This window comes from Dermacentor andersoni, chromosome 4, assembly GCF_023375885.2.
Source record: "Dermacentor andersoni chromosome 4, qqDerAnde1_hic_scaffold, whole genome shotgun sequence".
NCBI lineage: Eukaryota > Metazoa > Arthropoda > Arachnida > Ixodida > Ixodidae > Dermacentor > Dermacentor andersoni.
In genome coordinates, this window is record NC_092817.1 from 141,675,259 (window position 1) to 141,747,347 (window position 72,089).

The window sequence follows — 72,089 nt, forward strand, 5'->3', positions numbered from 1 at the left end:
GACGATGTTTATAACTTCCTTATCGCAAAAGACAACCTGGCTTCCGTCGCTGACATCATTCGGCACTGTCGTACTTTCGAGCAACTGAAGACAAGGCGCATCACGCCGAAGTTTGGCAGGCTAGCCAATGTGACGACAGTTGCAAGCGTGGACACCAACCAGCCCCTCGATCTGGCATCAACGATCCGACAAATAGTTCGGGAAGAGCTAAGCCTGCACGCGCAAGTGACACATCCAGGCACTCATAGCTTCCGCCTATCACCAGATTTCGAGCCAAACGTGGCATCCTTCTCCCCGTATCCTGCGGCGAGAGGCACTGAGGATTATGAACTCGCGCCCCGACAGCAGCCACGTCTCTACGACAGAGGCCCTACCTATGACGCTCGGCCACAACGAGAGCAGCCGCGTTTTCACCCCCGAGGCCCTGTGATTTCTGTCAGGCCACGACAAGAACAGCACCGACCCTTCTACCACGACGCGACTTATGCACGATATAACGGATTTCAGCAAGCAGCAGAGACACGTTATCCACATGACAACGAACTTTCTCGCCGACCGCAGCTGCCTACCATTCGTTTCGAGGAAGACGCTGTGAACTGCGACCCTCCCGTGTGCTACAACTGCGGTTCCACAGGCCATATAGCTCGGTATTGTCGCCAAGGCCGTCGATCACGTAGGACACCACCGATGTTCTCGCCACCCAGAACCCGTACTTCATATAACTTGCGGATGACCGATTTCCTCCCAATGGACCACTTCTCACACGAGACCAGGCGCAGCGATTCGCCAGCATCTGAGCGGAGTTTGACGCCACCAAATAACCGTCCCCGTCGCTCTCCGTCCCCTCGGCGCCGTTCTTCCTCACCGCCGCCGGGAAACTAGCATCCGCGGTCAGTGGAGGTGTGGTCGCCGGACGGTCTTTGCAAGAAATACCTCTGCCTGTTGTGATGTTCAAAAACAAAGTGAATGCCTCGATTGACGGAATACCGACCTTGGCGTTAGTTGATACTGGGGCAACTGTGTCTGTGATGAGCCTCGCTTTCAAAAACCGGCTAGGCCACAAAGTTATGTTTTCTTGGAACGACGGTATTACCTTTCGTGGAGTAGGCGGCGAGTGGCTTCATCCCCTTGGTGTTTGTGCTGTGAGTGTTTTGTTGGCTGGGAAAGTGTTTGTGTCGGAATTTCACGTTCTTTCTCGTTGTTCGTACGACGTTAATCTTGGTATCGATTTTCTTGAACAGTGCGGCGCTTCCGTGGACTGTGGCTGTGGCGAAATCTCATTGAACAAGTTATTTATATCAGCACATTCCGAACAAAGCTCGGGTGGTGAAGACGGTGACACAGACACACTCAGTGTTCTTGATGAAGTGATTGCACCATCGTGGTGCCTGACGCCCGTTCGTGTTTCTACAACTACTGTTGATGCTGATTGTGTTGACCTTGTATTTAGGCCTCTCCGCATAAACTGTGCTAAAAAATATACTTGTGCCCTGCTCTGTCGTGTGCATGATGAAAGGAGTCGCCACATTGTGGGCGCTGAACTGTTCCGCCACGCCAGTTGTCCTTCCTCGCGGTATGAAAATCGCTCTTTTCGATGAAGCCGCATGTAGCTCAATAGCGGCACTAACTACGGACTTCTCTACAGCTTGCTCTCCTTGCGATAATCGTCATTCTGAAGAGCTAATGCTTGGCATGATAGCAAGGCTCTTGGTACATCGGAACGGCAAGCACTGGTACAAGTCCTTGCCAGGCATGAGGCCGCATTCGACTTCACGCATGGAGATGCACCCCTTCATTTACCGTCGTCCCGCGCTCGTCACAGAATAGATACCAGCTCAGCACACCCCATCCGCCAGAAGCCCTACCGAGTGTCATCTTCCGAGCGCAAAGTTATTGCCGAGCAAGTCAAGGAGATGATGAACAAAGGTGTCGTTCAAGAGCCATCTAGTCCATGGGCAGCCCCAGTAATCCTGGTCCGAAAAAAAGATGGCTCCTGGAGATTCTGCGTGGATTACAGACATCTAAACGCAGTGACGAAGAAGGATGTCTATCCACTACCGCGAATCGATGACGTCATTGATTGCTTACACGCTGCTTCTTACTTCTCAACACTTGATTTGCGATCGGGGTATTGGCAAATACCTATGGACCCTTCCGACAAGGAAAAGACCGCTTTCGTGACTCCAGATGGCCTATTCGAATTTAATGTTATGCCTTTTGGCCTTTGCAATGCTCCTGCCACCTTTGAAAGATTCATGGACACAGTACTACGTGGTCTAAAGTGGGAGATATGCATGTGTTACCTCGATGATGTTGTAATCTTTGGCCGCACGTTTCAAGAACATAACGAACGCCTCAGCCTCGTTCTCGACTGCATTGAGAAAGCTGGACTGGTCCTAAACTCAAAAAAGTGTTGGTTCGGCGAACGTCAAACACTGGTCCTGGGACACTTCGTCGACAAGGATGGCGTCAGACCTGATCCTCGTAAGATTGAAGCAGTGAGCTCCTTCAAGCCACCGCAGTCAGCACGAGAACTCCGCTCATTCATTGGCCTATGTTCGTATTTTCGTCGTTTTGTTCCCCGGTTTGCCGACATTGTTTACCCGTTGACAAGTATTTTGCGACAAAATGCATCCTTCAATTGGACACCAGAGTGTGACGCATCATTCTCTCAACTGAAGTTTATACTAACATCAGCACCCCTCTTGCGTCACTTCGATCCATCTTGCCCGACTGAAGTTCACACTGATGCGAGTGGAATCGGGATAGGAGCGGTGCTTGTACAACGTCACAGTGGCGCAGAACATGTTGTCGCATATGCCAGCCGTTGTCTGAGCAAATCTGAACTCAATTATACGGTTACGGAACAGGAATGCCTGGCAGCCGTTTTCGCCGTACAAAAGTTTCGATGTTATTTTTACGGTAGACCATTCAAGATTATCACCGACCATCATTCTTTATGCTGGCTGGTCGGTTTGCGTGATCCCTCTGGTCGCCTCGCACGTTGGGCGCTGCGCCTCCAGGAATACGACTTTGTGGTATCGTACAAGAGTGGCCGTCGTCACGCTGACGCAGACTGCCTCTCTCGGATTCCTCTTGCGACTACCGACTGCGATGCTGAGAATTTTGACGACCGTCTCGCTGCTGTTACTCCTACGTTCCCTGACGCGGCAGACTTTCAGCGAGAACAACGGGATGATGTTACCCTTGATCCGCTTTTTGTCACCGCCCGTACTTCTAAAGGCAGCGGTCGCTTTACTGTCCGTGATAAATTGCTGTACAAAACTAATTACTCCGGGCATGGAGCGCGTTTTCTGCTTGTTGCCCCCGAGAGTCTCCGCTCCGACGTTCTACGCGCCATGCATGACGATGTGACATGCGGCCATTTCGGCTTCGTACGAACGCTGCACCGCACGCAGGAGCGCTTTTACTGGCCCAAGATGTACGAAACAACCAAGCGCTATGTCGCTAGTTGTGAAACGTGCCAACGTCACAAGCGACCGACCACCGCAGCCCCGGGACCCCTTCGGCCATTGACACCGCCGAGTACGCCGTTCGAGCAAGTAGGCATTGACCTTTTGGGTCCATTCCCGTTATCTAACAACAAGAACCGCTGGATAATTGTCTGCGTAGACCATCTTACACGGTATGCAGAAACTGCAGCCATACCGTCTTCCACCGCTGCTTGCGTGGCGGTCTCCCTGCTCCGTTCCGTGGTCCTTCGTCATGGCCCACTACGTGTCATCATCATCAAACTGGGACGACGTGCTGCCCTTCATTACTTATGCATACAACACGGCGAAGCACGAAACCACGACTATAGCCCATTTTATCTCCTGTATGCAAGGTTACCGCGAAGCCCTCTGGACACTTTCTTACCCTTCGTTCTGCACAGTGATGATTCTGTATCGAAGACTTTGTGTCTCGCCGAAGAAGCGCGTCGAATAGCTCGTCTTCGTACTCTGGCCTCGCAAAGTCGTTCGAAAGAGCGATACGACGACCGTCACGTACAAGTATCGCTGCAAAAAGGTGACTTAGTCCTCCTTTGGACACCGCAACGCAAGCGTGGATTGTGACAAAAGTTCTTGTCACAATATTCAGGCCCATTTGTAGTTGTGGACCGCCTGAGCGAACTCACTTACGTCATAGCTCGCCTACTGTGCAATGGTCGGCGATCAAGCAGAACTCAGCTGACCCATATTGCTCGCCTGAAGCCTTTCTACTCTGCTTGTCCATCCTGACTCGCCTGACTCGCCCCACGGGTTTCGTCTGCTTGCGGGGAAATGTAACAGATACGAAAGGCACGGACAAGAAGAGAAGAAAGAGAAGACGAAGAGAACGAGGAGTTTGAGAGGCCGGGCTGCGCTGCGATCACGCTACGACCATCGTCCATCTCCTGTAAATAAAACCATTTCTTCGCAACTCACCGTAACAGTATGTATAGCGCACATGTTGGGGAACGGTTCTTCGAGACACCTGGCAGCTCCGTCGAGATAGGGATTGGTGGTCGGTGTGGTGGGCGAGGCTGTACGGCGTTTGCAGGCGTGTCCCCTATGACTTCCTTATAGATGCCACACAGCCGTCCCATTTTACTCCTCGTTCTTTGAAATACTCGGGGAAAATCTAACAGCACTTGTTAACTCGTTCTCTGTTGAAGGTGTTGCACCGTTGTCCTGTAAGGAAGGCCGCATCGTTCTTGGCCCAAAGTCCAATTATCCATCCGGTTATCCCAATCCGTGGCGTCCAATAATGCTTTTAAACGCGAGCTATAAACTTCTACCTACTAATCTAACTAGATGGTTAGGTATCTTTATCTAACAATAATCCATTACCAAGCATCTGCTGTACCTGGGCGAAGAATATTCACATCGCTCTCTCACTCGATATCTATTTACCTATGCTAGTGCGAAGTCTTTAAGTGACGTCATTGCATCGGTCGCCAATCCAAAACATTTGTTCGTGATGAGCATGACTACCCTCTTTCAGCTTTGCAGTGCCTTGGCCTCCTGGCTGGATTAATCAATAAGATGTTTGTATTTGGAAATCATTAGTGAATTCATTTGATATTGTGAAATGTATTTGCAAAATATGACGTCACCCATGGTGTGAGGCAGGGATCTTCTTTGTCTCCGTACCTATATATATTGGCCTCGAGCTCCACCACTGGAAATGCTGGCGCCACCGTCGGCGTGACGTGCTATTAGGGATCACGTGGACATAGCGGCCGCGTCGGCTGCTTCGGGAGCGCCGAAGCGAGCTGAAAACGAGAGCTTAAATTCCCTCGTACGCTGCGGTCCTCATTTAGTCGCGAGATTTTCCCGCTTCGAGTGTCTCCTTTGCAACGTTTGAAAGCACTAGAATAGGTAGTGGCTGCCTTTGAAGGCGCGCAACATGGTAGGCTACTGCTCGGTGCCGCAGTGCCGGACGTACGCAACGCAGCCCGGTGTCAGCCTTATTCACACGTAGCCGCAGGACAAGAAGCTGCGTGAAGCTTGGCTCGCGAAACATAAAACCGGAAAACAGTCATCGGCTACAACTCGGGTATGCAGCAAGCACAGACGCGAGGAAGATTTCTGCCACGGCGCCGGGTCTGCGATGTTCGCGAAACGCGCACTGAGACGCTCGCCCGAGTCCGCTGCCCGACTAATGTCATGACGGTTTGGTCTATGAACTTGTCGATGCTATAGATACTGGCAAGTTCAGTGGAATGGAAAGGGAGCGGTAAGACGCACATTTAAAAAAGGCATGGCATATGGTCACACGTGTTATGAATTAATGCACTGGATCACAAAAAAGAAGCAGCGGGAATCGCACGCTGAGAACACCGATAAACATACAGTGCGACGCAACTCGAGAAATAATATGGAAACGCCAAAGAATTTAGAAGCAAAAGATTGAATCGTCGCGACCGCACATCACAGTCCCCGTAGACGTCGAAGTCTCTACAATGAAATTATTTTTGAACAGCTCTGATAGCGCCCACGCAACAATGGTTGCTTGTATACTGTCAAATGCTCATATTCTGCGGCCTAAAGCTCATGGCACGGTGCGAAAACGCGCACGCGGCGAAAGCGAAACTGCGCGGACAAGCATGCAGACGTGCAGTCGGTCGCTGCAAATCTGTGCGATCGCTGCATTGAGGCTTCATTCTATTACACTCCATTTAGTTATACAAACACTATAAGAACATATTTCACATAGTTTGCTCTCAGCGTTTACCTATCTTTCACGCAAAAAGCCGGTTCGGGAGACTCCATCGCGGCGACCGCGCGCATTGGCGTTCACTGTACGTATTCGGTAAAGAGATAGCGTCTGTAAACGATTCAGTGCTTTCAGTTTGCCCAAGATTATTACTTAGACAGTAAAAAACTTCTCTCGTTTCGAAAGTACTTACAGAAATGTGCGGGAGAGCTCGCACGTGGTGTTTTCAGTGAGCGCTGACAGCAAAACCTATGAGGAGCGCGCCGCGTGATCCTTCATACTACGCCAGCGAGGCGCTTCCGATAGATGGCGACTCCGTAACTCCTCGCCGCCAATAGTCATTAAACTATCTTCTACGTGTAGTAGCTACGTGCTCCTGCATAATGGGTTTTCCTCTGACTTAAAGGGACACTATAACATTTCTTCCCATCCTGAAGACATTTCCTTGTTACTTCGTGAATCCTGCTATTTGGAGCTTTCTTTAACGATTTTCAACGACTATGCAGCTATCTCAGGTGCTATGCTCAATCCGTCAAAGAGCTTAGCTTTGGCGCTTGGTGCGACCGTGATACACTTTCAGGAGAAGTGAAGTTTCTTGGTATCATATTTGAACCAACTGGCGTATCACATCGAGCGTGGAGTGAGCCCCTTTCACGTGTCAAAAAATTGTTTTCGGCATATCACGGAATAGAGCTTACCCTAATTACCAAATAAAGATTTTTGTGGCTAAATCATATGCGGCAGCTTAAGTGTTTTCTGTCGCGCGAATTGCTGTCGCGCCTAAAAAATTTGCAGTTAAGTTGGCCTAGCTCTTTAACAGAAAAATTCGTATACGATGGGAAGCCAGCTCTTGTTCCTAAACTGTTTTTATGATTGACTCATGAGCTTGAAGGTTCTCAAGGCTGTCAACCTGTCACTGTGACAGGTGCGTGCTCGTTCTTTTCTGCTGAAAACTGTTGTTTATCTCGTATCCGATCAGGAAGATCGTGGAAGATGTCTATTTGTGCATCCGCTTACTACGAACGGTGCATCCGCTTACTACGAACTACGTACCAGATCGTTACAAAAGGCAACTTATACAAGTCATTTTTACAGCTCGCAAAGACTTTCGATGTGCCAGGTTTCCGGCTGTCTTGGAACCTTGTCAGAGAGGAGGGTGCATTTTCACGTACACTGAAAGCACCCGCTAGATCCGCACGACGACATGCAGCTCGGCTGCACAACTTCGTCAGCAGGTGCAGAGGTTGCCTGCGACGTGGCGGCACTTCACCTGCACCGGACTGCACTCGAAGGCCGCGGTGCAGGGGCCCGTTGTAGCACACTGGAGAACCGATTACTGTGGTACGCACAGCGCGCTATGAACTGCATGCTGCACAGTGGTGCACCGGAACCACGCGTTCGTGGAACAAACCTCTTAGTGCCTAACACTTCGCCCCGACTTCGGAACCGACTACCCCGCATGTGCACATGCTCCGGGTTCTCGCTAGCTGCCCAGTACATAAACTTGTCTATTGGTAAACGGTGTCGAAGGGGAGCTTATACTGAGTGACCGTCTTTTCTTTTAAAAGTGTTGTGACGTTGTGATGACTTTGAAGAAGGAGACAGCGCCGAAACTATGAGTCACGACTCTAAAACTCTTTATTGGGCGAACTCGTGCCCAGCAATACAAGCAGTACTCAGAGCACAACGCTAGCGGCTAGCACAGTAGTCGGTCGCCGAATTCTGATTTACGTGTCAGATGCGTCAGCTATCTATACGGGACTCGTCGTAAGAACATTCCAGCGAAATTGTGCGTGCGTACGTTCCGAATGTACACCACTATTTGCGTCGCGTTCCACGCCGATATGATCCGGGAAGTTCAGACCCGCCGCGTTAGTGTAGCGACTATGACGTTGCGCTGCTCAGATCAAGGTCGCGAGTTCGATCCCGGCGGCTGAGGTCGTATTTCGGCGTGCACTAAATGTAAAAACGGTCGTGTACTTCGATTTAGATATACGTCAAAGAACCCCAGAGGGTTGAAATGGATCCGGAGTGCACCAGTAACGGCGTGCCTTATAAATCATATTGTTGTTTTCGCATGTAAATCTCCAATTTTTTCTTCTTCTAGGTTTCTGCGCTGTTCCGCGCCATATTTTCAATGAGGTCAATTATGAAAAGCACAGTTAATTTTCGACAAAACAGGGAGGTCAGGTCCTTTGAGCGAGGGCTCCTCAAACATAGATAATCGCCACAGACGACTCCAGAGATTGGACCCTGCCATGAATTTTAGGCTACCACCGAAAATTCAACGAAGCTGTGCCAGTCTTCTGCACAGACTAAGGCTGGGGGTAGCGTTTACGCGCGGATACGTGCACCTCATGCGACGCACCGAGTCTCCACACTGTGCGGTGTGCAATGTGACTGAGACTATAGGTCATGTGCTTTGTGACTGCCCTAAGTACGTGGAAGAGCGTGAAAGGTTGGACAACGACCTTACGCGTCTCGACAGCGCACCGTTGTCGGAGGACGTTATTTTAGGCCCTTGGCCAGATGCTCAATCGAGTTTCAAGGCCATTCAGGCATTACTGAACTTTTTAAAAACTACGGGCCTGGATTGCAGACTTTGAGCATGCCAAATTGCTTGCGATATGTTCTACATCTTCCTTCTATCGTCATCGTCACCCATCATGCACCTCTTCCCTCTTTCTTTTCCTGTTCCCCTTCCCCCAATGCCGAGTAGCTGGCTAGAGGAATATACCTCAGGCCGACCTCTCAGCATTTCGTATCATTAAACTTCTCTCTCTCTCTCTCTCTCTCCTCAAACATATCTTGTGCCTGGTCAAATTCATAGCAGTCACCATTGTGACTAATCGCCAGCTATAACGGCTATACCCCACCTGGAAGAAGATGTTGAAGAAAACCACGAGCTCACGGATCATCGGCGCACGAGGAAGTTAAGAAGAAGAAGAGCTCCTGCGTCCCATAGCGTTCTGTTTGCGGATCACCGTTAGACGGCTGCGCCGTAAAGCTGCGTTTTATTCTGTTCCGCGATTTATTCCCACACCGCGTGAGACCTCCGATGGACGGCGGCGGAGCCTCGGAGCGCGGCGGTCACCACCGCCGCTCTGGAAGCAAGCACAAGCGACCCAAGCACAACAAGGCGCAGGCCTCTGGTCTGGAGGGCAAGGTGGTGTCCCGTCAGAGCAGAACCATTTCAGCGTGTCGAGAGCCGGGCGACGGCGGCATGTCCTTAGGCAGCCAAAGCATGGGCTCCCCGATTCCTCGCGCGACGCCCGACGGCGCGTCTTCCCGGCATTTCGATCGCAGCAAGTCTCAGCCAGGGGCCCACTCCAAACTCCGCTCTAAGGGCTCGCGTCAACATCTGGCTTCCGTGGACGCAGGCGCTCCGAGATCCGCACTGTCCCCGTCCAAGCGAAGCATTGACGCCTCCAGGTAACAGGGCACTAGGCGCGGCCGCTGCGGTTGAACGAATTAGGAAGCTCATGCACCTGTAGCTTCCTCGCGAAAACATCATTCAAGGGGATTTGATGTGCTTAAGTTGTGTGCTTCAGTTCCATCTTTCCCACACCATCGATGTTTACACACAAATATCGCTTTCGTGTTAGAAGCTGGCCCTCTAGTTGTGAACAAGATTTCATTGCATAGGCGTATGCATTAACGAGGGGGGGGGGGCAAAGTAGGCCATTTGCCATCCCCCCCCCTTCCAACTTATGATAGCGGGCACTGTTGGCTGCACACTGATAAATTCAACAAACGATAGCTGAGGGCATATATATGAAGTGTTTTTTCAAGCGTGAGAAGCCCGCGGATACACGCAAAGTGCCTCGATTGGCCAGTCGCGCGGCAATCTTGCGTGTATTCGCGGGCTTCTTTCACGCTCGGACAAAAACTTTTAGGTAGCACGTATTTAGCAACAGAAAACTGTATCGGAAGTTTCTCATGTTGGTCTACAATTTTCTCATTGACACTTTTCATGTAATTATGATATTTGAAGAGTTGATTCAATAACTAAGACTATTTATGTAATTAGGCAGAATGCAAGAAATAGTCTGAGTTACTCCAAGTGACGGCAAACATTACCTTGGCTCAGTCCGCCTATGTGGCATTTGCATATATTTAAAGTTTGGCTCCAATTACATGAAACACCCTGTATACATGTATGTCGTGATTGACACCGGCCTCCTTTGTGTCTATGGGAACGCATTCGACGGTATAGTCCGTGAAGAGGAACTTCATAAATGTATCCGCGATAAGAAGTCATCAAGCCTCCTCTTGTGCTCTTCGTCTTCAAATTCATAATGGAGTGCAGGAAACTTCATGAGGGCCCAGCCGCTTGTTTCAACGCAGACTTGCTTTAAAGTAGAACTTATGTTGTGACGCACAGTGCAAGCAATTAAACCTTCGAAGTTCTCTCAGAACGCTCCCCAGCTCCTGGCTGGGCAGGAAAGTCCGCCTCGGTCCTGGTGAGCAATAAGACCGTGCAGAGGATTATCTTTGGTAAGTGCGGACGCCAAGTGCAATTTTCTCATGAGGTACCTTCATTTACGGCACGAACAATGTATACCCTCCTATCTATGCATTACTGGCCGCGTACGGTTTAGATATGATAGGTTTATATATGAGCGGCCTTTACAAGGCCGCTCATATATAAACCTATCATATCTTTTTAGCTATCTTATCTAACATATCTTGTGCAGATTGGGTGAGGGAACAAACGCGAGTTAAGGACATCTTAGTTGAAATCAAGAAAAAGAAATGGGCATGGGCAGGAGATGTAATGAGGAGGGAAGATAACCGATGGCCATTAAGGGTTACGGACTGGATTCCAAGGGAAGGGAAGCGTAGCAGAGGGCGGCGGAAAGTTAGGTGGGCGGATGAGATTAAGAAGTTTGCACGGACAGCATGGCCACAATTAGTACATGACCGGGGCAGTTGGAGAAGTATGGGAGAGGCCTTTGCCCTGCAGTGGGCGTAACCAGGCTGATGATGATGATATTGACCTTCATTTGCGGCGCGAACGATGTAGCCTCCTATCAATGCATTACTGGCCGCGTCCGGTTTAGAGATGAGCGGCCTTGTAAAGATGCAATGCTCATGGAATTTCTCCTCTGCTCCTTTTAATGGACTGCAGTTTTGCTGGGCTGATACGAGTTTCTTGGCAGCGAAGCAAAATGCGCTTTGTACGTTGCTGTCCGCGAAAGCAACAAAGCCCATCTTGATCATATTTTCGAGTTCGTAAAAGGCACTCTGAACTTCCAGTGCATCATTGAACCCGGCATTTAGATATCCGAACATCTACTTAATTGGGTCACTCGACATTTTTCTTGTCCATACGAACTGAAACTTTCTCCCACCGAGCTGGTGACGAATGCATTCGACATTTGACCTCTGCGAGAACGAGAGCGCGATACGTTTGTTTCATTAGAAAATTTTCAGGTTGGCTCTTATTGCTCAGGTCTCACATGTAAGCAAGAAACACCACTTCCAGTCATTCAAATCTCGTCAACAGTTGCGGACTTTACAGTATTTAGAGAATTTTAGAGCTGTAGACTTTAGTGCTGTAGAGAATTGTTTACCTGTATGAGTAAACCACTTCTGGACCACTTTCATGAAATGCATTGTTAGCCCAGCTATAGCGAACTCGGTTTCACATGTTCGGCCAGCCTGTGTGGTCCTTCAGATAGCTTAGTGCTGCTGTGACTGAAGCACTGAACAGCTCCACGGCTCACCTTACATTCATCTTCAGGAATAACAGTTGCCTGTGCGTAAGCAGCTTTATTGGCCGTACTGTCGAGTGCTCTTGCATTTTGTACAAGCGCTTCAAATATTTGGAAGATATTACTTGCAAGCCACAATTTCCTTCGCCAGGAATTGGGATCTTATGTTTTTAACGATGTGATAATTCGTTGGCAAAGAAAATAGGTTTCATAGTATTCGAGGGATGAGGTTCGGGCAAACAGAAGAAAGAAGCTCATCGGCTCTCGTGGGCTTAGTCTTGCAAAATCTTGCCAAAGTGAAACTATCGCCGAACTTGGTGACCTGAGAATACCGCCCTCGCATCCAGTGTTTTTGCCTTGCCTTTGCACAATATACCCATCGCAACCACATTAATGCCACGGTGGTCGGTGTCAAAACGCACGTCATACCCCGCATCTTCTGTTCTCGTGATACGTGGCGAATATAATACGGCAAGCTGCTCACCGATGCATCCTCTTGTAGTAAGTAAGCAACCGGTACTTTTATTCTACCATGCAGGCTGAAACGAAGGAACCACAATAGAGAGTTAGCCAGGGGGAAATTTTCTGATGCAGGAACAAGGTGTAGGAGGTCAGAACTGAAATCCGCTTCTTCAACAAAAGCGTCTGTTTGCTTATGGTACTGCAGCTTCTGCTGGATTATGATTTGGTCAACCACAAGCCCGCAAACTTCGGCCACCGGATTCTGTCGCTTCATTTTCCGTTCGGAGCCGACACCCCACCAATTCAATTAATACGGCTTCTCCTGACGTTGTAGCTTCGGCTTCTCCTGATTTTTGAAGAATATTTCGACCTGGAAGCTTCAGCAGCACCTGCGACCTTAGATGTTCATGGGCGTCGGCTGAGAAGTTTCTAATTAGGATGATGCAATGCTTTACTGTTAGCTATAGGACCCTACTGGCCTCCTTGTAGTTACTTATTTGGTAGGGGTGTACGAGCACTAATTCTCGAGTCGGAATCGAATGCGACTCGAATAGGGCCATAAATGTGCGCTTCAATCTATTTTTTACTTGTTTGAAGATTTGCTTCTCGTAATTCGGGTTGTCTGTGACTCGCTCTATCTAAGCGAATTCTTAAACGGCTCCATGACGCTGGTTACAAACTCTTTTTCCCTCGTCGATCTGCATATTAAAGCGAAGCTTTTCTTGTGTTTGTCTGAACCCTACCGGTCTTTCGAAACCGTGGCTGCTGCTGCTACTGCTGCTGCTGTTTTACCGAATAGCTCACTCTTAAAGGAATTTGATTACGTCCCCAACGGTGAAATCGAACCACGGCCCCAAAGCACATGCAACCCGGTGTTCTAACAATAAAGGCCACAGTCGCACGTATAACTGCTACCGTGCCAACGTCAACTAGTTCCTTGAGATGATCGCCGCGTGTGTAACATTTGCATAGCACGGAATCGCGAGAGAGAGCATGTGCGCGCGCCGCAGTTTCCTTTACGCCGAAGACGCAGTAATGAAATGGGCAAATTTATGGCATTCGAATAGCCATTGCGCAAAGGCTTCGCTTCGCATAGATTACAACATGCCGCGGTGGATGCGCACAATTTCGAGCATCACCTTAGCGTGTTACTTATTCTCAAACCTGGCCTTACATTGCCTGTTATATAGTGTTCAATAATTTGTTGCAAATCATCTCCAGCGTAGCTGAACAGGAGGGACGTCGTCCTTATGATATCTTAGTTAAGGCCTCTTTCAGCATGCTTCAGTGATATTCTCCTCTTTTTATTTGTTCGCGAGCAGTAAACGATGTTCGCCCGCTTTTCGCATAACTTTTACTAAGTTAGTCAATCTGAAAACAATCTAGGACCTTACTAACTTGTGATTACTGGTCTTTAATGAATGCAAACCCCCTAACGGTTGCAACGGTTTAATGAAAGCAAACCCCCTAATTGGATTGAATTCTGGGGTTTTACGGGCCAAAACCACAATTTGAGTATGAGGGAGGCCGTAGTGGGGGTCTCCGGATTAATTTTGACTACCAGGGGACCTTTGACGTGCCTCCAATGCACGGGATACGGGAGTTCTTGCATTTCGCCCACATCGAAATGCGGCAGCCGCGGCCGCAATTTAATCCCGCGACATCATGCTTAGCTGCGCAACACCATAGCCACTAAGCAGTCTCGGCAAGTGTTCTTTCTGCGGTGCTGGAATAAAATATTCATTATTCGTAATCGACTCTCTCCCTGGAGCTTTAACTATTATGTCTCACAGTAATTCCACAGCCCACGCCATAGTTTCCAAATTCTTGTTCTCCAGTCTGCCTTTTTTCAATTTTCTCGTTAAACTCGCTAATGACTACAGTGCAGAGAGTTTTCATCTTCCGTAATGTTTACGTAGCGTCATAATAGATCTGTGTTACTTTAATTCGTCATCATCTTGACGGGACGCTCATACATAGGGTTGTATTTTATATAAGTTATAGGTCCTATTTTACTACAATAATTGCTACACTTCTGCAATTACGTCAAAATTCATCGATGTACCCCGCTATGTCCTTATGTGTTAGAAATCTTACCTGGCATCCTTTCTTATCTGGAAGGCCTCTGTAGCAGCGGACTTGCCCATTAGTAAGCACTAGTCAGCCTCACCACATCTGCTTAGCCCGTTGAGTTCACTGACATAATAGGCAACGCCTCATAACTTCTCAGGGCCCTGCTTAGCAAGCTTAGCTCGCATTTTGAACCTTGCCAGGTTCAGTTTGCAGTGGCGGCCCAGCCCGGACCTAGAAATTCTTTTCGCCCTCTGCTGCGCACTGGGTCCGACCCGGTACGCAGGCTCTCCGCAGCCGCTGGGAATGAAGACCAAGGGTTAACTGCAAGAATCGTGAGGGAGGTTTATATAGACGATCAAAAAAAAAAAAAAAAGCGGGACGTTCCTTGCTACCAAAATTTATTACGAGAGTTATCAGGCGAAGGAGAAATTTGACTCCCAGCAGTTTATAGGGCAGCCAGATCGTCTCAGCAGTGGTCAGCCCAGTGGCGTAGCCAGGTCGTCTGGCACAACAATTTCCGGGTGTCTTCAGACGTATATGACACCCCCCCCCCCCCCCCACTGGCTCCAGCCACCCGGGGCCACGCCCCCCCCCCCCCCCCCCCCCCGTTGCTACGCCACTCAGCCTCCGCACCTTTCTTCTCTCTCTCATTTTCAGAGCGGCGCACTCACGTGTCTGTTCCGATAACCGATAACACGATGCCACGCTACTTACTCACAGGTCTAAACCCTGCGACGAGCGCGTCGTCAAAGGCGAAACACGCCAAACAACGGCGACGCACACCGCCGCAGGGACCGAGATTGCGAAGGAGCTTCAAGACGCTGCTGAGCCGGCAGTCCCTCCTGCTTCCGAGACGGTGGCCAAAGCACACAAAGACGGCGCAGCCGCTGCGAAAGCGCCGGCCGTGATCGAGCCCCGGACGCCGTCTTTGGCGTTAACTCCGCTGTCCGTGGCAGCGGCGCCGCCGAAGCAACAGGCCGACCATGGCAGGAAGTCGAAGGCGGCCAAGGACCGGGACCAAGACGCTGACAACCGGCCGTCCATGGAGAGCTTCACGCCTCTGGACGTAATGAAGAAGAGCAACTTGGCAACGACAACGGCTCAGTGGTCCTTCTATCGTGAGTCTGTTACGTTGAGTAGCGCGAAAAAAGAAATATAGGACGTAAGGAAGGGACAGACACTGGCGTTGCTGAAGGGCGCTGCTGAAGGCTGTGTCTGCGCGAGTCATGAACCAGCCAGCCCAAATGCGTACATTGTTTTGTTATGTTGTTTTAACCTGGGTTTGCGACGCAGATTTCGGAAGTAGTGAAGTTTATTCAAAGTGTAGGAATAGTGGTACTCTTCAGTAGGAGGGCAAAAGGCAAAGTGCCTGACGGGGCCCGCCCTCATGCAAACAGTCGTAGTAGTTGACAGTCAGCAGCAACGCCACTTCAAAAAATGTAAACATGATCTAATAAGATCTAGAACACATTGTGAAGACAGATTGAATAACACTAGCAGCACTGGCACTCAATACATATGCTATTTTTTGTTCACCAACAACCACTTGGTGACCCTCTTCTTGAATTTTTCTAATCAAAGTACTCGAAATAAATAGGTTTTCAACGTGTTTGCTAATGCTACGAAAAAGTCGATTTCCGCCCAAAAGGCGAAGCATCGGTTGCGATAGCAAATTAGTAGGTATCTATGTGAAGTAAGAATAGTAGTTTTAACCGCCGTGTAAACCTGTAAGTATTTGCTTACTAACTAAATTAACCTGCGTGGTGTCACGCCCGCACAAGCAAACATGAACAAATCTCACTCGATGACCGCGGAAACTTGCCGTCAAAACGCAGGAGTGAGGAAGCGCGGCAACAGCAGCATCCAATTGACCTTCGTACGGCCTCTCGCTTGAACGCTAACTAAACCGCGAGAACACAGTGCACACGAAGCTATGAGCCCCCGGCGTACCTAGGCTCTGTATTCATTGCAGATCGCTTTGAAGTTGGTACCCGCGGCTGCTCCATACGCAGCCGCCGCCGGAGTAGAAAGCCTCCCCCCCTTTCCACGGGTGCCTTGTGCGCTAAGGATGACGGCATGCTTCCTCTCCGCTTTCCTTCCTTGATTGAGCCGCCATCGTCGGATCACCCTCGCTCGCTTTTACTCGCGCATGCAGCATACGGCGAGCGGCGGAATGTTATCGCTCTTGGAATTGGTACGAAACATCACTGCGACACCGACGCCGACAGCAAAAATGCGTCTGGAATGTCCATATTGTTACGTGTAGCGGGAGCCCAATACTATATACAATTTATTTACAGAGAAGCTAACGGAAGGCCAAAATGGCGACGCTATATCAAGCGGGCCCACGTCGTCTTCTTCCTCCTCAGAGCAGCCTCACTGTGGCGGCTGTTCCATAGCGTCACCCCCGGCGGTAGAAGCACCGTCCCGGTGCTTAATCTACACATCCGCGGCGAAAGGTGTCTGGTATGGCTTTAGTCGCGCCACGTGAACGATGATGACGCTGACAGGTCTGCGGGGATGACTTCATACGTGACATCGGTCACTTGTCGCACCACACGGTATGGGCCAGTGTAGCGCGACAGCAGCTTTTCGGAAAGGCCGACACGTCGAATGAGTGACCAGAGAAGCACCAGAGAACCCGGAGTAAAGTGCACGTCGCGATTGTGGCAATCATAGAGGCGTCTCTGATGCTCCTGTGAGGCCTCGAGACGGGTGCGGGCAAGCTGGCGCGCGTGGTCGGTGTGTGCGATCGCGTCGCGGGCGTATTCAGTGGTTGAACGTGTGGCCAAGGGCAACAAAGTGTCCAAGGGCAACGCGGGTTCTCGGCCATATATGAGATAGAATGGTGAATAGCCGGCGGTGTCGTGACGCGATGAATTATACACGAACGTCACATATGGTAAATGAAGATCCCAGTCGTGGTGGTCTGTCGCAACGTACTTCGAAAGCATGTCGGTGATGGTCCGGTTGAGGCGCTCCGTGAGGCCGTTGGTCTGTGGGTGGTAGGACGTGCTGAACTTGTGCTTTGTCAAGCAGGAGCGGAGGATGTCCTCGACGATTGCCGACAGAAAGCTGCGGCCACGATAAGTGAGTAATTGGCGCGGAGCACCATGCACTAAAATGATGTCATAGAGCAGAAAGCCAACAACGTCAGTAGCACAACTTGTCGGAAGGGCTCTGGTGATTGCGTACCGCGTAGCATAATCAGTAGCGACGGCGACCCATTTATTTCCGGAACCCGAGAGAGGAAACGGTCCAAGAAGGTCCAGACCAACACGGATAAAGGGTTCCGGTGGGATGTCGATCGGCTGGAGACATCCAGCTGGAGGTGTGGAGGGCTTCTTCCGGCGCTGACAGGGCTCACAAGCGGCAACGTAGCGCCGCACGGTGCGGGCGAGACCCGGCCAAAAGAATCGACAGCGTACGCGGTCGTACGTGCGCGAGACGCCCAACTGTCCAGCCAAGGGAGCGTCGTGAAGTTGTTCAAGGACAGTCGAACGCAGGTGGGATGGAATTACGAGCAGAAGGTCAAGGCCGTGTGGATCGAGATTGCGGCGGTATAATGAACCCTCCTTAAGGAGAAACATCCGGAGAGAGGCGTCGCCAGGCGTTGACTCCATATGGTCGATGAGGGCTCGTAATGAAGGATCACGGCGTTGCTCGTTGCGGATTTCAAGCAACTGGGACACAGAGAAAACGCAAGCGATGGCGTCCGCATTAGCCGGTTCGTCGACGGGCTAGCAGGACAAACAATCGGCATCCTGGTGCAAGCGTCCCGTCTTATATACCACGGAGAAGGTATATTCTTGCAGGCGTAACGCCCAGCGAGCGAGTCATCCCGTGGGGTCCTTGAGTGAGCATAGCCAGCAGAGCGCGTGGTGATCAGTGATGACACAGAAGGGGCGTCCGTACGATTATGGACGAAACTTCGCAACAGCCCACACAAGAGCGAGGCGCGCTCTGTGATTGAATAATTGCGTTCAGCGGGTGATAGAAGTCGGCTGGCATAGGCTATAACGCGATCATGTCCACGCTGGCGTTGTGCTAATACGGCTCCTATGCCGTGACCACTGGCATCAGTTCGAACTTCCGTTGAGGCAGACGGGTCAAAGTGGGCCAGAATCGGAGGCGTGGTAAGGAGAGTAGTGAGCTGCGAAAAAGATGCGGCATGGTCAGGTCCCCAAGAAAATGGGGCGTCTTTCTTCAAGAGGTCGGTAAGGGGACGTGCGATGGTCGCAAAATCCTTCACAAAGCGTCGCAAATAAGAAAGCGTCGCAAATACGAAACTGCGGACGTCCTTGGTAGACTTTGGAATAGGAAAGTTCGTAACGGCGCGAATTTTGTCCGGATCAGGTCTCACGCCTCGGGCGTGCACGAGGTGTCCAAGGACGGTGATTTGGCGGCGAGCGAAGTGACATTTTGACGAATTCAACTGGAGACCGGCGCGGCGAAACATGTCAAGAATCGCTGAAAGACGGTCTAGATGCTCGTCAAATGTGGGCGAATAAACGATGACGTCGTCCAGATAGCACAAACAGGTGAACCACTTGAACCCCTGAAGCAAAGAGTCCATCATTCGTTCGAAGGTGGCGGGCGCGTTACAGAGACCGAAAGGCATCACCTTGAACTGATAAAGGCCGTCAGGGGTAATAAATGCAGTCTTCTCTCGGTCCATGTCGTCGACGGATATCTGCCAGTAGCCGGACCGTAAGTCGATAGGAGAAAAATAGGTTGCGCCATACAAGCAGTCTAGAGCGTCATCAATACGTGGCAAAGGGTACACGTCCTTTTTGTGATATTGTTCAGGTGGCGATAATCTACACAAAAACGCCACGTTCCATCCTTCTTTTTGACAAGTACGACGGGAGAAGCCCAGGGACTACAGGAAGGCTCGATAATGTCCTTCGCAAGCATCTTTTTGACTTCCTGTTGGATAACAGCTCGTTAGGACGAAGAAACACGATATGGACGTCGGTGAATAGGGTTCGCATCGCCAGTGTTTATGCGATGGGTCACGACGGACGTTTGACCTAAGGGTCGATTGTCAAAGTAAAAAATGTCGTGATAGCCGTCAAGAACACGGCAAAGAGCTTCAGCTTGAACAGGTGTAAGGTCAGAGGAAACCATCTTCTCAATGTCGACGTCAGTACCGTGCGATGACGTCACGGTATGGGCTGAGCTGTGATGATCTTCCACAGTGAATGGCTCGATCTCATCATCCTGCAAAGCGCTAATTATAGCCAATGAAATCCACTGAGGCAGAACTTGCGCGGTTAGAGCGAAATTGACAAGGGGAAGGCAGGTGCGGTTGCCAGTAATTGTCAGCACAGTGTACGGAACGGTAACGCCATGTGTAAGTATAACTGCGGGAATTCTTGCGACCACGTAATTACCGTCAGGTACAGCTGGTGAGGACAACAACTCGACGTGTGTCACAGATTGAGGCGGCAGGCGAATAAAACCCATGTAGCTCAAAATGCTTGGAGGCGGGTCCACAGGTTCGGCAAGAGCAGGCAAATCAAGGCGAATTGAGCCGGCCGAACAGTCGATGAGGGCCGAATGATTGGCAAGGAAATCCATACCGAGAATGAGTTCGTGAGGGCAATGCTTGATGACGGTGAAGAGAACGACGGTTTGTCTCTCAGCAATGGTGAGTTGAGCAGAACACATGCCAACAATAGCGACAGTCCCTCCGTCGGCGACTTGTACAAATCGGTTCGGGGCGGGCGTCAGAACGTTCTTGAGCCGACGGCGAAGAGCAGCACTCGTAATGGACACATGCGCCCCAGTATCAATCAACGCGCACACAGGAACATTGTCGACGAGAACGTCCAAAAGATTCTTGTTCCTGGGTAAGGTGAAACGAGGATTTCGTGCCAATGTCGTCTTTGCAGCTTCACCTCCAGAAGCTGCACTGTTTAGTTTCCCGGTCGGGGGTGCGGCGAGTAGGTCGGAGAGGGAGCACGGCGTGACGGGGGCGGACGAGATTGACGACGGGAGGGAGAAGGCGAGCGGGAGTAGTGGGCTCGTGTCAAAGGCGTCGCAGGGTCAGATGATGGAGCAGGCATAGAAAGGGCGAAGGAAAAGGACGCGCTAGAGGGGCGAGGGTGGTAATCAGGAGAATAGCGCATCGGAGAAGTCCAGCGGCTGCGGCAGTGGCGAGCGACATGTCCAATGCGTCGGCAATTAAAACAGATTGGCTTGTCGTCCACGGTTCGCCTTTCGGAGGGGTTGCGCTGTCCGTAAGAAAAGTAAGAAGAGCGCGGTGGGGACGTGCGTGGAGAAAGAGGTTCCGAGCGTATGGAACGAATGGATTGCAGGCCGACGTTGGACAACTCTTGACGGACGACGGCCTGGATCAAGGAGATTGTCACCGGAGAATGATCAGGTGACGAGAATGAAGGGGCCGCCGGTTGTGCCGCTTCGACCTCACGATGAATGATGCGGGTCAAGTTGTCACATCGCGACGGCTGGTGGAAGAGGTCGTCACAGTATGACGTAGCAGCTGTGTTGGGAAGTCGCGTGATGTGCTGGGATACCCGGCGGCTTTTAGCATGCTCAAGACGGCGGCACTCCTTGAGGATCGCATCGATGCTGGTGACGTTCGTAAACACCAGTAAATTGAAGGCGTCGTCAGCAATTCCTTTCAGGACGTGATTAACCTTACGTCCTCAGACATGGTCGGGTCAGCCTTGGCACAAAGCGCCAAGACGTCGAGAATGTACGACACGTAGGACTCGGTCGACGTCTGTACACGTGTGGCAAGGGCTTTCTTGGCATTGACTTGGCGACCGAACGGATTGCCAAAAAGGTCGCGGAGCTTCTCTTTGAAAAGATCCCAGCTCGAGATCTCCTCTTCGTGAGTCTGGAACGATGCAAGTGGAGCTCCATCGAGGTAGAAAAGAACGTTCGCAAGCATAATAGTCGGATCCCACCTGTGACTGGTGCTGACACGTTCGTATAAGCGGAGCCAGTTGTCAACATCAGGACTGCCGACTCCGTTGAAAACACCAGCATCCCGAGGGGGGGAAACGGCGACGTAGGTCGTGGCTGCAGGCGGAGACGATTGCGTAGATGAAGTGCCGCCAGCAGGAGCTGAAGTTGCACCGTCGCCGTTGCGACCGCTGCGAAGCTCCATGACGGGTACGGGGAACGTCCACCTCCACCAAATTAATGTTACGTGTAGCGGGAGCCCAATACTATGTACAATTTATTTACAGGGAAGCTAACGGAAGGCCAAAATGGCGACGCTATATCAAGCGGGCCCACGTCGTCGTCTTCCTCCTCAGAGCAGCCTCACTGTGGCCGCTGTTCCGTAGCAATATAATTGCTATCGCAGTAAAAGTTGTATAAATGAAATTACAGAGGTATATTGAGCTCTCTAAAAGTGCTAAATGTGATCTTCCATAAAATGCACTCAGTTATATTGCAGCATTGCGGTCTGAGATTGTCCATCGCATCGCTGCTCGCGCGGACCACAACCCACTGTTGCCACACGTGAACTTAAAAAAAGTCGCAATTTCATTCATTGCGATAGCGAATTGGTAGACATTTATACGAAGTAAGGATAATAGTTTTATCGGCCGTGCCAACTCGTAAACATTCGCTTACTAATTAAATGAACAAGCATGGTGTCACGCGCGCTCAAACAAATATGGACACATCACTCGATGACCGCGGGAACTCGCTGTCAGAACGCTGGACTGAGGAAGCGCGGCAGCAGCAGCGAGCGGATTTACCTTCGTGCTGTCTTTCGCTTCAACGCGAACTAAGCGGCGAAAACACAGCGCACACGAAGCTATCAGCACTACGTGTCCGATGTTATCGCTTTCAAGATAGGGCCCGCGCGCCACGCCATACGCAGCAGCCTCCGGAGTAGAACGCCCCTCCACCTGGTGCCTTGCGCGCGACGGAAGACTGCGCGCTTCCTCTCCGCTTTCCTCCCTTGCGCACGAGATCTAGTCGCCATCGTAGGCTCATCCTCACACGCTTTCACTCGCACATACAGTATAAGGCGCGCGGCGACGAAGTCATTGCCGTTGGACTTCATACAGCGCATCGTAGCGATGGCAGAAATGTGACTGGCATGTCTATAGCCCGTTTCATGCATCAGGTGCAACGCTGTGGAGGCTAGAGATACTTTTTGCAGTGGCTGTGTTCGCACTTAGAAACATTTCGGTGTCATTGGCGGATTTTTGTGAAAATTTTGTTTACATAACGTCAGTTCTGAATGAAAATAAGAATTTACCCTTGCGTTCATTGGGCTGCTAACACGTTGTTTTATATCAATTTTCTTTTCGTTGTTTTTATTTGCCTCCTGTCGCGGCAGCCTCACGTGCATGCTCGCGCGACCAAACGCCCAGCGAAGCATAGACGGAACGCGCGGAGTGATAAAATTTGGAGACCGCACTAATTGCGTAGCTTCCATAGCGTAGCACCTGATGCATGAAATGGAGTATATATAATTGCTATCGCAATAAAAAAATCAAAATGTGCCTTATAGACCGCTCAGCAGCACTACAATAACAGCGTAGCTAAAAGGGGGTCTCGGCTCCCTCGTCTTCCTTATGGCGCCAGGTGGCAATTGCTTTAATCGTCACTATGCATCATTTAGGCTAGATTACAGAGTATCAAAATGTTACCGCCCCGACGCAGCATCAAGTAACACACTACTCAGTTAAAAAGCTAAAAAAACCTTTTTTTTTTAATTTCGAATTCATGGCAAGAACTAATTAAGCATATGAAACTGTGTAGCTCTAAACTAGAAGGCAGCACTTTTGCTGTATATTTATATAGTATATACATTGGCTAATAATAACATAAAATGCCCTCTCACTTAAGTATAGTAAACTTGCATAAGAGGGTTATAGACAGGACATATAGGCGGAGAAATGGATAAAACAAAGACGGCGCCCATATGTCATGCCCTAACGCGCTTTTGCAGGCTTACTATGAATTACCAGCTAGTATAAGTTTCCACCTTCTTTCACTAAAGCATCCTTGGGAATGATCAATTAAGTTTATTTTTTTGAGCAAGCAAAGTCTTTGCCCTAGATGGGTGGCTTCTTCAGTCCAGGAGGTCGTAGGCCCTGGCCCCCCTCCGAGCCCTGTTCACCAGCGCTAGCTCGTCCTCAGGGTTCAAGCTGGGCGTTTGGGTCTCCCACTACTCTTCGGTTGCTGTGTGCGTTGGCTGTGTGTTGTCCACGCCCCGGCATTCCCACACCATGTGGCATAAGGGGCTGGTGATGTCGCAGAACTTGGAAGTGCATCGGTGTTACGTGGGCGAAATCCTTGGGAATATTTTTTGTGTGCTATAGCCCTGAAGACCAGCATAGTCTGGTGAATAGGGCCAAGCTATCGGCTCAGGCCCACGGCAACCTTGACTAGGGACGACGCCCATCTCGGACGATTCAACCGGCGGCTCATTTCTATAAACAAAGTTTATTCCTCCTCTTCCTGCTACGAGGCGGTAGGTTAGTTCTCGAGGCCAGCGTGCCGCTTCGCCTTGCGCCCGTTTATCAGATGGCGCACGTGCGGCAGAATATTGTTCTCTGGTAGAACACGTATATTTTGACGCGAATCTTACAATTTCTGCCGACTACATGCATGTGACATTGCAATTGAATGAAAAGGCACTTGACTCAGCTATGGTACCAGCAGTCGTGAAAGCAGTGCGTGATCAAGAAGTTCAAGAATCATCCGTGATTATCTTGGCAAATATCTACGAAGACTCCACAGCTGCTTTAATTCTCCAGAAGAAAAGTGGGAAAATACATATCGAGGAAAGGATCAGGCAGAGAGACTCTTCAGTGATATTCACTGCTTGCTTTAAAAAAAGTTATTCAAACTGTTAGACTGGGAAGGATTAAAAGTGAGGCTCAATGGTGCGTATCTCAAAATCTTCGGTTTGCAGATGACGTTGTCCTGTCCATCAATGCTGGCAACGAATTTCAACAAATCATTGAGAACCTTAAGCGGGAAAGTGTAAGTGTAGGGCTGAATATTAATATGCAGAAGACAACGGTAATGTTCGTGTAGCCTGGCAAGCGAACAAGAATTCATCATTACCAGCCAGCCTCTAGAATCTGGCCAGGAGTATGGTTATCTAGGTCAGTTAATCACAGAGGACCCTGATCAGGAGAAGGAAATTTGCAGAAGAATAAAAAGGGGTTCGAGCGCATACGACAGGCATAAATCATGACCGGCAGCTTATAACGCTGTCGTTGAACAGAAAAATGTACAACCATTGCATTTTATTGGTGTTAAGATATGGGGCAAAAACTTAGAGGTTAACAAGGAAGCTTGAGAACATGTTATGGACCTCGCAACGATCGTTGTAACGAAAAATATTACACATAACGGGAAGAGGGCGGTGTGGTACAGAGAGAAAACAGGGATAGCCGATATTCTAGCTGACATTAAAAGAAAAAATAAAGCTGGGCAAGCCATGTAATACGTAGGGTAGATAACTGGGGGACCATTAGAGTTACAGAATGAGTACCAAACGAAGGGAAGTGGAGTCTAGGACGCAGAACATTAGGTGGGGTGATGAAGTTAGAAAATTCGCAGGTACAAGTTGGAACCAACTAGGGCAAAGAAGGGGCAATTGTAGATCGACGGGAGAGGACTTCGTCCTGCAGCGGGCATAAAAACAGACTGATGATGATGATGATGACATGCATGCGAGAAATTACGTACAGATTGACATTCGGTTAAGCTGCTATATTCTTTGGGCGCGTAACACCCAGGAATACAAGAATAGAATATGCCAGAGTTTAGCATTTGCCGGAGTTTAGCATTCCCTGCATACTTTGTCCTGCACATGATGGTATGTTATCGTAATCACACTGAGGTCCATTGCTGGACGAAGGCCACTGCCAACAATCCCCAGCTACTCCTGCATTGCATCAGCCGGAAATTTCCAAATCTTACGATTCTATGTAACCTTCTGCCTATGTTTTTTATCCCTTTGGTGGTCACTGTTACTCCAGGAACCACGATGGCCTGTGGCACATTTTGTAAACGTTTCCTTCGTAAAAAAGAAAGCAGAAATTCTATTTGGTAGGCGCCATTCATCATCCCGCGCTACCTCGTTTGGCGCGCAACCGTTCGCGCGAAGTGTTCAATTGGGAGTGAAATCTTCGACCTATAGAGCAAAAGCCGCTTTGGCTGCTTATGCACTATAGTTGACATATAGTTGACGTTTTCGGAAATCGGACGCTAGCTGGTGAGGAAACCCACCGCTGTAGTTCAGTGACTATGACGTTGCGCTGTTGAGCTCGAGCTCGCCCGTTAGATTCCGACGGCGACAGCCGCACTTCCATGGAGGCGAACTGCAAGAACGCTCGTGCACTTAGATTTAGGTGCACGTTGAAGACCAGCAGGTGGTATTTATCCGGAATCATCCCCCCCCCCCTCCTCTACGGCATGCCTCATAATCGGATCATAGTTTTAGCACGAAAAACCCCGCAATTTTTTTCAAGGGCTGGTGAGGGAGCATGGGTGTTGTCACTGTCACAGCCATGAACGTCACGTTCGTCACCGAGGCGGACAGCAAGGAGGAACGGTACCTATACGCCACCGTCGTGGTCGTTGTGGGCGTCATCTTCACGCTGGCCTTAGTGACCCTGGCGCTGCTGCTGTCCAGCAAGCGTCACGAGACGTACGTGACCTGCGACACGCCCGAATGCAGAGAAGCGCAGGACTCTCTGACGCGGCTGCTCAACACAAGCAAAGACGCGTGCAACGACTTCTACGGCTACGTCTGCGACTCGTGGCTGGCACGTTCCAGCGGCAGCTTCCTCGGCGACAGCGCGGCCGCCTCCATAGCCAAGATGAGCGAGCGCCTGCTCGTCCAGAACGTTGAAAGAGCAGGGGAATGGGCGAAGACACTCTCCGAAGGCAAGCCTCTGGTCCATTCTCCTTTGTTTTAAAGCAAGGTGCTGAAAGACAGCCGATTCAGACAGCCATCATCCGTCCCATCATCCCGCCACCGTAACGGCACCGGGTTCTGTCGGGAGACGGCGTTTCCTCGACAATTTCCCGTCGAAAACGCCACATTTACGACCTTGTCTGATGCTCCCGACATCGCCAGTATCGAGCCTTTTAGGAAAAATTGCCGAACAAACGCAGTCCTCAAATGAAAACTAACGTCATGACGTTGACGGGATGGAACGGATGACAGCTGTGTAAATCAAGCCCGACAGTAATCGTATACATTTAAGACACCTTGGGTAATTTAGTGGAGTAGGAGAGGTCGTTTCTCTATATAGACTTCCCAACCTGGGGAAGGCGGCGCTAGTTGCAGTCTGTTGGTTTCGGCTTTCACGAATATTTTCCAGCTGAATTATCTCATTTCAAGGTTATGTTCCGCTGCGAGACGCGACTGTTTATCAAGCTCGCAAAGCGAACGTACAAACAATATATCGTAATCAATTTTATGCAACAGCATATTTAACGCTTTGACTAGAAATAAACAGCATCGTCAATTTTTCTTTCCTATACGTTAACGCGTGATAAGCATCATTGAAACGGTTGTATCTCTTTCTTCTTATGTATCATTTTTTCCGGTGCAGCACCGATAAACCTTCAATGTGTTGCAGACTTTGCATCCTTACTGCACATGTATTAACCCTCACTTCAAAAGGTAATTGCATATTGCTCTTACTTCAGTGCATTTAATTTCTTTTGTCCATACTGGTTGTAACATATCGCAATATTCTAAGAAACTACTTCCCAGTAAATACCCCTGCCTTTCCTTGCTTCCCTCTCTCTACCTCCTGTAAAACACATGAAACAATGTGAAAAGCAGGCAGACACCTTGTTTATATCAACAGTAGATAACACATTAAACAAAAGCCAATCAAAAGCGTGCAGTTGTCAGCCGTTTGAATCTCTTCCTGTGAATGATAGCAAATTTGCAAGTGTGAATGGTTATTGCACGTCCGCAGCTAATAAATTGTGCGTACGTATCACGAGCCATCGGCTGTGCCCAACAAGACGGAGGCAAAATTGCTAATGAGTCTGCAATTAACATGTATCACTGCATGAATTCAAATAACCATATTCCGTCATTACTGCATCTATAAAGTAAGTATAATGCAACTTACGAGATATTCACTGACACCATGACATTTCTTTAACTGAATCATCTTTTCGTTACATTATGAGATGCAACTGTTTACTGTTTTATTTCATGGTGGGATTTAATGGCATGTGCATGCAGACTCACAAAAATTCTACTCAGCGTAGCTCCTGTGGACTCACTCAAAGAAAATTCCACCCAGCCGAGCTTGCTTGAACTCATATTCACCAGAATTCTGCTCAGCTGAGTTTACCCCGGCTCATATTCACCAAAATCCTACTCAACCAAGCTTGCTCAAACCCATGTTCACCAAAATTCTACTTATCCGAGCTTGCTCCCACTTGTATTCAGTGAAATTCTACTCAGCTAGGCTCAAGAACTCGGCCTCTCGGGTCGTTCCAATTCTTGGTGATCTGCCGTTTGAGTGAGTTCACCAGCAGTGTAGGCCGTGCATGACATTAAAATACTGACCTGTATAAGCAAACATTGCATAGGAGTCTGTGTTGCATCGGATGAAAATAAAGATAAAGACACTGCCCGTAACTCTAAGGCACCATGCCGTTTCCGTCCAGGTCTGTTGGCTTTTTGCTTGGCACTCTTGTTTAGCCTATGTTCGTGCCTGTACTACTGATCTGCTGCTCACTGTAGTTGCTGACAATGAGTCCAAAGCAGAATGATTGCTGTTTTGACTGCGGTATGCCAGTTGTGGATAATGATCGCACTGTACATACCATCTGGGAAGCTGCTCTGGCGTCTCGGAGGAAACATTTAGGTCTCAAGGGAAGCCTGCTCGTAAGCAATGACGGTGTCAGTTCTGCAGAGGCGTGAAACAAGAAAATGACAGCTGACAACGTCAATGCAGTTGCCATTCCAGAACTTCAGGATCAAGTGAAAGGTCTAGAGGACATTGACACACCTATCGAGAAGAGCGTACAGCTATTGTCCAACAAGTATGATACCGTGCTTGCTGGCTTGAATCGAAATGACAAAGAAATAAAGTATGTTAGGTGCAGATTTGAGGACAGTAAAGAATGCCAGTGTAATGAACAGCTAACAGATTTCAAACGGAATATCGATGAACTTGAATGGCAGAATAGAAAGGTTAACCTTGAATTTCATGGCATTCCAGAAACAGGTCATAAAGTATTGCTTGAAAAGGTTAATGCAGTTGCTTCGTCCCTCGAGCTGCCGCCGTTAAAAGGATTATGATGCCACTGCCATGCACCGCTTGCCGGCGAGGTTTATTTATTTATTTTTTCTTATTTATTTATTTATTTATTTATTTATTTATTTATTTATTTATTTATTTATTTATTTATTGCATACTGCTGGCCCGGGTGCCAGGCCTTGAGCAAGAGTGAGCATACATAATTTTTTGGCAGAATAGTTGCAACATATAACACCACAAAGACATGGTGAAAGAAAATAGAAAGATAGCTTAACACAGCGAAAAAAACATTGTATTATCTATTATGAAATGCATAATGATAGAACCAACACAATGAGAAAAAAGTAGGATTGCTTCCTGAGTGCATCTATATATAGTTCGACTATTTCACATTCAACATCAGCTGGTAGACAATTCCATTCACGGGTTGTTCTCGGAAAAAAGTGAATTTTTGAACGTATCGGGTGCGATTTACGAAATCTACAACTTTCTTAGAGTGACAAAAGCCCATTTTACATTCTGATGATGGTTTTATATACGATGCCTATCAATTCCAATTTTGTCAGGGAAAACTAAATACAATAATTTCAGCTTTGCCGTACTTCTCTTTCTTTATAGCCCTTCAAGTACCGCTTTTTGTAAGAGGAACGTCTGCCAGCCATAACAATTAGACAAATCGGATAGATTTTCTCTGAACCCTTTCTAGTTTTTTTTCGATGTTGAGCACAGTAGAAGCATCCCACACTACAGCTGCGTATTCTAACGGCGGTGCAATAAATGTCTTGTATGCGAGAAGTCTTATGTCCGGCGTGCCATTTCCACGCCTCCTCCTTGATAACAGAGCTATTTCCTGGCTCTTTTTTCAATGCACTCGACATGGTTATGCCATTTTAAATCACATGTGGGTATTATTCGCAAGTATTTATGTCTAAAAACCTCTGAAAGAGGATGACCAACAATGCGGCAAGGAAACAAAAATGCTTTTTTTCCGCGTCACTCTCATTACGACTGTTTTTTGTAATTAAATGTCATCTGCCAATTATTACACCATGTGTGTAACGTGGATAATGCTGTGTTTAAAAATTCTTGATCACTCGGACCGCGAATTTCTGGATAAAGTATGCAATCGTCAGCAAAAAACTTTATTTTTACATATACATTTTGTTCGATGTCATTGATCAATAACAGGAAAAATAATGGCCCTATAATAGAACCTCGTGCGACACCTGATTTCACGCGGGCTGAGCTTCAGTTCACACCATGGAATGTTACACATTGGCTTCTCATCGAAAGATATGCTACTATCCACGAAAGTAAAGACTCGTTTTTCAGAATTATTTGGAGTTTGAAACACCTTGGGCAGTAATTACTTGAGCAGTAATTTCCAGTGGCTCACACGATTGAAGGCTTTTTCAAAATCTAGTAATATAGTATCTATTTGGCTATGCATATTAACCATTGCTGCAAGGTCATGTATTGTCTCAACAAGCTGGGTTACCGCTGAGAATCCTTTGCGAAAACCATGTTGAGGGGGGAGGGGTAGTTATGTTCTTACTTTCAACAAAGACGGTAAGATGTTTAAATATTTTTGCATAAAGATATTTATGTTCTAGCATAAAAAGAATTTTTGTGCTAGAACATAGCAGGGAAATATGCCTGAAAGAAGACACAAGCGAGTGGTCATCGGTTTTAGGTACTCGTGTGATCTTAGCATACTTGCAATCGTTGGGACGTTCAGCGCGAGAAAGTGACGCTTTAAAAATCAAGAATAGATATTTGGTACACCACTCAGCGTACCTTATAAGAAAGACGTTCGGTATGGCATCAATCCCTGGATTTCTTAGGATCTAGATTAAGAAGAAATAACAGTACGCCTTCTTCTGACATGGAAACATCCTCGATAGCTATGATTTCGTCATAAGTGGCAAAATCGGGGCATCAGGTCGAACAGGATACCTGGCGTGATTGTCCATTTTTGCCGGCAATCAGTTAGGAATCAGTGGTTCGAGCGGCGCCGGCAAATAAAATCAAAATGCTACGGTTTATGTTCAAGAATACCTAGCAAAGCAGGCACGATCTCTTCTATGAAAAACTAAGCAATGGGCTCGCGAGAAAAAAAATGTTTCAGCAACGGGAAAGTACTTGTAAGGCAGAAAGAGAGTGACCGAGCTGTCCTAGTTCGGTTTAGAAACGACCTGGCAACAATTGCTTAAGGTCGATCTGACCAAGGCTAAAGAGTCGCACCGTCATCGTGACAATCACTGCTGATTAGCTACAAAACCATGTAAAGAAATACTACTTATCCGGTATGAAGGTTTTTCAGTTGAACGCTCAATCCGTGCATACGCACGCGTCTCTCGAAATATTTTTTGAACAGCTCGGTTTTCTGTTTGACGTCGTCATGCTAACTGAAACGTGCTACACTGATGACAACGTGTTCACCTTGACTGGCTACAACGTGTTTTCCTTAAATCGCCCTTGTCGACGTGGTGGTGAGGTATCAATTTTGATAAATGAGACGCTACACTGTGAAGTACTTGGCCACCTTACCATTCCCGAAGCTGATTGCGAAGCAGTGAGCATATAATTGAACGACGAACTTATGTCAGCTGCCTATGTCCGCCCAATGGCTGTCCTAAGTGCTTCAACAATCTTGACAAAAATTTTGATTACGGTAAGTCAAATAAGCTTAATATAGTATCCGGTGGTGATTTCAACATTGTTTTGCTCGCAAAATACTCAATGACAAGTGAATTGGTATGGGTATATGAAAGCTTTTGCCTAATTAATGCAATTAATTCACCCGCTAGAATAACCACTCATTCTTCTACGGTAATCGAGTTCTTTCGCATGAGCTTTGAAGTTAACAAAATAATATCCGGGACTATCTCATATGATTTGAGTGACCACTTACCTATATTTATGGCTATCAATGAACATGTTAAACCAGAGACCATCCATACCCATACAAAATACCACGTCACATAATCGAGATAACTTTCGTCGGGATATATAATTTATCTCTTGGGAAGCGATTTTGGCTGAGAAGCTTGATTCAGCCTTTCACATTTTTCTACAGAAATTCAAGAAGGCTTACGATTTCCATTTCCAATATAAGCAATTTCGTCCATCTGTAAAAAATTCGTAAGCCATGGATAACAAAATTGATAAACAAAATCAAGGTTAAATATAACATGTATGACGTCTTTCTCGCCTCTCATGAACCACAGTTAGAGTCACAAAGCATACCGTAATAAGCTGAATAAAGAAATTTGGAATGCTAGAACTGCATATTTCTTGCATTTTTGCGCAAGCTACAGGCAACCCGTCACTCACATGAAAAAAGGTAAATAGAATATTTGGTAACAATAAGGCACTTAACAAATATCGTGAGTTTATGGTTAATGGGACCTTAGTTAACGGTAAAGAACTAGACAATATTTTTACTGATTAATTTGTAGATATGAATCATCCCCCTATCGCGGATGCTAACACATGTCATCAGAAATAATCATGCAAAGATACAGTGTTCTTAAGTGAGTGCGAGGTGTTTTCTCTAATTTCAGGTTTGAAAATTGTACTGCCTGTGCCTATTATAATGTGCAGGTCCTTCCAATAAAATTTGTTGCAGATATTATTGCGGGACCACGCGCACACATCTTTAGTCTGCTTTTCTAGTGGTACTTTTCCAACGCAGTTACAAATCGCCGCGGTGGAGGTCATGCACAAAGAACGTGATCGGATAGATTAAACAATTACAGACATATGTCAATCCTGCCTGTGCTTACAAAGGTTCAAAAAAAAAAAAGTTTTGCGCTCTCGCTTGTCGCCTTTTACAGACAAACATAAGTTAATGACGAATGCACAATTTGGGTTTGGGCGTTACCAGTTCACAGAGTTCGCCTTCCTCACACAGAGAGAAAGTATATATTAGAGAATATGGAACCTAAGAATTGATTATTGGAGGCTTTTATTGATTTCATCAAAGCGTTTCATTCCTTGAACCACAATCTACGTTTACGCAAGCTGAAATTCTATGGTATACGTGGCTCAGCGCACAAAATTGTTCAGTCCTGTTTGAGCGATTGTAGTGAGTGTGTAGCAATTAGACATCACTTTTCTTTCGAAAAAACCCTTGCTTGCGGCGTACCCCATAAATATATCACACAGCAAGTTTGTCATTACATAGTACGTTGTGAAGCATTGTTTATTAAAAGCCCAAATGGAGCATTAGGAGCAAACAAGTAGTTTCTTCGCATGCAATTGGCTCTTCAGAGAGTGCGAATGGTTGTTGTACGGCCTGTACAGAATGGCTACCTCCGTGACGTAGTCTGCTTTACCACCTTGTTTAATCTCCTTGTTTAACCAAGTGTTGTATCGTAGCGGCGGGGCCACCCTCTCTCTGTACGTGGGGCTCCAGTCTCTAAACATTTGGGCTGGGGTGCGGGTGTGTTCTCACACGTAATCGTGATGCATGGGGGTTTCCATCTGGGGTTATGTGCTAGGAGAAGTTCTGATATTTCGGGAGCACATCGGAGTCGAATTTGTGCCGCCTCCCCCTGGACTTTGTTGTCAACGCGTTGAAGGGTGCCTTGTTACCTGGGGATACCTGGGGATCCTCTCTGTTTTCGGATCGTGATATCATTGGCATAAATTGTGTGTTTTCTGTCTGGAACTTGTAGTGCCTATTCTGCACACGGCTAAATTTAACAACGTGGGAGAGATGACTAATCCTTGCGGTATGCCTTTGCGAGGGTTCGGGTAAGCCTGTGACGTTGTGCCATCTACGCTAATCATGAAGGCGCGTTCCTTGAAAAAGGACGTATGTATGGTTCTGTGCCACATTCAATAGCTGCACGCTGCTGTAAGCATACCGTTGTGTGTCACATAATCAAAGGTCTTTCTAAAATCTCTTGCAAGGATGGCTTTTAGTTGGTCCATGCTGGGTTTACGGGTGATGTTTTCCTGCGGTTGAAGCTACATATCCTGTGTAGATATGCGCTGCTTGTATCCTATAAGGGATAGGGCAAGTATGCCGTTCTATTTATATGTTGAATCACCCGCAGAGGAACTTTGCTGAAGGAAGCCCAATATTGCCACAGACACTTTACCGGTGCAAAAGCTGTCATTAACAGTTTTGCAGAAGATAGCATCGCTGTGAAGACGGCTCTGCGCGATAATACATTTGAAGGTGACTTAGCGTGCTTGTACGCTCATTTCACCTGTTTAGACGACATCACTGAGAAACTTGAACGCTTGGGTGATACTTTGACCCAGAGTATGGTATACATTTAGGACGTCCAGGAAAGCTTCGCCACCGTCCTCAATGCACCCGATGCTGATAGAGGTGGCTCCAAATTTCAATCTGCCTCGGACAGAAATCTTGACCTTTCGTACGGAAAGAAGTAAAACGTACTGACCAGATAACATTCTGAAATTCTAAAGGGTGTTAAATCATCGAAGGTTCCGAAGTACAAGTATGTGTCCCTAGCTTCGGCGGATGTTGAGTTTTCCTTTTCGGTATGCAAACCAATGCTTGGCAAAAAAAAAAGCGCACCATGAAACCAAGAAATCTTGAGATGGTGCTCGTTTGTCGCGGCTTTCACAACATTTCTAGGCACACTAAATTTCATATAAATCTGATAACCTACGCAACCTGCCTTACTCAATTACATCGAGATAGTTAAGGTAATTTCACCAAACAGGAATTCGATGGGCTGTGTTCCTTATAGAAAATCTTAATCTTCAAGTGCACAGCGGATGTTCTTATGTGCGTCTATACATGCTTAAAGGACAGTATTTGACTCCTATACGTGGCTTAAATGACAGCTTTAGTGCCTTTTTATAGGCGCCGGAAGCATCATTATCTATTACCTAAGCATCGATTATCTAATAATAACATAACACTAAATGTTTATTATTTCGCTGTGATTCAATAACGTTGCGTCATAATCTCGGTTTGACGACGATGGCACATACAATTGGGAACTTTTGTTGAAACGTCAACCACGCCAACCGAAGGGCACTATGTCGGGGAAGCGTAGAAATAAAACAAAAGAGAGACAGAGAGAGGGAGAAAACAAGCGGGCAAGCGTACTCATGTTCGGCAACATCCCTGCAGGGACCGGAATTGGTTCCAGAATCGCCGAAGGCACGCACGTGATGCGTGGACTGTACCAGAAGTGCCACCGCTACGTCTCGGAGAAGTCGACGACGTCCACCGACTTCAACGAGACGCTCGAGGCAGCGCGCAGGGACCTCAACTGGACGCTGATTCGCGGCGCGAGCAGCTTCCACGACTTGGTGGCGCTCGTGACGCGGACGTCGCTGCTGGCCGGTTTCCACACGGTGTTCGCGCTCAACGTCCTCAACGAGAACGGCAAGCTGTTGCTGCGGCTGTCAGCCGGGAAGTCGCTCCTCTGCAAACTCACGCTCTCGTGGAGCCGAAAGGAACTCGAGGGCCACCTGCGACGCGTCATCGACGACGTCCAGGAGCTGACGCATGTCCTGAGACTCGACGACGTCGTCGCCGACGATCTCGGCTGCGAAGACGACGGCGGCGCCGCGATGGACGACGAGAGCGTGCCGCTGAGCACGCTCTTCGCCGACCTCGCTCCGGGCGTGAACGCGAGCGACTGGGTCGACATCCTGCACGCGCTCGTGCTGCCTTCCGCGAAGGCCGACGCGGACTTTTCGGACGTTGCCCTGATGTCCCGCGCAGACAGCGTCCGAACCGCCTTTGGCAAGATATACGACCCCGACGACGTCAGCGCGGCCGCGAAGTACCTGGCGTCGCACTTGGATGCCGACCTGCTGTTCCTGGAACTGTCCAAGGAGCGCGTCGCTGCGGATGCTGCGGCGACGGCCAGTTTCTGTCTCGCCCTAGCTCGGCGCTGTCTGTCGTATGCCTGGCCGCAACTCGTGGCGAGGCTGCTGGACCTGGGCCACAGCACGCAGGTTCTGCACACGATGTACCGCGAGCTGAAGAAGTCGCGCCGCGCCTCCTTGTTCAAGTGGCTCATGGATGCCAGCCGCTACGCCGTGAAGGAAAAGATCGCAAGGGCAGGGCTCCTCATCGTCTCCAAAAACTTTAACGTACGTGGAGGGGTGTATGCGGCGGTGGCCAGATGCGGGCTTCTGTTCGGTATCGGAGGTACTAACTGTTATGATTGATGTTTCTGCATAGAGCAGTGGTGACGAGAGTGCAGCGGCTTCAGCTATCTTCCATTTCCTGGGAAGAATGCTAAATAAAATTAGATTCGGGGGTTTTACGTGCCAAAACCATGATATGATTAGGAGGCACGCCGCAGTGCGGGGCTCCGGACTAGTATTGACCACATGGGGGTTTTTTAATTTGCACCCAGTGTGTGGTGCGTTGGCGTTTTTGCATTTCGCTCCCATCGAAACTGGATGATGAAACGTAAAAGAACTGTGTAATGTAGAAGCCACGGAGGTTCTCTCGCGGTTTTAACGCATTGCGTAGTCGCGTACGCGAAGATGATACGTCCTGCTCAGACGTAGCGCTCATCTCAAGTTCGACGTCTCGTTTATCGCGCACCAATGTTCAATGCTGGAATATAAAACGCTGTGGCATCGCTTTAGAAGATGCCTTACTTGTGGACTGTCTATAGAGGCGGCAATAACACGTCATGCCGGCGCCTCGCGCAGGCTCGCGACGGAGCTAAGGCCGACTACGCATGGCTCGCCTCGCACCTCGAAGAGTCCGGCGGCACCGACTTCGTGCGCTTTTTCGTGCGCGCGCTGGAGCACGAGCACACACTGCAGCTGCGGAGTCCGCCGACCCGGCTCCAGATGCTGATGCTGCGGCTCGAGCAGCGCTCCGAGCTGGCGCACGCGGCTTCGCTCGACGCCGTGCTGGTGCCCACGCTGTACCAGAGGCCGCCGCTGCTCTACTCGGCTGGCGTGCCCGCGTACTTCAACTACGGCACCGTGGGCGCCCTGCTGGCCGCGCGCATCGTCGATGTCATCACGCCGGCAGCCACGGCGTCCGGAACGCTTCCAGGCAAGCTTGTACGCTGTTTGTTTCACTGCTGCTATATATCCGACGCTATGTAGACAGTTTCCGTGCGGGTGTGGAACTCGCGAATTATAGTGAAATATGACTGCCGCCGATGGCGGTTGTTACCGCGTAGCAGGTCCGAAAGAAAGCGAGCGAGGAGCGCCGGTAGGGCTACACCAGGGACGCAGCCGCAGTGGGGTACGTAAAATGTCTTGTGCGCGCTGCAGACGGTGTATGGGCACTAGCGTACAGAACCGACGTAACCAACTGCGAAATTTACGTTTGTTCGCGCAATAAAAATTGTACATCCCTAACTTACCTTACAGCTAATGGGAGTCTTACTTACAATCTAACTTTGCAGTCGGGCTGGCTCCCTATTCGTAGTGGAGCATTTTGTTTTGCAGAAGGTGTCTGGGAACTAGTGCAATAAGGTTACCTCCCCCCTTCCCTCCCTTGCTAGTGGCGTCCGAGTCTCTCCTGCACCGCTCCGACCCGCCGCCCTCCGCACTCGTAGGCAGTTCATGTGCGTGTCTCAATCTCCTCCGCTTGCGCTCCCCATGGAGACGCACGTGTTCCGATGTGGTCAGAGGGGCTGGGTATCATGTTGTCTTGGTTCCCGAGTCTCTACACGCCATTCCTGGACCCTGCTTGTCGAACGCAGAGGCTCCATAACCGAGCAAGCGTGAAATTGCACACTTGTATTCTTTGGAACTCCTCATGACCACTGGTTTGAGTTTGGTGGATTATACCTACTATGATTGAGTGAGCTCTCTCAAACACGACCACTCCCGCTCAAATCAACAGACGCACTGCCGAGCTATACATCTCTGAACGCCGCGCGAGAGGCTAAATTCAGCTCCGATTGCGTCATGCGTAGCGCGACAATGACACATCCGTCAACGAGTAATGCGTCCTTTTTGTTCTTTTTTTTCATCTACACAACAATACCCAAGTGAGGCGCGTGGTTTGTACGGTTGTAAAGATATAATAAGCAATTAATAAGCAACAGGTAATAATCAGGTAATAAGCAACTGTCCCTCACTCACCTTATCGCTAGAAGCGTCCGTAACAAGGAATACGCCTTACATGAATTATTTGACAATATAAAGGGCGAATTCGATGTAATAATGGTTACTGAAACATGGTTAACTGTAGATAACAACCGGCCACACTACCGCGGTAGCGATTACTTTGGTCGTATTCGGGCTGCTGGTCGTGGTGGTGGTGTGGCTATCTATTTACTAGAACAATCCTACCATCGAGTGTTCCCAGAGTTTTCTTTTATTGATGATGACGTTGAATGTCTGACTGTCTGTTTAAAGAAAGCTACAGCTGCTGTGGTCTACAGGCCACCTTCTGGAACTATACACAAATTTATGTCAGTTGTTGATAAAATGTTAAATTTACTGTGTGATTATAACGTTGCATTTGTAATAATGGGATATATGAATATTAATATGCTAGCGAGCGATACATATGCAAGAGAACTTGGTAGCATATTCCAGTCCTATGTATGTACAAACCTTATGTCATCGCCCACACGCACAAATAATGAAACTGCAACACTGTTGGACCTGTGTATAACACACGTAGACCCTTCAATGACATCTCCTGATATTTTATCATCAGATATCAGTGATCACCTTCCTGTCTTCCGTTTTAAACCATTGCAAGCAAGAATAGCAAGAACGTGTCTACGTCGAGCTCCTATCGGGACTTTAACTTGCACACGCTGAATACGTTTCGAACACTTGTACATGATATAAATTGGGAAGGCATCGTGATGCAATTGGATTTCAATAAAGCCTACAAGTTATTTTTCGACAAATTAAAGGCACGTTAGAGCTCGCATTTCCACATAAAGTACGAAAAGAATATAATAAAAAGCTGGAAAACCATGGATAACTGCAGTTCTTATTTTTAAAAAAATCACCAGAAAGAATAAAAGGTATAATCTTTTTTTGCCAGATCACGAGAAGCTTGTGAACTTACCGAGTTCAAACAATTCAGAAACAAATTAAATAGTGAACTTAATAAAGCGAAGTTAGAATATTATAAATCATTATATTCACGTATTCGCAACGACCCCTCCCCCCCTAAAGAAATTGGCATGAGCTTAACAATCTTATCCACGGGACAGCTTCCAATCATGCAGTACAGCTGCCAACCGCCCATGATACTTTTCCTGCAGCCACTACATTAAACACGCATTTAATAACTAATGGCGAATATGCGCCTTCCACCAGTAACCTAACAGACGATGCATTCATCTTCAGTGGACATAGTGTAGTGAACTCTATTTCTTTGTCGCCACCGGCCTACATTCAGGCACAAAGATTAATAAGAGAGCTGAAGAATCATACATATGTAGGATATGATAACATCAAAGCTGAAACGATCAAGCATGTCTCGGATATTATTTGCAAACCTTTAGCGCACATTATTAATTGCTTGTTGGAGTCTGGTGTGTTTCGAGAGGACCCTAAGATAGCCAGGATATGTCCAGTGATGAAAAAGGGCGGAGATACAAATGTTAACAATTATAAACCAATCTGTGTGCTTCCGGTATTATCTAAACTGTTCGAAACCGTTACCAGATATCATTTAACAAGTTTTCTTGAGAAACATAGCATCTTCTCTGAATCGCAGTTTGGTTTCCCTAAAAAGTTTCTACTGAGCAGGCACTACTGGACGTACACGACAATAAACCACATAGAATATAGACTATACAAGATAGGTGTCTTTTTAGACCTTCAGAAAGCTTTTGTTTGGGTTGATCATGACGTACTGCTGTCCAAACTCAGTTGTTATGGCATCCGAGGAATTGCACTTGACCTAATGAAGAATTACCTAACAGACAGGCTGCAGTACATAGCCTTAAATAATAGTGTGTCGCAAAAATTGAAAATTATCATTAAGGTATCCCAAGGGTTAATACTTGGGCCATTATATATTAATTTGTAGATTAATAATTCAGCAGAATTGCTAAATTGCCAGAGTTTAATTATGTATGCGGATGATGCTAACGCCTTTTTAGTGACCAAAACACTATCGCGTTTACAGCGGTTAGATAACGAGTACTTAAATGTATTATCAATTTGGATATGTAAGAACAAACTGCAAATAAATGTAAATAAAACTAAATATAATATTTTCGGGCCAAGAAATAAGCTTTTTAACGAATACATGACAATACTATTTAATGACACTAAAACAGTGGAGGTAGGGACACAGAAATTTTTAGGTGTCTGGTTTCAGAAAGACCTGTGTTGGTACACAAACGTTGAAAAGTTAACGGCAGAACTAAGCAAAGCTGTTGGCTGCCTCTATAAACTTTGTGAGTTGCTGACATTGTGGTTAAAGCAGGCGCTCTGTAACACGCTATTTCATTTCAGAATATTATACTGCTGCTTGGTATGGAGTAACACAAGCAACCACAATTTATCTAAAATAACTGTATTGCAGAAACGGGTTCTGAAACATCTTGAAAACTATCATGGACAACCGCAGGGCTTAGGTGCTCATCAACTGTTTATTAAAGGACCGTAAAGGAAAATAATATGTCTAGCTAACGTGATACATTAGTGCTTGAGAATCTCTAAGGCGTCAATATTATCGCGAACAGGGCCTTAATAATCGAAAAACTGAGGTAAATGAAGGACAGGATTACAGACTCCCCCGGGACATTCAAGCACTTGCGCGGTGACAAGAGCACTCCTCAGTTTAGTTCTGTCAGTTGTACTCAACCTCTAGTTGCAAAAAACATACCTGTATTGTATTATAAGACGAAATAAAATGCTACTTATCCAGTTCTATTTCATTTTTAGGAAAAAAGAAGGAAACCGCGCCGTTGTTGCTTAGTGGCTATGGTGTGGGGCTGCTATAAGCACGAGTTCGCGGGAACGAATCCCGGCCACGGCGGCCGCATTTCGAAGGGGGCGAAATGCGAAGACACCAGTTTACTTATATATAGGTGCACGTTTAAGAACTCCAGAAGGTCGAAATTTCGGGAGTTCCCCACTAAGGCGTGCCTCATAATCAGAAAATAGTTCTGGCACGTAAAACCCTATAATTTACTTTCAGAAAATAAAAAAGAACTCATTAAAATTACCCTTGACAAGGACGCGGGCGGTCGAAAAGTTTCGTTTTCGCTCGTCTCCGCACCGCTCACGCTTTCGCGTTTCAGCAGTTTCGTTATCGCCTATAGGGCTGCGGTGGTTTTGCTGGCTCGCGAAACTCGCACAAGCTGAGCAGAGAATTCATCTTCCATGTGATGTCGCGGGATGCCCCAACGGTCTACGCCGCTTGACCAAAGAGCAGCTGGAACGGCGAATCCGCCGCTCTGTCTTGGCTCGGTGCCGCCGCCTGTCCGGCGTCGTTTTACTCACCGACGGCATCAAAAGGTGGTGATGGCGTATACATCGTCACCACTTCCGCACTTGTGTGGCGGGGGATTTGAATTTCGAAAACTGTATTCGGACCCTTCAGATGCAATTTTTTCGTAAACTAAGCGCTTTCTTGGCACGAAACAAGCGTTGCGAGGTTTCTGGAATGGTATTTAAACAGTCCCTTTCGACTTATGATTTGAATTTAGTGTCCCTTTAAGCATGAAATGTAAGTCAGGTATATACTTATAAACAAATGCAGCATATAAAAGAAAATATACGGAATTGCGTCAATTAAAGCTACACTAAAGTATTGCCTGAGGAGAAACATCATAAGGACACGGCAAATTAGAACTAATTACGGTAGGCAGCATATAAACTATCATATTCCTGTATTGTTAAACGGAATAGGGCAGGAAATTAACTTTAATGAACACAAGAATAAAAAACATATAAGAAGTTTAGTGTTACAATATGGTACTGTGCAAAATTGAGGTTCTCATGCAAATTTTACTACTATTCATTTCTGTGCGTTCTGAATACTGTGCGTGAGTCTGTTCTGAGTCTGTGCGTGAGTGCACCATATTATCTTTCAAGTAGTTATCTGAGTTATATTGTGCGAAAATTATTGTTCGCAGTATTTTTACGTATTAGAGTGCATTTACACCGTGTGTGTGAATATTGCTTTATATTACTAAGTTTGCGCTAAAATAACTATTCACTTTATTTACATTGCTAGTTTGTAGTAAAATGTATAATTTGTTTGAATATATACAATGGAATTCCATCGCATTTCATTTCTCCTATGCTCGTTTTCTCCGCATGAAATACTGACTGGAGCAAAAGCCCTATTCAGGTTACGTGCCTTTAGCTCTTCGCTTCCCTTACTTTTGTATTTTGAAAGAAAGAATAGGCTTCTTCTTCTTCTTATGCGTACCATGCTGGCACGCGTAATGCGAAGACGTGGGTTCGTTCCCCGCCTGCGGAAAGTTGTTTTTTCATGCACTTTCATTGCCATTATTTTATCATTCCTTTAATTCAATTAGTAAGTTCAAGTAATTTCCCCTATATTTTCCTTGGTGTCTTTGTTTGTTGGCTTCTCATGATATAAATAATAAAAATTGGGCCACTCGATCAACCCTCTTTCTTCTCGATCTCGGGCAGTAGTACGATAAGCAAATGCAAGCATCAAAACGACAAGTTTGAAGGAAAGAACAAGGCCGTGAAACTGGCATAAAACCAGTAAACGCCATCGTCGTTGCAGTGTTGATTTGAATTCCGTGCAACGTCAGTGACAAGGCAGCAACAGTAGCAAAAGAAATGCGATTTTGTACGCTCTCAAGCTTGTAATCGCGAAGATGCGACGACTGCTGTTAACCATTTCTTGCAGGAAAAATAATTTACCTGCGTTAATTTTTCTTGCAAGAGGAGGTGCCAAGTTTCAAATGTTACTTGGGAAAGATCGCTGTTCAGAGCCACAAACAGCGAAAAAAGAAAGTGTAGGCGCAGTAGTCTGTTCTTTTCGCTTGTGTTGCTATTCCCTCTGTTTGTCCTATTTGTCAACGCATATACTCGACGCTGAACATTCAGCGCAGTAACATAACCGTGCGTGTTTCGTGACTGCTTTTCCCGCCCACGGATTAATCTTCTGGCGCGGATGGCAGCACCCGCCGAGCCACTCCGTGTGGACGCAGGGCGCGCTGCGCATGTACAACGAGAGCACCATGTGCCTACAGCGGCTGTACCGGCGCCTGGGCTTGCACGGGGAAGAGAGCGCCAGCGACGAGCAGCAGCGACGCGCCATGTTCCTGGGTGCGCTCGGCCTGCGGTTCGCCTACGACCGGCTGGAGGCGACCTTCCGCGAGGCCGCTGCGAACCAGGACGCCTTCAGCGCCCTCTGGCCGCAAGCGCGAGCGGCGTTCTTCGCGCGTTTCTGCCTGCTGTCGTGCGACGCCGACCAGCGGCCCAGGCCGCTGTCGCCTCGAGGCAGCTGCCTACTGCCGCTGCACACCATGCGCGAGTTCGACGACGCGTTCGACTGCGGCGCGCACCAGGGCTTCGTCTCCGACGACTGCATGCTCTAACGCGGCGCCTTCGTCGCAGGGGGGCTAGCGCCGCCCCCTGGACTCGTTTTAGAGAACTACGCCACTCGTGGGACAACTTTATATACATTTGGCTTCATTTTGTGTCGATCGACGGCCGCATGTCCCAGGGTTCATTTCTGATTTGGACGACAAGCCCCTGTATAGCGCAACCTGTCATGCCTTATACTATACATGTGTGTTTTGTTCGTCTATTTTTTTTTCTTCCCACCTATTGACCTGTGTAGAGAGGGCAGCTATCGTATGACGGGGGTGCCACTTGTCATGCCTTATACTGTACATGTGCGTTTTGTAGGTCGCTTTTTCTTTCGTTCCCACCTATTGGCCTGTATACAGAGGGCAGCTATCATAAGACGGGCGCCGCCTCCACATGACGATTCGTCATGTACCCTGGAACTAAACGCTGCGCTTAAACCGCCAAGCACTTGTAATAGAGTGTATAATTGTGGCGTTGGCAAAACTGCTCGTCTCGATGACTTAATGTACAGCTGGCATGCCTGTGTTTTGATTTTTCTTGACGTGAATGTAGTTCTACAAAATTCGCCTTCACTTTGATCTCATTAAGTATGATATTGTTGGTTTCCGTTTAGAAAGTGCTGAGTTTGCGATTTCTTCCTAACGCAGTTATTGGCAGTAATAACGACCAATTTGTTATTTGTGTTACTTTTCTGCGCATTCGCGACGTCGGGTATGATGCAGCCTGAGACGCTATCTTCTGCAGACACCACTGTGAGTCGTCAATAATGGGGCCTCCAACGACTTTGTAATTAGAGTATTTTTGCAGTTTTGCTTTGGGTGAAAAAAATGCTGGCACTGAGTCCTGACTGGCCGTGGTTTCTTTACTAATACCGTGGAATCCAGGATGCCCGAGGAAAATGTGCCGTGGCATTCAATCTAGAAGCAGCAATAGTTAAGGGGATGTGTGGTCCAAAACGAAACACTGTAGTACATGAAAGATAGTGCGTATGAACACTACACAGGGTTCGTAGCAGCGCTGGATTAAGGGGAGGGGCTAAGGGGGCTGCAGCCCAGGGCCTCACTTCAGACAGTAGCAGAAGGGGGCCCATTTATTCTAACCTGCTTAGTATATGGAACTATGGGTAACGGAACTTCGAGCGACGTGTATAAATCGAGAAAACCAGAACGAGCAGACGGGGCCTCCCGCCTAATGTAAAAGCATGCGTTTAGCCTGATCATTAGGGGAGAGCTTTTAGAGCTGTAAAAACGGGAATCCCCCGCCGCACCGGCGGGGCCCTCTTTCTTACGAAGCGAGGTGCGTTTGCTTGGAAGAGTTTTCGTGGTTTCCTGTCAGTCCGTCTGCCCAGTGCTGTCTGGAGAGGAGGGGCAAAGGGGAAACACCTAAAACATGTAATGTGGGATGAGTATTAAATCTCCCTTGCCTCTCGTCACCACCACGCCACCCTCCACCTTTTAAATAGTTCGGCCGCTGTCCTTCTCATATAAAGGAGGTGCTGCAGTACCCAACAGTGCCTCCCATTCGACTTTACCGTGATGTTAATTTGGGGGGAGGCGTGGGTGAGTCCGATAGCGGATGATGATGAGTCTGATGGCAGAGTCTAGGCAGGAAAGGAAAGAAGACGCCACAGGTGCTTTTGTCCGCGTGCCTTGAGGCACGGAACGTTCGCTGTTCGGGCTAGGGTTCTGGAAGAGTGAAGTGCGAAGTTGGAGAGCTGGACACAGAGGCCTGTCTCCAGGGTCCATTCCTGCCTAGTGGCTGCGCACCCTCGCGTGCGCTCGAAGGGAAAAGTAGGTCAGACTGGCCGCCGAACTTTCAAGAAAGAAGTAGAAAGAGATCACTTAGAGGCGACGGAGGACGCGTAACTTCGCCCGCGCTAGGAGTCGCCCTCTCCCCTTCGTTCTCACTCTCGGCGTCGACGGGGCGAAAGAAAAAAATGGCCAGGCTTAGCTTGGTTAAGCCAAGAATGCGTTGCATATTTGGGAGTTGGGAGGAGCGGGAGTCAGGTGGTGGCTGCGGCCGTGCGCGACCGCGCGAGTTGGGGCCCAGCTTTTCCTCCGGCTGTCGTGACGTCACGTCACGTGCTTGCGCTAAAGGTCAATGGTGGCTGCCCGGCCGCGCCCAAGGGCTGAACTGAGTGATTGCAATATGCAACGCATAAAATCGAGAACCTCCCAGAAGAGACGATTGCTCCTAGCCAATAGGAAGACGACACCGGAATGGGAGATTGAGTGAGTTTGTACGGAGAAGGAGGGAATTTGTACAAGGGACTCTATGCGTATGTGAACGCCTGCTTTGGCGCTAGTAACAGACAGACTCGGCGCGCGTCTATAAAAGCAAATCGATCGCGGGCTCCGATTCAGCCCCGAGCCGCCGGTTAAGCTTGCATAGGCCTGCCCGCTGCGGAGCTCCCGGGGGACGCACCACTCTTGGCCAGCCACAGACCATCCAGGCAGCGTGCGCCAGTCATCGGTACGGCTCGGTCAGAAGCAGCAAAGTGGTGCGTCTAAACGAAAGGCGAAGTTAGAAAGAGAAGAGCATGAAAAGAAGCTACCAAAGATGACAAAGTATCTGCTGAATGCAGCTTCCGCCGAGCAGTATGATCGCTATACCCACAGTCCGTATCAAACTCCCAATAGCACCGACTGTGCTTCTGAGGAGGTCTTTCCAACTCCATTACCACGGTTTCCTGACAAGAAGCAAGGTTTGACTCATCTTAGTTGTCTGGATCCTGTGAAAACAGTGCCAACCTCGGTCGTCCACATTTCTGAGAAACCGACGCTAACCGAGCCCTGACCTGTTCCTGAGTCAGCTACGTCTATGCTACTCTGCCAGGCCCCTGCCACGGAGCTCCAGGTGTCCGGTGCGCCATGCCCGATTTTTACTGCTGCTGATCAACAGGTGCCAGTTCTCCCCGATGAGCCTCCTTCTACTGACGAGCACCAGGGAACAACACTCCAAGAACCGACTCACTTGTTTCCTGTTAGTTTGGCTTCAAATAATCATTTTCCCACCCACAAAGTGTGCCTCGAGAGGACGAATGAGACGGCTTCTCGTTGCGGCAACAGAGAAGAACAGACACCCCCGCAGCAAGAGGTACGTTGCGAGATTCTCCGAAGTGACCCTCCTAAGTGGCCGGACGTTATTACTGACAGCTTTCGGAGTGTATGCGTTGAGAAACGGCCGTTGTATTTCCAAAATCGGGCAGAAAATTTTCCGTCTTCCGAAAGGCAATACAAAACTCAGAAACGCTATATGTCACCTCATCCTTTCGTGCGAAAGGCTGTATATGGGGAGGCGTACGAGCGACACATGGTTAATGTACTTGGAGTCCAAAGGTTCCGTTTACTGTTTCATGTGCAAACTATTTTCGATTCCAAGCAACCCCAGTGCTTTTACCACGCACGGCTTTTCTGATTGGAAAAGAGCAGAAGAAAAGGTTTGCACACATGAAAATAGCGTCGAGCACCGGAACTACGTGGTAGCATGGCTCGCGCGCTCCAACTCGAGCAGCACAATTGACAAGGAGCTGGTTAAGCATCTTGTCACTGAGACCGCTTACTGGACAGAGGTGTTGAAGCGCGTAGTCGTTGTAGTTAAGCTTCTAGCTGAGAGCAACCTAGCGTTTAGGGGCAGTGAGGAGATTTTTGGTTGACCGAGAAATGGCAATTATATGGGAGTGCTTGAGGCCATTGCCAAGTTTGATCCCTTTCTAGAGGAGCACATCAAACGCTACGGGAAGAAAGGAAAAGGTCACCCATCTTATCTGTCAAAAACCATTTGTGATGAATTGATCGAGCATATGGTAAAGGCTGTCCAGGAACGTCTCGTTGACGAAGTGAAACGCGCAAAATACTTCTCTTTTATTGTTGATTCGACTCCAGACATTACTCACTTTGATCAGTTGTCAGTTGTTTTACGATACTATTTAAATGGGAAAGTGTACGAACGCTTTCATGGATTTGTTCCAATTGAATCACATACCGGCTTATATCCTTTCTATACCGTGATGTCCCTCTTGACGACCAATGGCATCTCAATTGATTATTGTAGGGGTCAAGCTTATGATAATGCGAGTAATATGTCATGAAAATAGAAAGGTCTGCAAGCTCAAATCATACACCTGAACGAATTGGCAGTCTACGTCCCCTGTGCTGATCATTCACTGAACTTAGTTGGCGCGTGTAGCGTTTGCAGTCGCCTTTAGGCAGTCAAATTTTTCACTGCAATTCAGTGTATGTTTTGAATAAGCAACCGGACGGAAAAAGCGATAGTGCGCTACAAGGTACAAAAAGTTTATCGTAGAGACCTACAATGTTGTACTTGACAGTCTAGGCTCTGCCTTGCGAGTGCGAAAGGCTGCCTACACTGAACTTTGCGAAAGGTTCGGATTCTTAAAATTGCTGACAGAAGTTGGGAGCTAAGCCTTTCTGGCACAGCAGGCTGAGAAGTTGGTGAAAACCTACAAAAATGATTTGGAGCCAGCATTTTCCGCTGAAATCGTTCAGTTAGCGAACTTTCTGCACAACTGTGTGTGCCAGGACACGAGTCCCTTGAGAATAATGAAGTTGTTGCACGAGAGAAAGCTTATTGATATGTTTCCGAACCTTTCTATTGCTTTGCGAATGTACTTAAGCATACCTGTGGCAAACTGTGAGACCGAACGATCGTTTTCCAAGTTGTCGCTTATAAAATATCGCCTTCGTTCGAGCCTCCTTGACGACAAGGTGAACTTGCTTGCTATCATGTCCATTGAAAGTGACCTCCTCCGCGGCCTATCCTTCGAGCAGACTATATATGATATCGCCAAAGCGAAGGCGCGAAAGATGCCATTTCCCCCGCAGGGGCGTCTGCGTCAGCAGGCGTTTGGTGTGTTGCGACACCACGTACCCGAGCATACGAGGGTTGGCCCCTCCCGCGTGTAGCCATGCGCGGCTTAGCCGTGTCCGGGGAAAGGGGGATCCTCGGCTGAGGCAACACACCTCTTTGGCCTCTGCTTCACGTAGACGGCACCCCCGGACTGACCCACCCGGGGGAAATCGGTAGTTGCCTTTTCCTGTCTCTCGCTCTCCCTCCAACCTTCGTCTTTCTCTCACTTTCCATCTTTCCTGTCTTCTCCTAGCTTCCGCTCACTTCTAATTTTCCAGGTAGCAAGGGTTAACCTTGTGTGAATAACCAACCCAGGTTATCTCATATTTGGTTATAGTGACAACGTACAGCTGGTGTTTGCAGGACGTGTTTTTACAGTCCCTGTAACGTCCCCTAGTAGGGCTCCACGGTGGGTGGCTGGCGTTATTGCCGAAAATCCAATTCCTTTATGGCAACCTCCTTCCCTCCGCTTCCTGATCACCCTCACAAAAGAGGGCGCACCGATGAAGTTTTCCAGTTCCTTGGACGTCAAAGACCGAACTTCCCACGGTACCATCTGATCCACTCAGAAAAATCTGATAAACAAGTACAAAACAGTTCCCCTTTTCTAGTTTCCAATTCTCTAACTGATATCCTTGGTCCAGGCTACAAGGTATCAAGGCTGGCAAGTATTAGAGCTCCTATTAGAGCTGCATGATCAGAAACAACACGAAAAGTTGCCCAGTCTAGAATCATTTGGAGATGTTCCCGTGACAGTAACTCCACACCGTACTCTGAACACCACCCGCGGCGTTGTCTCGGATGATGATTTGCTCCAGCTGACAGAGGCTGAGCTCCTGGAGGGCTTCAGTGAGCAGAATGTTGTCAACGTCAAGAGAATTAAGCTGAGGCGGGATGGCAAAGAAATTGCGACCAAGCACCTAATACTCACATTCGGTTCAAGTATTCTGCCCGAGTCCGTAGAGGCCGGGTACATCAAGCTCCGTGTCAGACCATATGTGACAAATCCCCTAAGATGCTTCAAATGCCAGTGTTTAGGCCACAATTCGCAGAGCTGCCGGGGCCGCCAAACATGTGCGAAATGCAGTGCCCTTGAACACGCCACTGAAGCTTGTAAGAACTCTCTCCATTGTGTAAACTGTGACGGGGATCACGCCGCATACTCGCGGTCGTGCCCCTCCTGGAAGAAGGAAAAAGAAATAGTAACGATAAAGGTAAAAGAGAATATATCGTTCAAAGAGGCACGAAGGCGGGTAGCATACCTGCCAAAGAAAAGCTTTGCCGAAGTGGCGCGTCAGGGGGCAGCGTCACAACGGCCTCCGGCGGCTGTCCGACCCACAAGCAGTGAGTCGGCAGTTACGCCATCTGCCCCCACGGTGGTCGCAGCTAGCGCTGCTCCACCAACCGAGCAGAAGGGATTACCAACCCCGAAGGTGGGCGCAGCCGCGTCTGCCCCAACCTCCCCGGCCTCTTCCAGCGCTGGCAACAGCCGGCGCAGCCAAATCCCTCAGGGAGCCCCATCGAACTCCGGGCTGGTGGGCGCAGGGGTCTTGCCCTCCAAGGCGAGACTCTCTCGGGAAACTTCTCGCTCGCAAGAGCACGTGTCCGGCGCCTCACAAGAGGCAATGGACACTACACCTATCCTCAAGGCGCACCAAGCGCCTAAGGAGCGGCGAGGTTCCCTCGAACGCTTCAAAAAGAGCAAAACCCCGGTTACAGGGCCTCGAAAGAGCTCTGGAACCTAAGCTCTGAAATCTCTGTAATTAATACTTCTGTTTCCGTATACACAGCACCTATTTACTTCTAATATGGATACACCAATAATTCAATGGAACGTCAGAGGTCTTCTTAGGAACCTTGATGACGTGCAAGAGCTTATCCAAAAACACAATCCAAAAGTGCTGTGTCTACAGGAAACACACTTAAAACCACAACACACAAACTTTCTCCGACCGTATGTCAAGTTTCGCAAAGATCGCGATGATGCTGTCGTATCATCAGGCGGTGTTGTCATTTTTATTCATAAAAGCATAGCGTGTCAACCTTTACAGCTACGAACGCCCCTTGAAGCAGTGGCGGTTCGAGCTGTTCTCCTAAACAAACTCATCACCATTAGCTCTCTTTACATACCCCCACATTACAAATTAACGAAACATGAATTCCAATCCTTTATAGATCAATTGCCAAAACCTTATGTTGTTCTTGGCGATTTCAATGCGCGCAGCTCCCTGTGGGGCGACTCTCGTATAGATACGCGAGGTCGTCTCGTTGAACAGTTCCTTTTTTCTTCTGGTGCGTGCCTTCTGAATAAGAAGAAACCCACATATTACTGTCTTGCAAACAACACCTTTTCTTCAATTGATCTGAGCATAGTTTCCCCGTCCATACTGCCTGAACTCGAATGGGAAGTTACGAACAATCCTTACGGAAGCGACCACTTCCCCATACTATTAAGAACACTTAAAGAAAACGAATATCCACCACAGGCTCCTAGGCGGAAGATTGACACAGCAGACTGGGAGAAATTCCGAAACTTAACTAGCATATATCATGGGATCACATGTCCTCGTTAGCAATTCATGCTGCTGTGGAGTACTTTACAGCCTTCATTATAGATGCCGCATCTAAATGCATACGTGAAGTAAGTGGCTCGGCATGCAAACGACATGTCCCGTGGTGGAACGCTGAATGTAGAATCGAACGTAGGAATCAGAACAAAGCGTGGGGGTCGCTACACGCTTCGCCCACTGCAGAGAATCTTGTTAACTTCAAGAAAGTTAAGTCTCAAGGCAGGAGAACCCGCCGACAGGCCAGAAGAGAGAGTTGGCAAAAATTTTTATCCGGCATCAACTCGTTTACAGATGAGGCAAAAGTCTGGAACCGCGTAAATAGAATTAGAGGGCGACAAACATATTCACTCCCTCTGGTAAACACACAGGGTGATACGCTGCAAGACCAGGCAGACTCACTTGGGGAGCACTTTGAGAGCGTGTCAAGTTCAAAACATTATTCGAAATCCTTTCTGAAATATAAACAAATAGAAGAATGTAAGCCACTCAAAAGAAAATGTCTACAGAATGAATCGTACAACTGCCCTTTCAGTATTGCCGAGTTGAGAGCTGCCTTGGGCTCATGCAAGAGCTCTGCACCGGGATCTGACAGAATCATGTATGAAATGATCAAAAACCTACACAATGACACCCAAGTTACACTACTCACAATTTTCAACACCATTTGGGCTGCAGGATATCTTCCAACTGCATGGAAAGAAGCCATCGTGGTTCCTGTTTTGAAACAAGGCAAAGATCCTTCCTCAGTGGCAAGTTACCGCCCGATAGCACTCACAAGTTGCCTTTGTAAGGTATTTGAAAAAATGATTAATCGGCGACTCATCCATTTCCTTGAACAGAGAAAAATGCTTGATCCCTCAGCTGCACGCTTTTTATCGTGAAGATGAACACGCTTCGCGCTTCATTACCACCGGCCGTCTTTTACTCTGTCTACGTGGACAACATTCAAATAGCTTTCAAATCTTGTAACCTCGCAGTCTGCGAGAGACAGGTACAGCATGGCCTGAACAAAGTGCCAATGTGGGCAGACAAAAATGGATTTAAGATCAATCCTAACAAAAGTTCTTGTGTTCTTTTTACAAGAAAAAGAGGCCTGATCCCAGATCCTTGCTTAGAACTATGTGGAAAACAGATACCTGTAAACAAAGAACACAAATTTCTAGGTATTTTACTTGACTATAGACTCACTTTCGTCCCCCACATTAAACATCTTAAAGAAAAATGTCTGAAAACAATGAACCTAATGAAACCTCTATCCCAGACTACGTGGGGTAGTGACAGGAAGTGCTTAATGTATCTTTATAAGAGCTTGATTCGGTCACGATTAGATTATGGCGCCGTGATCTATCATTCTCCCGCCCCGAGTGCGCTAAAGATGCTAGATCCGGTCCACCATCTAGGAATCCGACTGGCCACTGGAGCTTTCAGAACAAGTCACATTGAAAGTTTATATGCAGAATCAAATGAGTGGTCTCTTCATCTGCAGAGAACATACATCAGCCAAACATATTTTCTGAAAGTCCACTCTAATCCTCAACATCCATGTTTTAATACCATTAACGATATGACATATGCTACATTCTTTCATAATCGTCCCTCCGTAAGAAAGCCTTTCTGGCTGCGTGTGAGGGAGCTTAGTGATCAAATGCATGTCTCACTCTTCGAGCTCCGCCTAATGCATCCAGCCAAGCTGCTACCTCCTTGGGAGTGGCAGCTCATACAATGCGATATATCTTTTGTGCAAGTCACAAAGCATGCTGCAGAGATTGAAATCCAAATGTATTTCCGGGAACTCCAGTACAAATACTCCTGCACGGAGTTCTACACAGATGCATCGAAGTCACACGACGGGGTGTTCTATGCAGCCGTTGGTCCATCCTTCTCGGAATCCGATGTACTACATCCGGAAACCAGAATCTTTACGGCCGAGGCCTACGCACTGTTGTCGGTTGCAAAGCATATAAACAAATCAAAACTCCAGAAATCAGTTATATATACGGACTCCCTTAGTGTTGTGCAGGCCTTGATGTCATTCTGTAACCACAAAAATCCGGTAATTAATGAACCCTACTCTGTCCTGTGCAAAGCATATATATCTAACCAACATGTGGTTATATGCTGGGTGCCTGGACATAGGGGCATCGAGGGTAACGTTCTAGCGGACCAGATGGCCACATCAATTTTAATACATGCAGTTAATCCTACTGCTTCGGTCTTTGTCACAGACCTGAAGCCTTTCTTAAGAAGAAAACTGCGAAACTACTGGCAACACTTGTGGGACCTGGAAACAAATAATAAGCTGCATGTAATAAAGCCACAATTAGGTTTCTGGCCTCCTGTAACAAAATCCCGCCGGACAGATGTCCTATTCTGTCGTCTAAGAATAGGACACACATTTGGCACACATAACTTTTTACTCACGGGAAACGAGCCTCCAACCTGTGGTAAATGCGGGGAGAGGCTGACCGTCCTCCACGTCCTACTGGAATGTCGGGAAGCCGAAGCTGCAAGAAAGAAACATTTTCTCTTAGCACACCGGCAGCACATCCCCCTTCATCCTGTTATGTTACTTGGTCCAGAACCACTCTTTGACACCAACGTAGTCCTAGGTTTTTTGAAAGATGTTGTGTTGCACGTTATTAGCCCCACATGTTCGTAGCGCCTCCTCTCTTCAGAGGATGCCGCTGTGATAATTATTTTGAATAGCACATGCCTCTAGGCCCTTGTGGTTCAAGGGCTCTGGCGGGGCAGTAGTGCTGTAAGCAATTTAACATCTCGCATACTTTAAATAATGCATCATTCTTCTACGATGAATTTTAATGTTCATAGTATTCGTCATTAGTCATCGCCACAACTTTATAGCACGTAGATTTTACGCACTTTACAGCCACTATTTTTAGGCCTCTTTACAGCCAAGTCCCATCTTCACAGAACTCATTATCATCACCGCGAAATCACTAACACTGTCTTGGCGCTCTTTGGCCATATCTGGCCCTTGCGCCACTAAACCACAGACATTCATTCATTCAAAGATGCCATTTTAAATAGGACTGTTTGCGCTATACATGAATAGTTCCAATAAGATCGTTGTGTCGCCTCCCAGACTCCACGTTGCCAATGAAACGCTGAACAGTGTAATCCAAGATATGCAAATCTTCGTTGGTTGTCTCCTGTTTGTTCTTCTTGTGATATTTAGCGTGCTTATAAAGAACTATATTTTGGTTGTTTTTGATAGTGCCACGTTTATTTGGTGTCGTCCTTGCTTTTCTTACCTTTAACGAAAATATTTTCAAATATTGTTTTGTGATTACAGTTGGTAATTTTCATTTGTATTCTAGTGCATTTTTATGGTGGTTGTACTGCCTTGAGTATTGTATATATCTATTGCATATTTATAGAGTAACGTGTATAACGATTACTGCCGTCTGATGATTGAATTTTAATGAAGAATGTTTTGGATACAACCATGCGTCTTCTCACGGGATTAAACTTAGTCATGCAAACGAAGCCTAGCTTCAGAAGGATCGACATCTGAGCTGTGTTGTCTTTTCTACGTTCTTGTTCGTCTTGAGTGCACTAAACTTTTTTTGAAGAATAGCTTTTGCTGAAAACAGAATGCAGATTCATAACAAAGTGAACATATGTGTTGGTGTTTACAACAGCACGCGTTTCAAGTATGTTTTGTTGTTCTCCTTATTAAAAGAACAATAAAATCAGTCCCGTTGATTGCACTTCGTTCTTTTTAATTTGGTGGAATTACAATGAAACATGGCACATTTCCAGTAGCGTAGCAGGTGAGAGGGGGGGGGGGTCAGTATAGGAAAAGGGGGCCTGCATACGCATTAGCCTAGGGCCCCCATTTTTCTTAATCCGGCCCTGTCTGTGAAGTTACGCTGCTCCGCTTGATGTCGCGAGTTCGATCCCGGCCGCAGAGGTCCTATTTCGGCGAATACGATATGTAAAAACACTCGTGTACTTAGATTTAGATATACGTCAATGAACCCCAGGGGGTGGAAATTCATCCGGAGTGCATCAGTAACGGCGTGCCTCATAATCATATTGTTGTTGTTGTCGTTGTCCTGAGTGGCCGTGGCACATACACACAGTGGGGGATTGACCATAAATCGGGTGGTTCCATTCGGTGCATAAAAATAATAATAATAACAAGGGAGTTAACAATTTCAGCGTTGGAGCTTAAAAGTAAACGTTTTGTGTTTGGAGAAAAAAGGAAATAATGAGATGAAATCCGGGTATATAATAATAATAATAATAATAATAATAATAATAATAATAATAATAATAATAATAATAGATAAGAAATAAAAGAAAGCTATGGTTGGGACCGAGAACGATCAGTCTAACATGGAAATCGATTGGTTTCAATGAGGTAATCTTGGAGTGCCAAGAAAATATTTCTGTGGCTGAACCCAATAATGGAGGCTCCAAAAGATAGGATCACAGCCACTGATAAAGTTAGACCAATAGAGCTTGGCATGTAAATCCTCAATTTCTTTTTCTTCTCCTAGATATCTACGTTGTCCTGCGCCATATCTTTAATAAGGTCAATTATGAAAAGGGCAGTTAATATTCGACAAAACGGGAAGGTCAGGCCCTTTGAGCGAGGGCTCCTCAAACATGTCTTGTGCCTGGTCAAATTCGTAGCAGTCACCATTGCGACTAATCGCCAGCTATAACGGCTATACCCCATCTGGAAGAAGATGTTGAAGAAAACCACGAGCTCGCGTGTCATCGGCGCACGAGGAAGTTAAGAAGAAGAAGAGCTCCTGCGTCCCGTAGCGTTCTGTTCGCGGACCACCGTTAGACGGCTGCGCCGTAAAGCTGCGTTTTATTCGGTTCCGCGATTTATTCCCACACCGCGTGAGACCTCTGATGGACGGCAGCGGAGCCTCGGAGCGCGGCGGTCACCACCGCCGCTCTGGAAGCAAGCACAAGCGACCCAAGCACAACAAGGCGCAGGCCTCTGGTCAGGAGGGCAAGGTGGTGTCCCGTCAGAGCAGAACCAGTTCAGCGTGTCGAGAGCCGGCCGACGGCGGCATGTCCTTAGGCAGCCAAAGCATGGGCTCCCCGATTCCTCGCGCGACGCCCGACGGCGCGTCTTCCCGGCATTTCGATCGCAGCAAGTCTCAGCCAGGGGCCCACTCCAAACTCCGCTCTAAGGGCTCGCGTCAACATCTGGCTTCCGTGGACGCAGGCGCTCCGAGATCCGCACTGTCCCCGTCCAAGCGAAGCATTGACGCCTCCAGGTAACAGAGCACTAGGCGCGGCCGCTGCGGTTGAACGAATTAGGAAGCGCATGCGCCTGTAGCTACCTCGCGAAAACATCATTCAAGGGGATTTGACGTGCTTAAGTTGTGTGCTTCAGTTCCATCTTTCCCATACCATCGATGTATACACACAAATATCGCTTTCGTGTTAGAAGCTGGCCCTCTAGTTGTGAACAAGATTTCATTGCATAGGCGTATGCATTAACGGGGGGGGGGGGCAAAGTAGGCCATTTGCCACCCCCCCTCCTCCAACTTATGATAGCGGGCACTGTTGGCTGCACACTGATAAATTCAACAAACGATAGCTAAGGGCATATATATGAAGTGTTTTTTCGAGCGTGAGAAGCCCGCGAATACACGCAAAGTGCCTCGAATGGCCAGTCGCGCGGCAATCTTGCGTGTATTCGCGAGCTTCTTTCACGCTCGGACAAAAACATTTAGGTAGCACGTATTTAGCAACAGAAAACTGTATCGGAAGTTTCTCATGTTGCTCTACAATTTTCTCATTGACACTTTTCATGTAATTATGATATTTGAAGAGTTGATTCAATAACTAAGACTAATTATGTAATTAGGCAGAATGCAAGAAATAGTCTGAGTTACTCCAAGTGACGGCAAACAACATTACCTTGGCTCAGTACGCCTATGTGGCGTTTGCATATTTTTAACGTTTGGCTCCAATTACATGAAACACCCTGTATACATGTATGTCGTGATTGACACCGGCCTCCTTTGTGTCTATGGGAACGCATTCGACGGTATAGTCAGTGAAGAGGAACTTCATAAATGTATTCGCGATGAGAAGTCATCATGCCTCCTCCTGTGCTCTTCGTCTTCAAATTCATAATGGAGTGCAGGAAACATGAGGGCCCAGCCGCTTGTTTCAACGCAGACTTGCTTTAAAGTAGAACTTATGTTGTGACGCACAGTGCAAGCAATTAAACCTTCGAAGTTCTCTCAGAACGCTCCCCAGCTCCTGGCTGGGCAGGAAAGTCCGCCTCGGTCCTGGTGAGCAATAAGACCTTGCAGAGGATTATTTTTCGAAAGGGCGGACGCCAAGTGCAATTTTCTCATGAGGTACCTTCATTTACGGCACGAACAATGTATAGCCTCCTATCAATGCATTACTGGCCGCGTACGGTTTAGATATGAGCAGCCTTTACAAGGCCGCTCATATCTAAACCTATCATATCTTTTTAGCTATCTTATCTAACATATCTTGTGCAGATTGGGTGAGGGAACAAACGCGAGTTAATGACATCTTAGTCGAAATCAAGAAAAAGAAATGGGCATGGGCAGGAGATGTAATGAGGAGGGAAGATAACCGATGGCCATTGTTACGTTTCGCCTTCAACGCGCGGTAATGCCGGCGCGGTAATGCCGGCGCGGATGCAACGGACGCCGGGGCTTTGTTCAAAACGGCGGACATTTTGGCCTGTTCGACGCCGCCGCAACGCCTACCCGCCAAGCGTGTCCAGGCGTGTTTCAGTGCCACGTGTCTTCGTGTGTGCGTGTGTGTGTGTGTGCCCTCGCTTGTCAAAGCGCGGCAGCCGGGGAGCGGAGTTCCCCGAATGAGGAGCCTGGACGTCTCTCGGCTCAACTGTTCGCGCCGTCGTGTGGGTGAGGGTTGGCGATGCGTCACTACACTCGGTTCAACAGGTCTCTCGGCCCGACAGTTCGCGCCGTCGTGGGGTCATGCTCCGCCGTCCCGTGACCTTCATCCCGTGACCTTCTCTTTTGGACCGCGACGCCGAGGGTATAAGAGCAGCTGCCCCCGGACGCCAGGAGAGAGGCTCCGATTTGTACTGTTGAGTTACGTGCTCTCCCGTCTCTCCACTTCGGTCGAACTGACCGGCCGCTCTTTTGCTATGTTAGAATAAACAAGTTGTTCTGTTACCAGTCTTCTCTTGCTTTGCCGGGACCTTCGGATGCTTCAGTGCCCCAGGCCGCCAGGCCAACGCTACCCTTGGGGCTTGCGACCCCTTTGGCAATAACGGGCGTCAGCACCGAGACCCCAACAACTCGTGCCAGCGGTGCGATTCCAACATCTGGTTGCCAGCGGTGAGATCGCGACAACGGAGGCCAGCAGCGAAGAGATGCGGTTGACTGTATGCTGAGCAGCACAACGACCATCCGGGAGCAGCGCAACGAGCCCTGTGTGATGACTGGTTGCCTGCAGCGGAACGACTGCGCTGAAGTCTTGGCTGCGAGGTTTGGTGAGTGCGGGACTTTCTTCTTCTGAGTTTTGCCAGGCTTTTGTTAGTGTTAGAAACAGAGCTGGTAATTGTGGTTGTCGTTGCTGCCGGGTTAGTTTGCGGCAAGACAATAGTGGACAGTAGAGAAAGCAGCATTCAGAGCAGCCATGGATTTGAAGTCGTTGCGCAAACCGAAATTGTTGGAGCTTGCGAGAGAGTTGGGTCTGGATGTCTCAGACAAACTCAGAAAACCAGAACTGCTAAGGGCTATTCTTGAGTTAGAAGCTGAGGATGACGAGCTGTCGGAATGCCTTGAGACCATTGAGGAGAGGGAGACGGCAAAAAGACAGGAGCGTGAACTTAAAGAACAGAAAGAGAAAGATGAGCGTGAACGAAAAGAACAAAAAGAGAAAGAAAAAGAAGAGCGCGACCGTCAACACGCTTTGGAAATGAAGCGTCTCGAGTTAGAGATGGAACGCGCTCGTAATGGAAGTCAGGCACACGGTGCAGGAGAACGAGTATTGTTCAAAATGACTGACCTGATGCGGCCGTTTAAGCTTGGAGAGGACATTGGTTTGTTCCTGGTTAACTTTGAGCGAACGTGCGAGAAGCAGGGGTTCTCTCGGGAAACGTGGCCACAGCGCTTGCTCACTTTGCTACCCGGCGAGGCGGCCGACGTAGTCGCTCGCTTGGAGAGAGAGGAGGCAGAGGATTTCGAGAAAGTGAAATCGAGTCTGCTAAAGAAGTACAGGCTGTCAGCGGAGGCGTTCCGTCGGAAGTTCCGGGAAAATGAGAAAGGCAGAAGTGAGTCATATACAGAGTTTGCGTACAGGCTTATGTCAAACATGCAGGAGTGGCTCAAAGAAGAGAAAGCGTTTGGTGACCACGAGAAAGTTCTGCAGTGTTTCGGGCTAGAACAGTTTTATAGTCGGTTACCTGAGAACGTGCGGTACTGGGTCTTGGATAGGCCAGACGTTAGTACGGTGGCTAGAGCCGCTGAGCTAGCCGAGGAGTTTGTGACGCGTCGGGCTCGTGGAGCTAAGGACGGTCAAAAGGGTGAATTTGGCTCCAAGTTTGAGAGGCCGAAGTTCACGCCCATGAGAAAGCGGTTCGAGACGAGGCAAGCGCGCGTGTGTTATACGTGCCAGAAGCCGGGTCACTTTTCGGCACAGTGTCCGACCGAACGTGAGGAGACGGCGGCAGCCGAAGCCGAACGCAGAAAGCGGTTCGAGATGAGGCAAGTGCGCGTGTGTTATACGTGCCAGAAGCCGGGACACTTTTCGGCGCAGTGCCCAGAAACAAAACCAAAAGTCGTGTTTTTTTCATTAGGCAGCACTGACGAGAACATGAAGCTTCTCGAGCCTTACATGCGAGACCTCCTCGTGAACGGGAAAGAGTGCCGAGTGCTTCGCGATTCCGCAGCTACAATGGATGTAGTTCACCCCTCTTACGTAGAACCCGATATGTTCACGGGCGAGTGCGCATGGATCAAGCAAGCAGTGGAAGCTCATAGCGTGTGTCTGCCGGTAGCAAAAGTGCTTATTGAAGGACCTTTCGGAGCACTTGAGACGGAGGCCGCAGTGTCATCTATGCTGCCCCCCCAGTACCCGTACCTATTTTCGAACAGGTCCGATCACCTCCTGCGCGAGAAGGGGCTTTTGTTTGGTGAGGCTAGCGTTCAGGCCTTAACCAGATCGAAGGTTCGGGAGCTCGCTGAAAAGGCGGTAGTTGCGGGGCCGACGTTGTTGAACGATGAAAAAGGGTCAGAGGCGCAGCAAGCTAGTATTCAGAGCACGCCCGAACGGGATAAAATTGAGCCTGTAGCGTTAAAGGCACCAGATACTGGAGAGGAAATTCCCGATGCGGGAAAGTTAGAAGAGCTTCCGGTCGAGCTTCCGGGACTAGGCTCAGTGACAAACAGGAAAGACACCGGTCAAGTCATTAGTGACTTAATAAGTAAAGCATCGCTGTCGCCTGAGCAGAAAACCGAACTACACCAGCTCTTACAAGAGTTTCAAGGTCTGTTCTCTGAGAGGCCTGGTAGGACTTCTGTCCTTACTCATGACATAGAACTTACCTCCCCAGAGCCAGTTCGATCCAAGGCGTACCGGGTGTCACCCCGCCAGAGCGATATTATGGAGGCTGAGGTAAAGAAAATGCTACAGCTCGGTGTTATTGAAGCGGGTGAGAGTGATTATACCTCCCCTTTGATTTTAGTTGAGGTACCGGGCAAGGAACCTCGTCCTTGCGTCGACTACCGCAGGCTTAATTCCATCACTAAGGATCAAATTTATCCGATCCCTAACATCGAGGAGCGCCTTGAGAGAGTGAGTAGCGCTCAGTTTATTTCCACCCTAGATCTTGTCAGGGGTTATTGGCAGGTTCCACTTACAGAAGAGGCTAGTAGGTATGCGGCGTTCATTTCACCAATGGGGACATTCCGTCCTAAAGTTTTGAGTTTTGGTTTGAAGAACGCGCCATACTGCTTTTCAAGCCTCATGGATAAAGTGTTGCGGGGACAGCAAGAATTCGCTTTACCGTATCTAGACGACGTAGCGATATTCTCCGCATCCTGGCCTGAGCATATGGCGCACTTGCGGGCAGTGCTAACCCGCCTGCGCGATGCGGGCTTGACAGTCAAGGCTCCCAAGTGCCAGTTAGCACAGGCCGAGGTTGTCTACCTCGGACACGTGATTGGTCGGGGTCGTCGCCGCCCCTCTGAAATAAAAGTGGCCGCTGTGCGAGACTTCCCGCAACCGCGCACGACGACCGATATTCGGTAGTTCTTAGGTGTCGCCGGCTACTATCAGAGGTACATCCCCAGGTACTCTGATATCGCGGCTCCCTTGACGGATGCTCTGAGAAAGACAGAGCCGCAAACAGTCGTCTGGGATGAGACGAAGGAAAGAGCTTTTAGCGCCCTAAAGAGCGCCCTAACAAGCCAGCCTGTGCTACGATCGCCCGACTACACAAAAGGGTTCGTTGTTCAGTGTGATGCTAGTGAGCGAGGCATGGGCGTTGTACTGTGCCAACGGGAAAATGGAGAAGTAGAACACCCCGTCCTGTATGCTAGTCGTAAGCTGACGAGTCGTGAGCAGGCGTATAGCGCCACCGAGAAAGAGTGTGCGTGTATCGTGTGGGCCGTTCAGAAATTGTCATGTTACCTAGCTGGCTCGAGGTTTATCATTGAAACGGATCACTGCCCTCTCCAATGGCTGCAGACCATCTCTCCCAAAAATGGCCGCCTCCTGCGCTGGAGCCTCGCTTTGCAACAATATTCCTTTGAGGTGCGTTACAAAAAGGGGAGTCTCAACGGTAACGCCGATGGCTTAAGTCGAAGCCCCTAACGTGGGAATCAGCCTCAAAATTGCTTGTTACTGATGTTTTTCTTCCTGAGGCAGGATTTTTTTTAACTTATTGCTTTTGTGTAGTGTTTCAAAGTGATGATGTGCTTTCTAGTGCAATTTTTCCGATTTGTGGACGCGTTCTGAGTGCTGCTAAACTACTGTAAGGAACTAGGCAGCAGTAAAAAGGGGGAAAGAGCCTGGCAGGGCTTAGTGAGGGTTGTGCCGTGCTTGCTGACTGAGCGGTTGACTTTTGGCGTGGTTCTAACGCTTGCCGGAAACGAGAACAAAAATGTCAACTCTCCCGAAGTCACTTTGCAGTGTCCTGTGTGCACCTGAACGTGAGAACGAGGCCTTCTCTGTGCGCTGCGCTCAAGAAACGCCCAAGGACGCCCAACTTCGGTTATGAGCATCATCGAGCGACATCCCTCCGGACAGCGGATGCAGTCCCCTGACCATCGGGATCTCCTTCCCCCGGCGGGGCGGTCTGTTACGTTTCGCCTTCAACGCGCGGTAATGCCGGCGCGGATGCAACGGACGCCGGGGCTTTGTTCAAAACGGCGGACATTTTGGCCTGTTCGACGCCGCCGCAACGCCTACCCGCCAAGCGTGTCCAGGCGTGTTTCAGTGCCACGTGTCTTCGTGTGTGCGTGTGTGTGTGTGTGCCCTCGCTTGTCAAAGCGCGGCAGCCGGGGAGCGGAGTTCCCCGAATGAGGAGCCTGGACGTCTCTCGGCTCAACTGTTCGCGCCGTCGTGTGGGTGAGGGTTGGCGATGCGTCACTACACTCGGTTCAACAAGTCTCTCGGCCCGACAGTTCGCGCCGTCGTGGGGTCATGCTCCGCCGTCCCGTGACCTTCATCCCGTGACCTTCTCTTTTGGACCGCGACGCCGAGGGTATAAGAGCAGCTGCCCCCGGACGCCAGGAGAGAGGCTCCGATTTGTACTGTTGAGTTACGTGCTCTCCCGTCTCTCCACTTCGGTCGAACTGACCGGCCGCTCTTTTGCTATGTTAGAATAAACAAGTTGTTCTGTTACCAGTCTTCTCTTGCTTTGCCGGGACCTTCGGATGCTTCAGTGCCCCAGGCCGCCAGGCCAACGCTACCCTTGGGGCTTGCGACCCCTTTGGCAATAACGGGCGTCAGCACCGAGACCCCAACAACTCGTGCCAGCGGTGCGATTCCAACACCATTAAGGGTTACGGACTGGATTCCAAGGGAAGGGAAGCGTAGCACAGGGCGGCGGAAAGTTAGGTGGGCGGATGAGATTAAGAAGTTTGCATGGACAACATGGCCACAATTAGTACATGACCGGGGCAGCTGGAGAAGTATGGGAGAGGCCTTTGCCCTGCAGTGGGCGTAACCAGGCTGATGATGATGATGATGACCTTCATTTGCGGCGCGAACGATGTAGCCTCCTATGAATGCATTACTGGCCGCGTCCGGTTTAGAGATGAGTGGCCTTGCAAAGATGCAATGCTCATGGAATTTCTCCTCTGCTCCTTTTAATGGACTGCAGTTTTGCTGGGATGATACGAGTTTCTTGGCAGCGAAGCAAAGTGAGCTTTGTACGTTGCTGTCCGCGAAAGCAACAAAGCCCATCTTGATCATATTTTCGAGTTCGTAAAAGGCACTCTGAACTTCCAGTGCATCATTGAACCCGGCATTTAGATATCCAAACAACTACTTAATTGGGTCACTCGACATATTTCTTTTCCATACGAACTGAAACTTTCTCCCACCGAGCTGGTGACGAATGCATTCGACATTTGACCTCTGTGAGAACGGGAGCACGATACGTTTCCTTCGTAAGAAAATTCTCAGGTTGGATCTTATTGCTCAGGTCTCACATGTAAGCAAGAAACACCACTTCCAGTCATTCAAGTCTCGTCAACAGTTGTGGACTTTACAGTATTTAGAGAATTTTAGTTGTAGACTTTAGTGCCGTAGAGAATTGTTTACCTGTATGAGTAAACCACTTGTGGACCACTTTCATGAAATGTATTGTTAGCCCAGCTATAGCGAACTCGGTTTCACATGTTCGGCCAGCCTGTGTGGTCCTTCAGATAGCTTAGTGCTGCTGTGACTGAAGCACTGAACAGCTCCAGGGCTCACCTTACATTCATCTTCAGGAATAACAGTTGCCTGTGCGTAAGTAGCTGTATTGGCCGTACTGTCGAGTGCTTTTGCATTTTGTACAAGCGCTTCAAATATTTGGAAGATATTACTTTCAAGCCACAATTTCCTTCACCAGCAATTGGGATCTTATGTTTTTAACGATGTGATAATTCGTTGGCAAAGAAGATAGGTTTCATAGTATTCGAGGGATGAGGTTCGGGCAAACAGAAGAAAGAAGCTCATCGGCTCTCATGGGATTAGTCTTGCAAAATCTTGCTAAAGTGAAACTATCGCCGAACTTGGTGACCCGAGAATACCGCCCTCGCATCCAGTACTTTTGCCTTGCCTTTGCACAATATATCCATCGCAACCACATTAATGCCACGGTGGTCGGTGTCAAGACGCACGTCATACCCCGCATCTTCTGTTCTCGTGATACGTGGCGAATATAATACGGCAAGCTGCTCACCGATGCACCCTCTTGTAGTAAGTAAGCAACCGGTATTTTTATTCTACCATGCAGGCTGAAACGAAGGAACCACAATAGAGAGTTAGCCAGGAGGAAATTTTCTGATGCAGGAACAAGGTGTAGGAGGTCAGAACTGAAATCCGCTTCTTCAACAAAAGCGTCTCTTTGCTTATGGTACTGCAGCTTCTGCTGGATTATGATTTGGCCAACCACAAGCCCGCAAACTTCGGCCACCGGATTCTGTCGCTTCATTTTCCGTTCGGAGCCGACACCCCACCAATTCACTTAATACGGCTTCTCTTGACGTTTTAGCTTCGGCTTCTCCTGATTTTTGAAGAATATTTTGACCTGGAAGCTTCAGCAGCACCTACGACCTTAGGTGTTCATGGGCGTCGGCTGAGAAGTTTCTAATTAGGATGATGCAATGCTTTACTGTTAGCTATAGGACCCTACTGGCCTCCTTGTAGTTACTTATTTGGTAGGGGTGTACGACCACTCATTCTCGAATCGGAATCGAATGCGACTCGAATAGGGCCAGAAATGTGTGCTTCAATCGATTTTTTACTTGTTTGAAGATTTGCTTCTCGTAATTCGGGTTGCCTGTGACTCGCTCTATCTAAGCGCATTCTTAAACGGCTCCATGACGCTGGTTACAAACTATTTTTCCCTCGTCGATCTGCATATTAAAGCGAAGCTTTTTTTGTGTTTGTCTGAACCCTAGTGGTCTTTCGAAACCGTGGCTGCTGCTGCTACTGCTGCTGCTGTTTTGCCGAATAGCTCACACTTAAAGGAATTCGATTACGTTACCGACGGTGAAATCGAACCACGGCCCCAGAGCACATGCAACCCGGTGTTCTAACAACAAAGGCCACAGTCGCACGTATAACTGCTACCGTGCCAACGTCAACTAGTTCCTTGAGATGATCGCCGCGTGTGTAACATTTGCATAGCACGGAATCGCGAGAGAGAGCATGTGCGCCCGCGGCAGTTTCCTTTACGCCGAAGACGCAGTAATGAAGTGGGCAAATTTATGGCATTCGAATAACCATTGCGCAGAGGCTTCGCTTCACATAGATTGCAAAATGCCGCGGTGGATGCGCACAATTTCGAGCATCACCTTAGCGTGTTGCTTATTCTCAAACCTACCCTTACATTGCCTGTTATATAGTGTTCAATAATTTGTTGCAAGTCATCTCCAGCGTAGCTAAACAGGAGGGACGTCGTCCTTATATCTTAGTTAAGGCCTCTTTCAGCATGCTTCAGTGATATCCTCCTCTTTTTGTACAATGTATTTGTTCGGGAGCAGTAAACTAAGTTCGCCCGCTTTTTGCATAGCTGTTACTAAGTTAGTCAATCTGAAGACAATCTAGGACCTTACTATCTTGTGATTACTGGTCTTTAATGAATGCTAACCCCCTAACGATATCGGAGCAGCCTGAGGTTTCTTTCTTTTTCTGTTTAGGGTTCTCCAGGCCCATTCAGTTTTATTGCGGTTTTTCATTGAATTGAATTCTGGGGTTTTACGGGCCAAAACCACAATTTGAGTATGAGGCAGGCCGTAGTGGGGGTCTCCGGATTAATTTTGACCACCAGGGGAACTTTGACGTGCCTCCAATGCACGGGATACGGGAGTTCTTGCATTTCGCCCACATCGAAATGTGGCAGCCGCGACCGCAATTTGATCCCGCGACATCATGCTTAGCAACGCAACACCATAGCCACTAAGCAGTCTCGGCAAGTGTTCTTTCTGCGGTGCTGGAATAAAATATTCATTATTCGCAATCGACTCTCTCCCTGGAGCTTTAACTATTATGTCTCACAGTAATTCTACAGCCCACGCCATAGTCACCAAATTCTTGTTCTCCAGTCTGTCTTTTTTCAATTTTCTCGTTAAACTCGCCAATGACTACAGTGCAGAGAGTTTTCATCTACCGTAATGTTGATGTAGCGTCCTAGTAGATCTGTATTGCTTTAATTCGTCATCATCGTGACGGGACGCTCATACATAGGGTTGTATTTTATATAAGTTATATGTCCTATTTTAATAGAATAATTGCTACACTTCTGCAATTACGTCAACATTCATCGGTGTAGCCCGCTATGTCCTTATGTGTTAGAAAGCTTACCTGGCATCCTTTCTTATCTGGAAGGCCTCTGTAGCAGCGGACTTGCCCATTAGTCAGCACTAGTCAGCCTCACCACATCTGCTTAGCCCGTTGAGCTCACTGACATAATAGGCAACGCCTCATAACTTCTCAGGGCCCTGCTTAGCAAGCTTAGCTCGCATTTTGAACCTTGCCAGGTTCAGTTTGCAGTGGCGGCCCAGCCCGGACCTAGACATTCTTTGCGCCCTCTGCTGCGCACAGGGTCCGACCCGGTACGCAGGCTCTCCGCAGCCGCTGGGAATGAAGACCAAGTCTTAACTGCGAGAATCGTGAGGAAGGTTTATATAGACGTTAAAAAAAAGCGGGACGTTCCGTGCTACCAAAATTTATTACGAGAGTTATCAGGCGAAGGAGAAATTTGACTCCCAGCAGTTTATAGGGCAGTCAGATCGTCTCAGGAGTGGTCAGCCCAGTGGCGTAGCTAGGTCGTCTGGCACAACAATTTCCGGGTGTCTTCAGATGTATATGACACCCCCCCCCCCCCCCCCCCACTGGCGCCTTCCACCCGGGGCCCCCCCCCCTCCCCCCCCTTTTGCTACGCCACTCAGCCTCCGCACCTTTCTTAATTCTCTCTCTCTCTCTCTCTCTCTCATTTTCAGAGCGGCGCACTCACGTGTCTGTTCCGATATCCGATAACACGATGCCACGCTACTTACTCACAGGTCTAAACCCTCCGACGAGCGCGTCGTCACATGCGAAACACGCCAAACAACGGCGGCGCACACCGCCGCAGGGACCGAGATTGCGAAGGAGCTTCAAGACGCTGCTGCGCCGGCAGTCCCTCCTGCTTCCGAGACGGTGGCCAAAGCACACAAAGACGGCGGAGCCGCTGCGAAAGCGCCGGCCGCGATCGAGCCCCGGACGCCGTCTTTGGCGTTAACTCCGCTGTCCGTGGCAGCGGCGCCGCCGAAGCAACAGGCCGACCGTGGCAGGAAGTCGAAAGCGGCCAAGGACTGGGACCAAGACGCTGACAACCGGCCGTCCATGGAGAGCTTCACGCCTCTGGACGTCATGAAGAAGAGCAACTTGGCAACGACAACGGCTCAGTGGTCCTTCTATCGTGAGTCTGTTACGTTGAGTAGCGCGAAAAAAGAAATATAGGACGTAAGGAAGGGCGCTGCTGAAGGCTGTGTCTGCGCGAGTCATGAACCAGGCTATCCAAATGCGTACGTTTTTCTTTTTTTTTTTGTTACGTTTTAACCTAGGTTTGCGACGCAGATTTCGGAAGGAGTGAAGTTTATTCAAAGTGTAGGAATAGTGGTACTCTTCAGTAGGAGGGCGAAAGGCAAAGGGCCTGACGGGGCCTGCCCTCATCCGAACAGTCGTTGTAGTTGACAGTCAGCAGCAGCGCCACTTCAAAAAAAAGTAAACATGATCTAATAAGATCTGGAACACATTGTGAAGACAGATTGAATAACACTAGCAGCACTTCCACTCAATACATATGCTATTTTTTGTTAGGCAGCAACCACTTGGTAACCCTCATTTTGAATTTTCCTAATAAAACGTACTCGAAATAAATAGGTTTTCAACGTGTTTGCTAATGCTACGAAAAAGTCGATTTCCGCCCAAAAGGCGAAGCATCGGTTGCGATACCAAATTAGTAGGTATCTATGCGAAGTAAGAATAGTAGTTTTATCCGCCGTGTAAACCTGTAAGTATTTGCTTACTAACTAAATTAACGTGCGTGGTGTCACGCACGCACAAGCAAACACGAAAAAATCTCACTCGATGACCGCGGAGACTTGCCGTCAAAACGCAGGAGTGAGGAAGCGCGGCAACAGCAGCATCCAATTCACCTTCGTACTGCCTCTCGCTTCAACGCTAACTAAACCGCGAGAACACAGTGCACACGAAGCTATGAGCCCCCGGCGTAGCTATAGGCTCTGTATTCATTGCAGATCGCTTTGCAGTTAGCGTTCGCGGCCGCGCCATACGCAGCTGCCGCCGGAGTAGAAAGCCTAGCTCCCCCCCTTTCCGCGGGTGCCTTGTGCGCTAAGACAGCACGCTTCCTCTCCGCTTTCTTTCGTTGATTGAGCCGCCATCGTCGAATCACCCTCGCTCGCTTTCACTCGCGCATGCAGCATACGGCGAGCGGCGGCGATGTTATCGCCCTTGGAAATTGTACAGAACATCATGACGACGCCGACGCCGACGGAAGAAATGCGTCTGGAGTGGGCCATATAATTGCTATCGCAGTAAAAGTTGTTTAAAAGAAATTACAGAGGTATAAGAGCTCGCGAAAAGTGCTAAATATGATCTTCCGTAGTATGCACTCAGTTATGTTCGGCATTACGGTCTGGGATTGGCCATCGCCTCAATGTTTGCGCGGGCCACAACTCACTGTTGCCACAGCGTGGATTTTAAAAAGTCACAGTTTCGCCGGAAAGGCGAATCATTCATTGCGATAGCGAATTGGTAGACAGCTATATGAAGTAGGGATAATAGCTTTAAAGGCCGTGCAAACTTGTAAACATTCGCTTACTAACTATACTAACAAGCATGTTGTCGCGCGCGCTCAAGTAAACATGAATATATCTCGCTCGATGACCGCGGAAGCTCCCTGTCAAAACGCTGGACTGAGGAAGCGCGGCAGCTGCAGCGAGGGAATTTACCTTCGTGCTGTATCTCAACGCGGACTAAGCGGCGATAACAGAGCGCGCACGACGCTGTCAGCACTCTGAGCCCATTGTAGATCGCTTTCAAGATAGGGCCCGCGAGGGCGCGCATGGCCACGCCGTACGAAGCAGGCTCCGGAGTAGAACGGCCCCCTCCCGCTAGTGCCTTGCGCGCGACGGAAGACTGCGCGCTTCTTCCCCGCTTTCCTCCCTTGCGCGCGTGAGATTGAGTCACGATCGTGTGAAAGTGTGAAATCGCCCATCTCGGGCGATTTCACACTTTCACTCGCACATAGAGTATATGTACGGCGCGTGGCGACAAAATCATCGCCTTTGGAATTTATACGGTACATCGTGGCGACGGCAGAAATGTGACTGTCGTGTGCATATATTTGCTATAGCAATAAAAAAATATCAAACTTGGCTCAAGCTGCTCGGCCGCAGCGCCATAACTGCGTAGATAAAAGGGACCATGGCCTGTGCAAGAGTCTCGGCTCCCTCGTATTTCTTATGGCGTCAGGTGGCAATTGCGTTCACCGTCACTAGATTACAGAGTATCAAAACGTTAAGGCCCCGACGCAACATCAAGTAACAGACTACTCAGTTAAAAAGCGAAAAAAAGCATTTTTTTAGTTTGCATTCATGGCAAGAACAAAGCACATGAAACAGTGTAGCTCTAAACTAGAAGGCAGCGATTTTGCTGTGCACTTATGTGATATTAACATTGGCTAATGATAATATAAAACGCCCTGTCACTTAAGTATGGTGAACTTGCATGAGAGAATTATAGGCAGGACATATAGGCGGAGCAACGGGTAAAACAAAGACGGCGCCCATATGTCATGTCCTAACGCGCTTTTGCAAGCTTGCTATGAATTACCAGCTTGTCCAAGTTTGCACTTTCTTTAACGAAAGCATTCTCAGGAATGATAAATTAACTTCATTGTTTTGAGCAAGCGAAGTCTTTGCACTAGGTGGGCTACCTCTTCAGTCCAGGAGGTCGTAGGCCCTGGCCCCCCTCCGAGCCCTATTCACCAGCGCTAGCTCGCCCTCAGGGTTCAAGCTGGGCGTTTGGGTCTCCCACTACTCTTCGGTTGCTGTGTGCGTTGGCTGTGTGTTGTCCACGCCCCGGCATTCCCACACCATGTCGCATAAGGGGCTGGTGATGTCGCAGAACATGGAAGTGCATCGGTGTTACGTGGGCGAAATCCTTCGTAACTTTTTTTGTGTGCTATAGACCTGAAAACCAGCACAGTCTGGTGAATAGGGCCTAGCTATCGGCTCAGGCCCACGGCAACCTGGACTAGGGACGACGCCCATCTCGGGCGATTTCACCGGCCGCTCATTTCTATAAATAAAGTTTATTCCTCCTCTTCGTGCTACGAGGCGGTAGGTTAGTTCTCGAGGCCAGCGTGCCGCTTCGCCAAGCCCGTTTATCAGATGGCGCACGTGCGGCAGAAAATTGTTCTCTGGTGACACACGTACATCTTGACGCGAATCTTGCAATTTCTGCCGACTAAATGCATGTGACATTGCAATTGAATGAAAAGGCACTTAACTCAGCTGAGGTACCAGCAGTCATGAAAGCATTGCGTGATCAAGAATTACAGAAAGCATACGTGATTATCTTGGCAAATATCTATGAAGACTCCACAGCTGCTTTAATTCTCCACAAGAAAAGTGGGAAAATACATATCGAGGAAGGGATCAGGCAAAGAGACTCTTCAGTGATATTCGCTGCTTGCTTAGAAAAATCATTCAAATTGTTAGACTGAGAAGGATTAAAAGTGAGGATCAATGGTGCATATCTCAAAATCTTCGGTTTGCAGATGACGTTGTCCTGTCCATCAATGCTGGCAACGAATTTCAACAAATGATTGAAAACCTTAAGCGAGAAAGCGTAAGTGTAGGGCTGAATATTAATATGCAGAAGACAACGGTAATGTCCGTGTAGCCTGGCAAGCGAACAAGAATTCATCATCACCAGCCAGTCTCTAGAATCTGGCCAGGAGTATGGTTATCTAGGTCAGTTAATCACAGAGGAAGCTGATCAGGAGAAGGAAATTTGTAGAATAATAAAAAGGGGTTCGAGCGCATACGGCAGCCATTGCCGGCATGACCGGCATGACCGGCAAATCATGACCGGCAGCTTATAACGCTGTCCTTGTTCAGAAAAATGTATAAACATTGCATTTTATCGGTGTTAACATATGGGGCAGCAACTTGGAGGTTAACAAAGACGCTTAAGAACATGTTATGGAACGTTGTAACAAAAATGTTACACGTAACGGGAAGACGCCGTTGTTGATCAGAGAGCATACAGGGATAGCCGATATTCTAGTTGACACTAAGAGAAAGAAATTGAGCTGGGCAGGACATGTAATACGTAGGGCAGATAACCAGTGGACCATTACAGTACAGAATGTGAGTACCAAAGGAAATGCAGTCGAGGACGCAGAACATTAGGTGGGGTAATGAAGTTAGAAAATTTGCAGGTGCAAGTTGCAACCAGCTAGGGCAAGAAAGGGGCAATTGTTGCTCAATGGGTGAGCCTTTCGTCCTGCAGCAGGCATAAAAACAGGCTGATGATGACAGGCATGCGTGAAAGTACGTACAGATTGACATTCGATTAAGCCGCTATATTCTTTGGGCCCGTAACACCCATGAATACAAGAATAGAATATGCATTTGCCGAAGTTTACCATTCCCTGGATACCTTGTCCTACACATGCCGGTATGTTATCGTAATCATCATATTGAGGTCCACTGCTGGACGAAGGCCTCTGCCATCAATCTCCAGTTACTCCTGCATTGCGTCAGCCGCATCTTTCCTATACATACGGAAATTTGCAAATCTTATAATTCCGTGTAATCTTCTGCCTGTGTTTCTCATCCCCTTGGTTGTCATTGTTACTCCAGGGACCACGAAGGCCTGTGGCGAATTCCGTAAACGTTTCGTAAGAAATAAAGAAGAAATTCGCTTTGGTAGGCGCCATTCATCCCGCGCTACTTCGTTTGACGCGCAATCGTTCGCGCGAAGTGTTCAACTGCGAGTAAAATCTTCGATCTATAGTGCACGGCGGCTTATGCACTATATTTGACATATAGTTGACGCTTTCGGAAATAGCACGCTAGCTGGTAAGGAAACCCACCGCTGTTGTTCAGTGACTATGACGTTGCGCTGTGATTCGACAGCGACAGCCGCACTTCCATGGAGGCGAACTGCAAGAACGCTCGTGTACTTAGATTTAGGTGCACGTTGAAGAC

At 48.3% G+C, this 72,089-nt stretch overlaps 1 protein-coding gene across 1 annotated transcript; it reads left to right on the forward strand.

Moving 5' to 3' along the window:
- The first annotated feature begins 9,259 nt into the window (after positions 1 to 9,259).
- On the forward strand, positions 9,260 to 36,784 carry LOC126537728 (uncharacterized). Its single transcript, XM_055074418.1, has 5 exons — positions 9,260 to 9,633; positions 15,174 to 15,571; positions 25,977 to 26,357; positions 34,830 to 35,803; positions 36,377 to 36,784. The coding sequence occupies exons 1-5, from the start codon at positions 9,260 to 9,262 to the stop codon at positions 36,782 to 36,784; spliced, it is 2,535 nt and encodes an 844-aa protein (XP_054930393.1).
- Positions 36,785 to 72,089: the final 35,305 nt, after the last annotated feature.

Coding starts and splice junctions, on each gene's coding strand:
- LOC126537728 (XM_055074418.1), top strand. CDS start 9,260: ATGGACGGCGGCGGAGCCTCGGAGCGCGGCGGTCACCACCGCCGCTCT. Junction 15,572..25,976: donor GGCTCAGTGGTCCTTCTATC/GTGAGTCTGTTA, acceptor TCACTGTCACAG/CCATGAACGTCACGTTCGTC. Junction 26,358..34,829: donor GGCGAAGACACTCTCCGAAG/GCAAGCCTCTGG, acceptor ACATCCCTGCAG/GGACCGGAATTGGTTCCAGA.